Genomic DNA, 72089 nt, shown 5'->3' with positions numbered 1-72089 from the left:
ACTATTCTCTAGGAAGAGAAAGCAGAAAACCTTAAAGAAATAGCTGATTACAAGAAATATGCAAGGTGAGGTTGGAACATCTTGTAGTGCCAGAAATTAAGGAAGTTTTAAAATAAAAACATACAACAAAACAACTCACAATGATGGAGGAATCTTGAAAGGACACAGGGGATAACTGATAGTGCTCTCAATGCCCAAAGTGAAACAATTTGAGTAATGAAATAAATAAGCTAGTATTGTATTATAAGTCAAAGTGTAAAATCATATGTCTACACTAATACAAATTTTCAAAAAAATAAGAAAGAAAAGACAACTCTCTTGTGAAAATTTCAAATAATTCTTGCAGGTTTTCATCCCTGTAGGTCCCACATGTTAAATTATCCTCTTTTGAAAAGGTATGTTAAAATTACTAACATTCCATCCAGGTGCTTTGTTAATAGATTTGAGTCATTTGAGTTTAACATTATAAGCACTATCACAATAATCCTCTCCAAATCCTAATAATTCAAAAGAACCTACAATTTTTCCTATTTCCCATTCTTCATCAACTTCCTTAAAACTTGAAAATTCAGTGCTTGATTTTTTTTTTCTATTAAATAGATAGTTCTTTCTGCTTTTGTTGTTGTTTAACAATTGTATGGCCTCAGTGACTTATTGCAAAATGAAAAGTGAGTTACCAAATAACAATATAAGTAGTTTTAAATATATACCATAAAATAAATGGTACTACTACTGCCATGATAGGGTTCACATTATGCTCAATGTGCTCAAGGGCAAGGCTGTTCATCCTCTATTTCAAGCTTATGCCTTATTTCAATGTCAAACAATGTCATTTCCCAAAAATATAGCCACCGTGGTGGCCTAATGCTTCATTGATTTTGCAGAACACAACACAGGTTATGGCACAACTGATTGTTCCACCAAAAGGCTAGTAGGTACAGTAGCATACACACACCTCCCACCACCCTCTGAGAACAGAAGGCATCCTTTCTAATTGGCTGCTTGTATTCCAAGAACACTTCAATATTTTCACAAATGTTATTTTAGCAAATGTTATTTTCCTGCATGTTTTCTTGAAAAGGACATGTTAATTACATTAAGCCTGGAAAAGATCAAGAGAAGATAAACATGATTGGCTGTCAGATTTAGTCAAATATTATTGTGAATATATACTATTAACTATATATACATTTTAAATATGATTATGGGAGACAATTGAGGAAATAAAAGGTACAAAATGTCAGTCTTCCTAAATTATCCTAGGTTATTTTATTATAAAAATTATTAGAAATATAAATAATATTCCACTAGCAGTAATATAAATACAAATATCCAAGTAAGGACTGCCAGGAGAACAGGTTTAAATTATTACAATACTGGGAAAACAAAATATATTGTCATGCTACCTAGAAGTCTTCTTTTATCATTTTTCCCTTTATTTCTTGATGTTTTCCTTGCAAAATTTTATTATACTCTGATCTTTTCTCATCTGTATCATACTAGGATATTTTACTTTTAAATATTTTTCTTTATAAGTTTACAGTTTTAAATATTAAACTTACAAAACTTGTCTAAGATTTGTTTCCAGATAATTGTGAGTTGAAGTTTTCTTAATAGATATAAATTCCCCTCATTTAAAAATATTCTAGAACTATAATTTTTAAAGTTTTAAAAACAATAAACAAATTATTTTGAAGAATATTCATATCCATATAAAAATAGATTCAATAAATAATGTTAAGATCATTTTTAATATCATTCTGAAAATTTACATTAAGCCTTTACTTCAAAAGACACAAGAACCAGTAGATACATTATTTATTTATTTATTTGTCTAATCTGCTTAGTTAACTATCCAAAATATTCACTACTCTTCTCCCAATAAGTAATATAATTTATCTTCTTTCTCTTAGCTGTGTCATGGTGACAAGTAAATGTAAGCAACTGTCATATTCAGGTTGATTGTGTGCACTGGGAACACATCTGAAAAGGAAGGTCTGCCTAACGGGCATATTTGAGTCTTTATTACTTGCCAGATTTATGGAAATGTTCTATAGTCAATTAAGCTGATGGTGTTTTTTGGTGATTTCCGATTGAACTTATGTTTCAACCATAGAATTAACAGTAAGAGGATTCACTTAGAAGGGTTTTCAAAAGTGAAAATCAATCTTTTCTCTCTCCTTTTTCGGGGCTTCTCCTGAAACCAGGAAGATTTGGTGACAACTAGTTCATTGCCTGTCACTAGGTGTGAATATTTGACAGATTTCTTCAGTAGTCTTATATGCTAGAGCTGCTAGGATAGAAATGAAGTATAAAATTTTAAGACTGCAGTGAAAGAAACTGGTGATTGGCCTTAAAATGGGAAAAGTAGAAATGAGTTCATCGATAAGCATTACTTGCTGCAAATAAAATGACTAGACAAGGAAAAAAATCAGGCATTCAAAATTTCAAATATATTATTATTAAAATCAAAGTATTAAGATTATGAAAATATACTTTTTAAAATATGATGATACAACAAACTCTTATTTTTTTATACCATCCCAATGAAAGACATCATGCACTTTATGCTTCCTGGATTTTACTTCTTTGTCCATAAACTGCTTGCTTAGTGATTCAAATGGATTTTGGACATTGGAAATTTAAGGGTGAAATAACGACTGTCACTCACTAGGTGAAATTCTCATTCGAAGTCTCAGCTTATGTATAAAATTGGAAAACAATATTCACCACATAGTAGTGATGTGTGGATCACATGGAATTTTATGTGAAAATGCTTAAAATATTAAAATTGTGTATGTATGTTGTTAAAAAAAAAAAGGTTATGTGATAGAAATAGTAGTATACACTTCAGTTATAAAATTTAAAAATGTAGTCAACTATAAAATGTCTTACCAGTTATTTTGTGTGAGTACCTGTCCTGGGTTAATTCTACTCCCTTTCCCAAGTCACGTATTGATATCCTATTCCCTATACACGAGAATGGGACCTTATTTGGGAACACATTTGTTCCAGATACATTTAGTTAATGTAAGGTCAAACTGCAATAGGGTGAGCCCTACTCAAATATGACTTATGACCTCATAAAAGAGGGAAATTTGAACACAGATAAAGATAGGAGGTGACCAGCATATAAAGGTGAAGATAAAGATTTGGGTGAAACTTCTACAAGCTAAGGAATGCCAAAGGTTACAAGCAAACCACCGGAATCCCTCAGAGGCAACCAACCTTGCCAACATTTTAATCTTTGACTTATAGCCCCCAGAAGGGTGAGGCAAAACATTTCTGTTATTTATGCCAACCTGTGTTGTGCTACTTTGTTAGGGTAGCCATAGGAAACTAATACGGTGCCTATTACCAATGCATTGTCTTCTGTAGAGCTGGACAAGCCTTACTTGAAATTTCCATACTTTGCTAAAATTTACCTAATCCATCCTTCAACAATTTAAATTACTGCTATACTGTGATTGTTTTCTTAACATTTTTGACTTTATCTTTGTAAATAGTTGGTTTCTATGATATAATCCTCTCTGACCTCTACTACAAATTTATTTTTCTTATAACTTAATTATTAGAACAAAGTTAATCTTTAGTACAATCTTTGCTAACTTATAACTCCTTTCTCAAAATCCTCTCTAATTATATATTCCCTCAGGATGTTTTATTTTCCTAAAAAGCTTCTCTAATTACCACTCCATGTAATCATCATCATTATTTATTCATTCAGCAGTCATTATAATTCTTTTAAAAACAATAATGGGATTACGCTACTCTCCAAATCAAAAAAGTTTCAATAATTTCTTTCACACTTAGACTAAAATTAGGCCTTAAAGTTGTCCTCAAGACCCTGCCTATTCTGATCACTGTAACTCTCTCCAGTTTTCTCTCTTGCATTTTTTTACATCCGTCTAAGGCTCCGACTCACTGTGCTATATTTTAAATGCACAAAGCTCACTTTGCCTCAGTGTGGAGTTGCCAGATTGAGCAAAGAAAAAACAGGATGCCCTGTTACATTTGAATTTCAGAAAAACAATGAAAACTTCTTTAGTCTAATTATGCCCCATGAAATATTTGGGACATTCTTCTCTTAAAACAAATGTTGTTTTTCTGAATTTCAAATATAACTGGGTGTCCTGTATTTGATTTGGCAACTCTAGCATCAGGATTTTCGCATTTGTTTTTTTCAACCATAAGCTGCCTTTCTCAGATCCCCACGTGACTTGCTTTCTTATTTTGCTTAGGTCTCTTCTCAATCATCGTCTTTTCCAAGAGGTGTTGTTTTGATCACCCTGCTTAAAATAGAATTGCAGTGAAACAATAGCCTATCATGCTTTATTTTTTCTTTACAGGACAGATATTTAATATTCATGTGTTCACTTTTTGTGTCATCCCACTATTGAAGCTTTCAAAAGATAAGGATTTTCGTTTGTTTAGTTTTATCACCAGCAGCTATAATCATGGGTGCTCCCCTTCAATATTATATCCTTAGCCCAAACATATATGAACTCTAAAAAACCTTCAGTAAGTTATTTTATAATAAATGCATGAATGATTGTCAGTACTCATTGAATAACAGACATTATGCAGATATAATGCATATGACAAAGAAATAAACATGGGTATGATTTATAGCTCCATACTCTGGTGGGGAAGATACACGTTGGTTCAAGTAATTTCAAAATAAATACATAAAATTATAATTGACATAAATGCTAAATAGAAGACTTATCATGTTTTATAAGAGAAGATAAAACCAGTAATTTCATCTTTTCAGGGTGAGTAAAAAAGTCTTTTCTAATGTAAAAGATTTTGAATTTAGGCCTAGCGTGGTACCTCACGCCTGTGATCCCAGCACTTTGGAAGGCCGAGGCAGGTGGATCATGCGGTCAGGAAATCAAGACCGTCCTGGCTAACACGGTGAAACCCTGTCTCCACTAAAGAATACAAAAAATAAAAATAAAAAATAAAAAATAAATTAGCCGGGCGTGGTGGTGGACGCCTGTAGTCCCAGCTACTTAGCAGGCTGAGGCTGGAGAATGGCATGAACCCAGGAGGTGGAACTTGCAGTGAGCCAAGATTGCACCACTGCACTCCAGCCTGAGTGACAGAGCCAGACGCCGTCTCATAATAATAATAATAATAATAATAAAAGTTTTGAACTTAAATGTGTCTGAGGAATCCACATTAAAAAAGGACGTAATTGTGTTTCAGTATGAGTGAAAACTATAAGCAGTTTTCCATGGTAGAGGACTGAAAAAAGTTCAGAATGGCTGGAATAGGGAAAAATAAAAAGTACAATACAATTAAAAAGTTAACATTAGATGGAGAATTTGTAAACCATGTTATAAAGATTTGTTTTTATCCTAACAGTGATTAAAATTTTTTAATGTATTTGAAGTCCTTGGAGAAGCTTATATAATCAGATTTTAGAGGTGGAGGGAGGGAGAAAGATAACTGGACCTGCAGTGTCAACAGCAGATGGCAGAGTGAATGCAGATGAAAACGTTGAGAAGGATGTTGTAAATGTACCAATGGGAACTGTTAGTTTGAACTAGGTGACAGAGAGAGAAAGAAGTAGGTTAGATTTGATAAATGTAGAGGAAGAAAAGCAGAGAGGACTCAGTGATAAATTAACTATTGTGGGTGAAGGGGGTGGACATGCCATGGTTTATTGCTAGTTCTCTGGCTTGCAATAATGAATTGAATTGGGCCACTTACTAAGAAATCAAACAGGAAATGTAACAGTTAAGGAGAAGAGGAAGGGAAGTGATCAGTTTGGAATTTTTATATGTTAGATTTGAGTTTCCTTGAACATGTGTAAAATTTCAATTAGACTGTTAGATGAATGGGTAGTACTCAGTGGAAAAACAGGAGTTAGGAATAAAAGTAACGACACAGTTGAGTATAGGTGATGATTGCATTTTTGTGAAGAGATACAATGCTTATGGGTAGACTATAGTATAAGAAGAGATCAGATCAGATCAGATCGCTTAACATCCAATCTTGAGTAATTCCAACTAGAAATGGCTTGGTAGGGGAAGATAAATAAGCAAAAACAGAGAAGGAAAAATGACAAAGTAGGCAAGATGACCACTTAAGAGTATCATTGGTATCAAGACAAAAAGTTTTCCAACAAGAAAATATCCTCCACAGGCTGGAAGTTGCTACAGATTAAAATTACACAAGCCAATTAAAATTACTCAAGGTCTACATCTGATCACTGTATGTTAGCTGTGAGTCTCACCCATTGAAATCCCTTGTTTTTGTTGCCATTGCTTTTGGTGTTTTAGACATGAAATCCTTGCCCATACCTATGTCCTGAATGGTATTACCTAGGTTTTCTTCTAGGGTTTTTATGTTATTAGGTCTATATTTAAGTTTCTAATTCATCTTGAATTAATTTTCGTATAAGGAGTAAGGAAAGGATCCAGTTTCAGCTTTCTACTTATGGCTAGTCAATTTTCCCAGCACCATTTATTAAATAGGGAATCCTTTCCCCATTTCTTGTTTTTCTCAGGTTTGTCAAAGATCAGATGGCTGTAGATGTGTGGAAATGGGATGTAATTAAACTAAAGAGCTTCCTCACAGCAAAAGAAACTACCATCAGAGTGAACAGACAACCTACAGAATGGAGAAAATATTTGCAATCTACTCATCTGACAAAGGGCTAATATCCACAACTACAAAAAACTCAAACAAATTTACAAGAAAAAAAATGAACAACCCCATCAAAAAGTGGGCAAAAGATATGAACAGACATTTCTCAAAAGAAGATATTCATACAGCCAACAGACACATGAAAAAATGCTCATCATCACTGGCCATCAGAGAAATGCAAATCAAAACCACAATGAGATACCATCTCACACCAGTTAGAATGGCAATCATTAAAAAGTCAGGAAACAACAGGTGCTGGAGAGGATGTGGAGAAATAGGAACACTTTTACACTGTTGGTGGAACTGTAAACTAGTTCAACCATTCTGGAAAACAGTGTGGCGATTCCTCAAGGATCTAGAACTAGAAATACCATTTGACCCAGCCATCCCATTACTGGGTATATACCCAAAGGACTATAAATCATGCTGCTATAAAGACATATGCACACATATGTTTATTGCGGCACTATTCACAATAGCAAAGACTTGGAATCAACCCAAATGTCCATCAGTGACAGACTGGATTAAGAAAATGTGGCACATATACACCATGGAATACTATGTAGCCATAAAAAGGGATGAGTTTGTGTCCTTTGTATGGGGTGGGAGAAAAGCATGAAACATGAACTCTTAATAGGGACATGGATGCAGCTGGAAACCATCATTCTCAGCAAACTATCGCAAGAACAGAAAACCAAACACCGCTTGTTCTCACTCGTAAGTGGAAATTGAACAATGAGATCACTTGGACTCGGGAAGGGGAACATCACACACCGGGGCCTTTTATGGGGAGGGGGAATGGGGGAGGGATGGCATTGGGAGTTATACCTGATGTAAATGATGAGTTGATGGGTGCTGACGAGTTGATGGGTGCAGCACACCAACATGGCACAAGCATACATATGTAACATACCTGCACATTGTGCACATGTACCCTTGAACTTAAAGTATATTAATAAAAAGAAAAGTCGAAAAAAAAGAAATCCCTTATTTTACAAATTCTTAGAAGTTGTTAAACTCTATGATTAATATATTATTTTATTAGAAAAAATTGCTAATTATTATTTATCTATATCATGAAATTCTTGGGAAAAGCAAGTTCATTTGCATTATCACAGTGAAAATTTGTTTCCTACAGAAAACATTGTATATATTCTATGTGTGTGTGTGTGTATATATATATTTCAAATATAAAAGTATCTATTAAAACAGATATTTTGAGACAGGTGCATTTCTGCATAATTGCATGGTTTACTCATACGTGTACAGTTTCAATTGAACAGAATCTCTTAAGCTTTGAATTCAAAACCAGGCAAGGCAGAAAAGTATGATCAATTTCATTTCATTCATTTCAGAATCTAGAAAGATGAGAGTAAGTGACCTACACAAGGCATCATGGCACACAATATGAGTAACAGCTATGCCCTAGGAATAGAAACAAGACTAAAACAAAAAAGACCTGAAAACTGAAATACAACCTCTGAGAAAATTGAGGTGATCTAATATTCTATCCATCTTACAGAAGGAAAACTTAACCTGAACAACACGACTTACTTTAATGACATTTTCTCAGCTACTAAATACCCACTGTTCTTAAGTTCACATGGAAATTTTTTCCAAAATAGGTCATAAGCTGAGTCCAAAAACAAGCCACAACGTAATATAAGTAATTGGAATAAGACAGACTATAGTAAATAGGAAAGAAAAGTTATCAGAAAAATAAAAAAGAAATGAAGCAAAATAGTTTTAGATAATTCATGGTTAGGAAAAAAGTAAATTAGAAAATACTCTGAGTGAAATAAAAATAAAATTGCAACATATCAAATTTTGTAGTATAGCTAAACCACAACTTAAAATAAAATTATAGCTTTGAATACACATAAGGTGACAAAAGATAGGTTGAAAATATTCTAAACCTTCTAACTCAAGAGCTAGAAAAGTAATGACAAATCAAGCTCCTTACAATTATGAGGTAAAATTCTATGGAGTAGAACAAAAAGATAGGAATGAAAAATATGGGGTGGGAGAAAAGCATGAAACATGAACTCTTAATACAGCATTTACCTCATTTGATTTATGTAGATGCTGGAAAATTGATCTTACAGATTCATATACAGTGAAAAATTTTCACCCATAGCTGCACTCTGGATAACAAGATTCCTAAACCTAAAAGGAACTGAAATCTCCTACTTCAAGTAAGCAAAGGCTACTGACATGTATATGTAACTGGCACCAGACTCTTATACAACATTGAAACATAATTTCACAAATATTTTAATATATAATAACATATGATATTTAATACCATATTAAAATTGTGATGCATGATTTTCATCAAAATGAGGGAAATACTCTGAATCTGAATTTATATGCAGTAATATTCTCAATTCAAGTTTGGCAGTAGGCTAAATATAAAAAAGGCAAGAACTCAAAAGTTGTACGTTGCTTATACCCTTTCTAAAGAAAACAAATCTAAAAGCTTTGAATGAGAGAATATTTTAATACCACATAAAAATATAGTAAAATGGTATCTAATAAGCTGAGAATCTACAAAGTATCATAATAAGAAATAGTAGGCTGTTACACCATAGGAATTCAAAGAAATTAGGGAAAGTATCTTCAAGCAAACCACCTTAATAAACAGTAAGAATCTGGAAAATATTATTGGATGCAAGTTGCCAGTGTACAAACTAAAGAATAATGAGCAATTAAAATCCTTGGAATGAAGTCCCATTTCTAGTAGCATGGTTGTTTATGTATCAACTCTAACCAAAAGTCAAAACATAAAAAATGAGCCTTCAGAAATATAAAAGTTCTTGAAAGAGAATAGAGAAGCAGCAAGTTATAATCTCAGTGAAACAGGAACTCACAGAAACATATTTTTATTTTGACAGTATTTTCTAAGTCTTATAATTTGAACTTTAGTTTTCATGGCTTTGTTGAAAATCGGAGCGTACATAAAGTTCCGTGCTGCTACAAGGTGGGTGACTCTTCCAAATAAAACAGAAACACCAAAAGCAAACACCCTTGGTGTGTGGTGGAAACAGAAATATATTTTTTCTAGCCCTTATACCAAGAAGACTGATGTGAGGCTTACCATGGCAGTGAGCAAAGGTGGAGGATTATAAGTTATAGCACAAAGTTATAGCACAAAGCTCACCTTTGCCTGCATTTACAGATCAAATTTATGTGATCTGTGTTCAAAAATACAAATTTTTGTATTTTTGTATTTTGTGTAGCACAAAGTTATAGCACAAAGGAGATTATAAGTTATAGCACAAAGCTCACCTTTGCCTGCATTTACAGGTCAAATTTATGTGATCTATGTTCAAAAATACAAATTTTTAATTAAATATAAAATACCAGGTAGGTAATGTTCCCCAGTGCCTGGCATAGCATTGGGTCCTCCTCTATATTGGAAATGATCTTAAAATTAGAATCTAAATATAAAGATTTTCCAAAATAATTTCCCAAGAGAGCACATGGCTCATATTTTTAAAAAAGAAAGAAAGCACTACATGCTATCATCCACAGGGTATAGCAACAGACCTGGAATATACATATACTGTGATAATCAGATACAGAAAGAAAATAAAAACTATGCTGACTGTACTTAGACAGACAGATAGACACACACACACACTCACAATACATAAATTTAAAAATATTTTCAGGAAATCATTTAATATATAAACACATAAATTCTAAATGTATAAGAATGTAAGAATCTGGGAAACATTAGTGATAAAGCAGATATACTTTTCAAGGAACAAACTAAAGAAAGATAGCAATTAAAATCCCGACAATGCAAATCCACATTTACAGTTTGAGATATCAACATTCATATCTCAGTTATTAATAGAATAAATGAAAGAAATCAGAAAAATAGAAAAGACCTAAATACCCTTAACAGTCTACCTTAGGTGTTTGTTTATAAAACCTTTAACCAACAAAAGAATACAGAAATAACAGTCATAACAATAGATCGTATACTGTGACAGAAAACAAAAATAGCCCCAATGATACATAATATAATATTGTATCATAACAGTATTAAACATGAAGGAATTATTAGAAATATATCTGCAATTTGCCTATATTTTGAAAATTAAAGAACACACATCTGAATAACCCCAAGGGCAAAGAAGAAAGTGTGTTAAATTAGAAATATTTTGAATTGAACAAAAATGAAAATATACTTGTTATATGCAAACAAACAGTGTTTAGAGAGTGATTTATCACATTAAATACTGATATTAGGCAGGAAGAAATATATTAAACTAATGATTTATGTTGCCACTTTAAGAAATAAGCAACTAAAAAATTGAGGAGCAAAAAAAGCAAATTAAAACAAAGAGGTAGTAAAAACACATGGTCAGTAGTAGGGATAAAATGGTGTGCATATGGGAAAATAATTATGATCTTGAGAACAGAAAGATAATGAAGAAGAGGCGGATTACACCCAAATCTGATCTTCGTAAAGATCAGTGTAGTAGACAGAATCTTAAGATGTCTTCCTTCCTTCAAGTTTCTATTTTGGTTATTCAACCAGGCACTAATCTATATAGTGCTATGAAGGAACTTTGCAGATATAATTAAGGTTAATAATCAGGGAACTATAAAATAAGGAGACTATCCTGAATTATCCAGGTGGTCTCAGTCTAATTCCTGAGCCAATTAAAACAAAACATGAGGCTGAAAGAGTCAGTCAAAGACATGCAGCAACAGGAGAAATCAGGCGAACTCAAACATGTAGCACACCATCGGGGCTCTGAAATAAGGGCCAACATGCAATGATCAGAAAGAGTCATTTAAGGAGCTAATGTCACCTCCCAGTTGAGAGCTAGCCAACAAGGGAATGGAGATCTTAGTCCGAAAACCACAAAGAATTGGATTCTGCCAACAACCTGAACATGCTTGGATGGGGATTTTTCTCAGAGCCTCCTGATAAGAGCTCAGCTGGTTGACAACTTGATTTTAGCCCTGTGAAACCCAGAACAGAGAAAGCAATCCAAGCTAAGCCAATTTAGACTTCTGATCATCAGACCCGTGAGAAAATAAATGTGATGTTTTCAACTGCTCAACTGTGTAATTTTTAAGGCGTCAATAGGAAGCTAATATGATGAACATAATCATTAAACTTCCTGCAGGATGACAAAGAAAGAGAACAGAAAGAAATTTCAAATACGAATTCCAAAAAAAAAAAATGGATATTACAAAAGAGCCCACAGAATTTATTGGAAAATAGGAAATGCCATGAGAAGTTCTTTGCCCATAAATTTAACAACTTCGATGAAATAAATGAGTCCTTTAAAAAACATAAATATCAGGGCCAATGTAAAAGAAATACATAATTTAAGATGTATTATATCTATTAAATAATTATTTTTATAATTAAAAACTTCCAAACTAGGAAAGGAGGAAAATGTCAAATCCCAACAATTTTACTGGTGAATTCTACCCGACATTTAAGAAAGAAGTTGTTCCAAATGTACAGAATTTCTTCCAGAATATAGAAGCGAAGGGAATGCTTTCAAATTCATTTTAAGAGGCTAGCATTATTATGACTCCATAAACAAATTATTATAAAAATTGTAATCTGCATGTTAATATTTCTCAAGAACATAGACATGAAAAATTCAAATTTAGTGCAACAAGATTTAAAAGTAGATCATAGAAAATAAGTTTACCCTGGCAATAAAAACTGCTTCAGTGGCAAGAATTAATTAATAAAACTCACTGTATCTACAAACAAAAAAATAGAAAACCATATGATCACCACAATAGATGCGTAAAATAATTTGATAAAATTCAACATTTATGATAAAAAATCTAAGCAAACTGAAAAGAAAATACAATTTCTTAGGCCTTTTAAGGTAGACTAAAAATGCCTGCAGATAAAAATATACTTAATAAAGAAAGATTTTCTTCTAAGAGCACAAAGAAAGTAAATTTATCATATGTCATTATTGTCCTGAAGATCTTAGCCGGTGAAATTAGTCAAGAAAAAGATAGGAAATGCATAAAATGTGAACATAAATAACTTGTTTATATGCAAAAGTGACATAAAGATTTACAAAGAATTAACCAATCTATTTGTAAATACCTTCTAGATCAAATAAGTTTACCAACATTGCAGAATATGAGGTCAACACACACACATATATACACACACACACACACACACACACATGCTGTATATGTGTGTGTATATATACACATTCTGTATATGTGTATATATATGAAATACATAATACATATATTATAGACATATGTACAATACATTATACACACATATTATATACGTATGTGTATGTATCTATAAAGCTATGCTGTGACATAAAACCAAAAAACCCAAAAGATACATAATGCAATATTAAACATGAACATATAAACATGAAAATATATTTATTACATATACATACTATATATCTGTGTTTGTGTGTGTATATATGTATGTACATATATATGTACATATATATGTATATATGTACATACATATGTGTGTGTGTATATGTGTATATATATACATACATACATATATAGACACACACACAAACACATGCATATATGCATGTATAATGTATTATAGCAATGAGTAATTGAAATTAAAATTTAAAGTACAAATTTTCAAAGGTAACAGAAAGCATGAAAAATGTAGGTATAAAACTAACGCAATATTTTTAGTACCTGTATGTTGAAAACTACAAAACACTGCTGAAACTAATCAAAGAAGACCTAAATAAATGGGTAATTATGTAAATAAAATGGAAAACTGTTTATGTCTCAGAATGCATAGTATTTTAAGATGTCAATTGTAAATAATTGTATTGATTCAATAAATGTATTGATTCAAATTTATAGTTAAAATTCTACTAGAACTTTACTGAAATTAACAAATTGATTCTTAAATTTACGTGGAAATGAAAACAAATAAGAATATCCAAAAGAAGTTTGATAAAGTACAAGATTAGAGGTATCACACTACCTACTTTCAAGATTTTCTGTAAAGTTACAATCATCAAGACAGTGTAAGATTACAGATATATACACAGATGACTAGAACAGAGTAGTGTGTTCAGAAATAGGCTCATTCTTTATGATTTATTCATTTTAAGTACATTTAAATAATAATAGATAACATTTTTAACAATGGTGTTGAAAGTTTTTGACATTGACAAACAGTAAAATAAAGAATCTTGATCCATACCTTGCATCATATGAAAATTACTCACAAAAGAACATGAACTTAAATTTGAATACTAAAATTATAAGCTACTAGAAGAACACAGAAGAAAATATATTTGTGATCTTTAATATGACAAATATTCCTTAGATATGTCACCAGAAACACGTACCATAAAAGCAACAGCCAAGGTAAGAATCTCTGCGCTTGAAATGTACTGTTAAATGATTAGAAAGACCATATAAACTGAGAAATACTGTGCAATCACTTCTCCAGTAAAGGGCTTGTATATATAAAGAACTCCCAAAACTCAATAAAAAACAAACAATTCAATAAAGAAAGGTAATAGAGTTGAACATATGAAAATATCCCCAACATCATTAGTTGTTACGGAAGAAACAACATAATCTGGCAATAAGATATCATTATATACTTAATAAAATGGTTAACATTCAAAACAAACAAGCAAATCATCACCACAACAGTAACAATGAACTAAAAAGACCATATGTTTGCAATTAGGAAAGGCAAATGAAACTCTCATACATTGATTGTGGGAATGCAAAATGGTACAGCTATGTTAGAAAAAAAAGATTTGGCAGTTTCTTACAATGTTAAATATACATTTACTAAAATATCCAGCAGTCTCACTTCTAGGTATCGAACTAAGTGAAATGAAAGCTTATGTTTATGCTAAAACATGTATGTGAATATTTATAGAAGCTTTACTTGTGATTGCCCAAAACTATAAATAATTCAAAATGCCTTTCTCTTGGGTGATGGATAACAAACTGAGGTGCATCCACACAATGGAATTCTGCCTATCAATTTAAAAGTATGACACATTGATAAGTGTTAGATCATATATGGATCCCAAATGAAAATTGCTAAATGAAGGGAGTCTGACTGAAAAGGCAGTGAGCCATGTGAATTCATTTTTTTGACATTCTAGAAAAGGCAAATACATAGGAAGAAAACAGATCGATGGTGATGGGGCTGTGGAGGAGGTAGCTGACTAAAAAGTGGCATGAAGAAATTTTCTCTGGAAGTCTTCCATATTTTGATTGTGATTCTGTTCACTCAATTGTATAGCTTTGTCAACACCCTCAGAAATGTAAACTGAAATGTAATTTATTGTTTGTAAAAAATTGAAAAGAATATAATAGTATTTTTTTCTTGCTGTTATTAACCTTAATGTTAATATGGGACTATAATTGTATATAAAAATATCTTAAATGCTGGATTGTTTGATTTAAACAATATTTGCATTAATTTAAAAATTACAAGAAAACCAATCCTGTAATATACAAAGCAATATTTTTAAAAGATGTTAATTTATATCATTGATTATAGAGATCAAATAAACTTGTTACATTTAAGCATTATTCTTTGCCCTTGGTTTCTATTCTAGTCAAAATACAGTAGATCCTCATGTTTGCAGATTAAGTATTCGAGAATTCACCTGCTTGCTATAATTTGTTACTTCAAAATAAATGCTCATGGGCTTTTGTGATCATTTGCAGGCAGGGTGGTAAAGTATTTGAGTCACATGATGCATACTTTCCCAGCCAAGATAGATTAAGACCACACGCTACCTTTCTGTTGTTTTTTGTTTTGTTTTGTTTTGTTTTGTTTTGTTTTTTTAGCTATTATATTGGGGGAAAAAAAAAGTCTTATTTGAAATCTATTCAGCCTTTTAGGTTTGTGTGTGTGCGTGTGTGTGTGTGTGTGTGTGTTTGTTTGTTTGTTTTGTTTGATTTTGTGAAAAAAAAAGGCCCCCAAACATAGTGCTCGATATGGTTTGGCTGTGTGTCCCCACACAAGTCTCACCTTTAACTGTAATAATCCTCACATATCAAGGGCAGAACCAGGTGGAGGTAATTGAATCATGGGGGTGGTTTTTCCCATGCTCTTCTCATGACAGTGAGTGAGTCTCATGAGATCTGATGCTTTATAAAGGGCTTTCCCCCTTTTTGCTAGGCACTTCTCCTTCCCGCCATCATGTGAAGAAGGACGTGTTTGCTTCTCCTTCCACCACGATTGTAAGTTTCTTTAAGCCTCCCCAGCCATCCAAAACTGTGAGTCAATTATACCTCTTTTCTTTATAAACTACCCAGTCTAATACAGTGCTGAAACACTGCCTAGTGTTCCTAAGCACAAGAAGACTGCAATGTGCTTTAAGGAGAAAATAACATATGCTACAGAAGCTTCCTTTGGATATAAGTTATAGTGCCGTTGGCCATAAGTTTAATGTTAATGAATCAACAATGCCATACATCAAGAAAAAGGTGGAAAAAAATTTGTTGATCTATTTATGAGGCTACTGAAGAAACTGCTAACATAACATCCCTAGTATATGCTGAAGCTATGGAAAAGATGGAAAAGTGACTGCATTTATGAATTAACAAATGGTGCAAATTTTTAAAAAACATACCAGACGGCATTCTTCTGAGGCCGAAAGCCAAATAAATTTATGGTTATGTTACTCAGGAGCAGGAGAATATGAAGTCCTTCTTGGCTAGTGCTGGCTGGTTCACATGTTTCAAAATGTGATATGGCCTTTCTTTTTAGTGTCACTATTACTTATGCTGTATAACACCCTTTAGTACAAAAGCCAACAGAGCCAAACTCAGAATAAATCATGAGTTTGAGTAGATTTTGTAAATTGAGAGTAAACTGAAAAATAATACCTAAATGAGAAAACATTGCATTATGTGCTATAGCCTGAAGGGAAAAACAAGTGCCCTACCTTGATAAATTTATCAACTCTAAATATTTGAATGTGTCAGTTGTCAGGAATACATCATGTTTCTTAATTTTTAAAAATAGACTCAAATATTACTTTAACCAGTGGAGGAACCCATCTCTAAAATTTTTTATCGTACGTCTTAAAATTAAACAACAATAACAACAATAAAACATCTATAGAAAAAGAACTCAGTATACTAACTCTTTATCATTTTATTGTAATCAATACATAATGATACCATAAGTACTTCTAGAGTACTTGATCTATTCATACTTCACGTAATATAAAAGGCAAGGCTAATAACTCCATAGTATTTAAACAGTGCAAATATTCTTATGAAACTATACTTGTACACAATTGTGATTTTAGGTTATTGCGAAGATTGTCAAGCATTTCCTCTTCATTATAATCTTCTCAATAGTCTTTTCTATGTGAAATAAGATAGATCTCAGGTTTTATTAAGTATACTCAAGTTATTTCAAAATAAATGCTCACAAATTTTTGTGATCACTTGAGGACAGGGTGGCAAAATATTTGTGTCACATGATGCACCCATTCCCAGCTGAGATAAAATAAGATCACATTCTACTTTTTTTCACCTCTTACATTGGGAAAAAAAAAAAAAAATGTCCTATTCATAATCTATTCAATGCTGTGCTTTCAGCAACTTTGAGCTTTAAATATATGTAGTAAAACCTAGGAGATATCTTATTTCATTTATGTAACAATAGCATTGTATTGATAGTTGTTAGATAATTATCCATGGACCCCACTGTCTTTTTCTGTTTTTCTGCGTTAGTTGTTTTTACCTCTCTTATGCTTTATTTTATATAATGTTCTAATTTATCCTACATGTACATAGAATTATACATCTAAGAACTTTGATTATAATCCGCATTTAAAAGGGTCATGTAAAGCTTTGAATTAGTAAACTGATTCAACAACGGAAGAGCAGAATATTGGAAAAAACAATGCTTTTATAGCCATTTGATTGAGTATCTACATGTTTCTGTAGGATTTTAAAAATCTATGCTCAGTAGAACTCCATGTTGTAAACCTTTGCATTGGAATTGAGCTGTGAGAGGATATTTACTCTTAAAAATTGGTGCACAATAAGAAAATCAGTATATACACTGATGTATGAAGACTGGGCAAGGATAAAAACAGCATTACAGGAAAAGAGGGAGTAATCATTTGCTTTTTATAAAGGATTAGTTTGGAAACCCCTCATCATTTGTATAATCTTCTTTGTATGCCTAAGTGACATAGAAAATTCCATATAGATTTTTATCTAAGAGAAAAAAAATACAGTAAAAGCTAAGATGTTTTTGAGATTTTTATTTAACGTAATCAATTTGAAATCCCTTCAAAAATTTAAACAAAATGCTGAGTTCTTCACTATAGTGATAGTGTGAGAATTATCTTAGCAAACCATCTTCTTTCCAGGTAATCTGTTAATTTTTCACCCATTAAAAGATAAAAGTTCTGCTGCATTTGTGTGCTGTGTTAGACAATTTGCAAAGTTCAACCTGATTTTTTTTGTGGATTCTTTTATTTTGTATTTGACATCAGTTAATGCTCTAGCTGTTTTTCTAAAGACCTGTCATTAACAAAATAATGAATTTTTGTTATACTTCAAACTACTTAATAATTTCATGCATATCACAAACCTGAAGATTAGTTAAGAATCAATAATGCTTAACTTTTTTCTCAATGCATCTGCATGTAATTGTCATTCTTTCCAAAACATTAACAACCTCAAGCTATTTTATTCATCAACAATTTGTGTCTATAAACTCTGCTTTACTGAAGAAAAATGTTTATTTTATTTCAATTATTTAAACAATACAGATGCACAAGACATGGTCAAAAGGTTGGGCTACAGGGCAATCTCCTGTGCCTCACACTCAGTGGAAGGGGGAGTGACATATTAAGTACACTTCTCAAGTATTTCACCATAAAAAATGATAGGTAAGTGAGGTACTGGATATGTTAATTGGCTTGATTTAATCATGTCACATTGTATACATATATTAAAATACTCCATAAATGTACAGAACTATGATTTGTCAAGAAAAACATAGGCACAAATGCCCTGGATAGAGGTGATCCTTGCAGGTGTCTGTAGATCTATTCTGAGGAGCAACTGTCACCCAGTACTTCCATCTCAGATATTCAGCAGAAATAAACATTTCAAAATTGTATTATATGTTGGGGCTAGTCCTATTAATATTCTAACTGGCTCTCCTCTCATTAGTTTCAGAAGACGGGCAGGGCAGCCTGAAGGTTATTAGGTGCTCATTAAGAAAAAGCTTTAATGTGATAAACCAGGAGCATAAAATAATAGTACTCCGATGTTGTGACACAATATTTAATGATCTTAGTCTACAAGCTGATGTTAAGCAAGAGTTTTTAAATTATCATGCTTCATCAGGGCATCAGAAAGTAATTAAAAGGCTGTTAATGTGCTGCCATTTTTCATTTCTCAATAGATACAGAGAGAAATTAAAAAGCAGAAATAAAATAATTTTTAGTCTTATTTAAGCTTCGACTACATAAATCAAGAACTAAATTTGCAATCCCTAGGCTTTCTCACTAGCAGTTAATATTCTGTTTCTAAAATATCCCACATATCACTGATTTCCTAAAAGTTCAAAATTTATTTGGTCCTGATTTTACTGCAAGACTTGGTTGTAAGAGTGCAGCAAAAGAATCACAATATCAACTAGTATTCTCTTAAATTATCATGTGTAAAACCATAGAAAATAAAACAACATCCTCATCTTTTGCCTTCTACCTTTCAAACTTAAGAAAAAGAAGGTAGCATATAGACCAATATATATCCCAACATGGGCTAAAAGATTCAAGCTTAAAAAGAATGATCCTTTGCAAGGGGTAGGATGAGGGCGAAATATATAAATCACACCATATTTAGAAGACTTCATTGGTTGTTCTCCAGGTAATGATCAGAGTGGACACCCTCATGGGCACCCTCCCTCAACACAGACCAAACCCACCACCTCAGAGTCCATTTATTCTTCAAAAGGATGACAATTAGCACAAAACTGGACCTCTGGTGTCCATTTATTCTGAATGCATATTTAACGTGACTTTATTTCAGTTTCTGGTTTACTATTTGATCCCCAGCTTAGATACAGCTTCTGTTATTTGTATATTTCCTAAATTAACTTTTTGAGATATTTATTATTATTGAGACTATTAGAACATTCTCTATTCAAGGAGCATAACGGAAGACTACAGTTTAAAAATCCCCAGACATTTTGGATGCATACATAATCAGAGAGTAAAGTTTTCACTAGTTGAAGAATTTCTGAAAGAATACAGCTGTAAAATGCAATTACTTACTGTTCTATAAATTAGTGATAAATAATTAAGGATAAAAATAGAATAATAGTCACCAATGATTATCTGTACACGTCACATGTGGCTTCAGCAAATTAACTGATGATTAGATCAACATTTTCTTCCTAAGGTAAAAATAAATTAAGGTGCTTGTAATATATACCCATAGCAGTGTTAAAGACAAATCTTAATTTGATTTATAATTTGCTGAAAGCACCTTCTTTCTATAACTAATCTGATGTCTTCTATCTATGCACTTTGTCTGAAATTCAATATATTTTTTAGCTTCTGGGATCGATAAGCCAAAATTGGATCATCCAGGATGGAAAATCAGCGTTCTATTAACAGACTGTAGAAACATTTCTTACATAAGAACAATTTAGTGAGTTACAAAGATTCTTCACTTTTAATGCATTATATGGTTTACCTTTCAATCACATACATGAGAATTGTTTTGATAAATTTTTAAAAATATTTTCTGAAATTAATCTCATCATGTTATTGCAAAAAAATCAATGGAAGAAACATGACCATGTTTAAATAGTGCAAACTGCTGCTGCTTCATGAAAGTGAATTACAAGTCTTATATTGTTTCTTTAGTAAAGATACTTAATATTAATCACATAAGAGGACGGATGTAAAATGCAAGCCCCTGTTGAAATGCAAAGCATTTAAGTGTTTCATTTCCTGTCTTAGTAGAGCAGTGGATTGAATAGTGCTTTTTCAAAATTCATCTTCACCCAGAACCTCAGAATATGACTGTATTTGGAAATAGGGCCTTTACAGGTGCACTTAAGGTAAGGATTGAGATAAAGTTGTCGTGGTTTAGGGTTGGCCATAAATCTAATGAGTATCCCTTATAAGAGACAGAAGAGTACACAAAGAAACTGTATAGGGAAAGGAAGGCAATGTGAAGACAGAAGTAGAGATTGGGATTATGCTGCCACAAGCAGAGACACACCTGGGACCACCAGAAGACAGAAGAGGCAAGTAGTGATATTGCCCTAGAGTTTTCTGAGGGAGTATGACCCTGCTGACACCTTGAATTCAGACTTCTAGCTTCTAGTCTCTAGTAATGTGAGGGAATAAACTTCTGTTTTTGTTTGTTTGTTTGTTTGGATAGATTCGCTGGAGTGCAGTGGTGCCATCTCAGCTCACTTCAACCTCCACTTTCTGGGTTCAAGCGATTCTTGCCTCAACCTCCTGATTCTCAATCTCCACGCCTAGCTATTTTTTTATTATTATTTTTTATTTTTGGTAGAGACACGGTTTCACCATATTGGCCAGGCTGGACTCAAACTCTTGGCCTCAAGTGATCCTCCCATTTCTGCCTCCCAAATATTTCTGTTGTTTTAAGCCACCAGATTAGTGAAAATTTGTCTGTGGGGTCTGTGAAACTAACACAAGTTGAAATTTACAGTGGGGTCTCCACTCCCTCTAAACTAAGGGTGGTTGTTAGTTTGGAGAAGTTTCAGAAGACCAGTTTTGAAAAAAAAAAAATGTTGATTCTAATATAAAGTCATTAAGATGAGATTAATTTAGACTATAACCAAAAATCTGAGCCGTAAATTATACATTTATAAAGATATAAAAAGTTATATAAATACTATGCAAAATATAAACCGTATGATAAATGCAGACATCCCTTAGCTTATGAGAAATAAGAATAGAGTTTATGAAGACAACAGTGAATTTACTAGATTGTTTCCATAAAGTTAGAGAGTGTCTTGATTAGAAGGAAGCTTTAAGGTTACATAGTTTTTACCTAGTTTTCTATTTCAGTATCTCATCAGATAGTTGAATCTCCTCTTTAAAATTATTTCTAAAGTTCCTTCAGCTTCTTCTTGAAGTTTAGGGGCAGAAAAAAATCATTCCATTTTAAGACAACCTTGTCAGTATCTTCTTCATTATAATAAGCCCAAATCCCTGTTCTGCATAGGAGACCTTCAAATACTTACATCTTATTCAGGCAAAAATGCACACTTCTTCATAAAATTTCTTATATGATATGATTCATTTTCTAGTCTTCTTGTCATCCAAATCAAAATCCTATGGAAACAGTATGACTCATTTATGGATTTCTTAAAATAAGAATATCAAAATTAAAAACTATTCTTCTGGTGATTCTAATCAAGATAATAGAATCATATTGTCTTCACTATGTGTATCTTTATATTAATTCACTTTAGATTGCATTAGCATTGTTGACAGTCAACTTACTCCTTTAGTGCAAAAACCACCATTAGTGTTTATTGCTTTATATTTCTGCTTCTAAGTTATGTTTTCATTAAGTATTATTTTCTGCACTTGAGGACAAAATTTTACATTTTTCTTATTTTTTATCTTGTTAAATTATAAGGGCTCTCTGTCTGTATTCTAACTTTTCAGCTTACCAATTTTGTAATGCAACATGTCTGTTGCTCTCTCTCCCAATTTAATTCATGAAAAGGTAGAAGTGCATCTTTTATTTTAACATATGGTTATATTTATAATGTTATTAACTTTTACTGAAATTTTAATTAAGCTGGAAGCTGAATTAATGTAAATATATTAATGAGGGTGAAAATTCAAACCATCTTTTAGTGCAAAGCAGTCCTGAAAATAAAATGATTGAAAGCTAGTGCTCCTGCACAACCTCCAAATATTACTTTGCCCCCAGAGTCTGGATTTCATCTTTTTGTTTTCCCCTTTTGGCTTATTAGTCCCTAATGCTTAGAAATTTCAAAGTAAATTGCTAAGTTAATAAATGAATTTGACTTATCTTAATGGTTCTCTTCTGATTTTTGTTTTTAGGCCTAATACTTTTTTCCCTTGTGATTATAATTCCATTTATCCTGGAAAGTCAATTCCTCATTCAAATAATTAGCATACAGCATTATTTCTGGATGTACAGAGAGTGGCTCATCCACATAATTTATATGGGACTTTATCAACAATAATTTTGGTCATGTAATATGTAAAAGAAAAATTGAACAGATCGCTGCATATTAATTAAATAATAAAGTTATTAAGTAACCTCTCTCAAAAATGTAAAATTTACCTCTATTGATGAAGATTTACCTAATGATGTTTGCCAAGCTATACAGGATGAAGTATTTCTTAGGAAGACTACCCGGCTGGTCAGAGGATAGACATTTTCTTAAAATATTCGCTATAGAATAATGTCTTATTAGAACTGTAAGGAGGAAAACAGTTATTTTTTGTTGTTGTTTAGGTCTCCAGCTGGTTGAAACCAAGAAGACTCTCCCACAATTATCCACTACATAAGAAATTGATATATAAACTAGATTGCACTATTTATTAAACTTATAAAAAATAAACTGGATTAACAGGTCTTTTCCTTAACATTTTCTCTTCCACTGTCTATTTGTGAGTTTAAATTATAGTCACTGAGATATAAATGAGCCTTAAGTAAGAGTGAGAAGTCAGCTGAATAATTTATATAGCTAGAAAGTATAGTTATAAAATATGAATTATTACTAGTATAAAATTATTTTGGCCTTCTAAATTTGGCAATGGTGATCTAGACAATTTGGGCCAAAATTTCTGATAAGGAATTAGAAAAAATTTCCAACATAATAAGATAATTCTATAATAAAAACATAAAATCAAGAACTTAATAATGGTTTAATAACATGTAAGACACAGGTTGAGATACAAATGAGGAACTGGTACATAGGTTAGGAAAACAAATCAAGAGTGGTCAAAGAGGAACAAGAATTCAGACAAAGGAGAAAGAGATAAGATTAATGGAGGACATTCAATTGGAGTCAGAGAAATAGGACTCAGGCAATAGGACACAAGTCACATTTTAATACCTAATAGGTAAGACAGATTCAGAATTACGAAAATTCTTTAACTATACTTTTTCAACAGTCACTATGAATCTTAAACAGGACAAATAAAGAGACAAACGTACCAGGTATTGTCATAGTAACAACTATTAAAAAAACTGTATGCCTATATCAAAATATCACATGTACCTCATAAATTTACTATTAAATACTCATAATATTTAAAAATAAAACAATTTTTAAAAGGTAAAATCTTGAAATTACATAGTGATTAAGGCAGATGATGTTCAAAGTAGAAACATTCAATAGATAACTGACTCCTAAGAGAGAAAATGAAAGTAATAAGAAAATGGAATGGAATTTTCAATAATAGAAATAAACAGAAATTGTAAAGATATCAATACAATAATAAGGAAATATTATGCAAAACTCTATGTCAGTCAATTCAACAACATAGATAAAATTGTCAGACCCTGTAAAACACAAATATTACCAAAAATATTACAAAAATAAAATAAAAATTTGATTAGTTTTATCTGTATTGAAAAAAATTATAAAAATTTAAAATCTTTCCACAAACACAACACCAGCCTCATACAAATCCACTGATTTATTCTGTTATATTTATGGAAAAAAATAACACTAACTCTCCACAGAATTGCTCAGGAAATACAGAAGGTGGGGCCATTCTCAACTCATTTTATGAGGACAGTAAGTCCCTAATACCAATATCAGTGTCTTTTTTCCCCTCCCACCTTCAAGGACTATCTTATAAAAAAAAGTAAATCTATCAGTCAATATCCCTCATAAACATTGATGTCCAAAAGTATTAATAGCAATAGGATAGTCGTTAGATCCCATCAATTATAAAGTGAATGATGTGTTATAAGATAAGGAGTTTATCTATGGAATGCAGTTTTCTTTTTATTTAAAATCGATCAATTAATCAATGTTAATTTACCATACTAATAGGAAAAGGAGAAATATCAAGTGATAATTTCAGGAGATTCATTTTGAAACTTTTACACCTATTTATGATAAATTAAACGGAAACTTTCAGCAAATTGCAATAAGAAGGGAACTTTCTCAACTGATAAAGACACCTATAAAAATAACTAAAGATAACATCATGCTCCCATCACACTCCCAATATTTGGCCCAAGACAGGAATGGGTATTTTCACTGCTTCTGTATTGCATTATAATAGAGGTCTTACCCGTTTCAAAAAATTAAAAATACCTAAATAAATGAAATATACCAATTTGAAAAAAAAGTTAAAGCTATTATTATTTGAGCCCTTCTGATTCTGTTCATAGACAATTATAAGGAATCTACAAAAAAAGCTATTTGAAATAAGTATTTAGCAGGTTGTAAAACACACAGTCAGTTGCATTTCAAAGTTGTTAAAATACACTTGGAAATAAAAATGATTCAATTTACAATGGCATGAAAATATGTAAAATATTCACAGATTTAACAACATCTGTGCCAGATCTCTACACTGAAAACATCAGAGCGTCATAGAAAGAAGGGTGAACACCTTAATATTTGCCTAGATATATCATGTTCATGCACTGAAAGGACTTAATTTTATAAGTTATTGATTTTCCTTGAATTAATTGGCAAATTTAGCCAAGTATCACTCAAATTTCCATCAGGTTGTCTGCAGAGTTCAATAAGCTCATTCTAAAATGTATACTGGAATGCACATTATCAAAATAATCAAAACAATAATTAAAAAGTTATAGGATTTACACTACCCAATTTTAAGACTTACAATAAAACAAATTAACACAGTGTGATACCAGGGCATGTGTGTGTGTTTTTAAAGATGCCAGAAAGTTCAATGAGAAATGATAACCTTTTCAACAAATTTTCTGAAACATATAGACACTTATATGGGATAAAAATGGCATCTCTCCCCATTAATTGCTCCAGAAACGTGGAGGCTTACTCAATTAAGAAAGGTGAGTCCTGCTTCTTAATGCCCAAAGGCAAAACACAAGCTCCCACGTACCTGCTGATATCAACTCTAATACTATCCCTACTGACTGTTATCCTGAGTCTCCTGTTGGTCTTGTAGTAATGTTTTACAGTCTTAAAAGATGAGGAAACAAGTCTTATTCACAGTGTAACACTCATCTGTGGTAGTTAAAAATCCCCATGGTCTTAGGCTTTATTAAATATTTTTAACTACAGGTATTAATGAAGCATTCTACCTAGACCAGGGTACTACTTTGAGAGAAATTTTCCCAAATTTCTCAGTCTTATTCAAGGACAGGTATACTCTGTGTTTACAGTTCCAAATTATTACTTGCATTACAATAATATCCTCTGACATTTTCCCCCGGAACATTACTACATATGTAAACTAATGAACCTGTGGATCTTGGTGTAGGAAACATCTCAACAAATTAGAAGTTCTAATAGTCCGGGACCCCAAAAATTGAGAGGCTGGAGTCAGATTATCCATGTTTTCTGGAAAATTTCATGTAAAATTATTAATTTTCGTTGACCAGGTCCAACTAATAATAAGCATTTATTGATTTCTTACTATATGCCAGACCTGTTTCAAGCCTGCTTTATAGATTATCTTCTTTAATTTTTAAAGAAACTCCATGCCATGGTTCTTATTATTTCATTTTACCAAATCACATGAAAGTTTAAATAATTTGCCCAAGATCACACAGCACATATTCAACAATACACTAAATTTATCTTCTACCAAGAAGAAGGGAATCAATCCATCCTTAAACACAAATAGAAATTTTTACAATTTTCTTCTCAAGAGAGTGTTTACTTGCTATAGATTATTCAATTTCCCTTGTGTCCATACCCTTTTAACCGCTTTTTTAAGCTTCCCCTTTTAAGAAACAGAAAATATCTCCATCAGCCTTAAGTCCATTTATCTTTGTGACATGCTTTGGCTAATATGACATTAGCAGATGTGATGCAAGCAGAGATTTGACAACGTAGCTGTACTCTTTGATATGCTCTCTTGCACTCCTGTCACTGCCGTGAAAAGGATGTGTTCACACTGGCCAGGTGGTTTCAGAAGAGGATGAAACCCAAATAGAGCCAAGATACCCTATGAAGTTTTCCTGGTCAAACCCAACCTACAGCAGAGCCCCAAACCTTGCCTGAGTGAGCCCAGCAGAAAACAGCCTGGCCTAGAGAAGTCACTCCAGCCCATCCAACTAACCACAGATCCATGAGCTATCATACCTGATGCTTTTTTTCAGTTTACTCAGTCACATGGCAAAAAGTAACTGAAAAACTTGATTTGTGTGTAAATCATAAGGGCCATTTCATATATTTAAAAAATAAGTTCGTATTCCTGAGTTTACCTATATTCTGATAATAAACTTAGCAACTTTCAATTGGTATTTATTTTCATTAAGATGCTATCTAATGTAGACATATAATTTACATAAAAAAGTAAGAATAATAAATATTTTGTACTCTTTTTATATGTGTCAAGGAGTTCACATGTGTTTTCTATCATCAACCTCTCACAATGCTCACAACTAGGTTTTAAAGTTTAAGGTAAGCTCTATCATCCTCAATTTACAAAAGCAAGAAAATTCAGGTGTTGAAGGATTGAGTTTCTTGCATACAGTAAATAACCAGTAAGTAATGAAGTTAAGATTTAAAACTAGGACAGTTAGACTCAACAATTACTTTGCTGTACAGAAAGGTGAGATTTTTATTCACAGGGTGTGGATTTGGAATTCTAGTTCATGGACTCAAATAACTGAAAAACATATTTTATCCCAGAGAGCTTCATTTTCACTGTCTGTAACATGGACATTATCACAGGCACCTGACGAGTTAGAGTGAGTATTTTCCATTTCTTGAGCTGGCTTTGAAAATTTGCTTTACAAATAGCATCCTTGTGTTTGCCCAGCACATCCTCTCCAGGGAGGCAGTATGTCATGATGTCCTGATTAGGAGTATGATATATAACTTTCAGTTGGATTTCAAGCTTTGTAAAGAGGGAGAAAGATGTTTATCATCACCCTCACCTGGAATTCCTATCTCTGACACATCATCAGATAATTTGTCCTGGAAAATCACGTACACTTGATCCCTTAGACTGGGGATATTTATACTGAGATCACAGATCACAGATAGGGCTCCCAACCCCCCTCTTCTATCCCCATTTTGCAACTGCCCTGCATCACTATCATTTTATGCACCAAAATCTCCTCTCTCTCTCTTTTTTGTGTGTGTTTTGTTATTGCTGTTGTTTGGTGTCTGTGTGTGTGTGTGTGTGTGTGTGTGTGTGTGTGTGTGTGTGTGTGTGTGTGTGTGTTTAAAAAAACCAAGCCCTGGGCCGGGCACGGTGGCTCATGCCTGTAGTCCCAGCACCTTGGGAGGCCGAGATGGGCGGATCACGAGGTCAGGAGATCGAGACCATCCTGGCTAACACGGTGAAACCCCGTCTGTACTAAAAAAAATACAAAAAAACTAGCCGGGCGAGGTGGCGGGCGCCTGTAGTCCCAGCTACTCCGGAGGCTGAGGCAGCAGAATGGCATGAACCCGGGAGGCGGAGCTTGCAGTAAGCTGAGATCCGGCCACTGCACTCCAGCCTGGGCGAGGAGCGAGACTCCGTCTCAAAAAAAAACAAAACAAAACACACCAAGCCTTGCTTGAGGGCCAGGAGACTGAGAGTCAAGGGCTTAGGAGAATTTCTATGTCTTCATAAAGAAAAAGGAAGACGATAACAACAACAAACACATACATACACACACAGACACACACAGACACACACACACACACAAACCTCTAATGGCACTCCTGCTACTTTCCTCTGAGAACTGATCTTTTAGTGAAAGTTTACCATTAAGTAGGGGAGACAAGAGGTGCTGAAAAGGGAAATCTATGTGGAAAGAACTAGGAGAGCTTAGAAAGAGATAAAGAAATAATGATGAGGAAGTAGCAATGGCAAGGCCATGAGGAAATAAGATGTGGAGGAAAATGGTGTGATGGAAGGAAACTGCTAGAGTGTGTACTGTGGGTGGAGGTGACAGGACAGGGAGGTGGTTATGCCATCATTTATTTCTCAAAAGCAGAAAGCCGTCCTAATGACTATTAAAAAAAAAATTATATTTTCCTATTTAGATGGTTAACATGCACATTCTTATTTTCTACATGTCTCTCAGACATGTGTTAGCTACTTTAATTTAGCTGATGTTTATTTCTAAGTCATTCTTTCTTTTCTAGAGAATAACCAAAAGTAAAATCAGTTTCTTGTTGATTGTGGAGAGTGTTGTCTCAGAAGTAGAGCCTCAGTCTCCAGATATCTGCTTAGATCCTACCTCCTCACACAGTCCTACTTTGTGCTACTTTATTTTCTTTTAGATACTTAATGATGTCTGAACTTTATGTATTTATTGACAATTTTCTTCATTAGGATACTGTATAAGTTCTTTGAGACCAAGAGCTTTGCTAAGGTTAATGCTGTTCTGATTCAGAGAAGACATTCAGTAACTATTGACAAATCAACTGACTTACAAGACACCATGAGGAGTAACTACTTACACAAAGACACACGTTTTTCTTCTCTCTGTTCTCTTCCTAGTCCAATTTATCCATGTATAATTGAGAAAAAAACACAAGGTGCAATTGGGTGGAAATCTTATTTTCCCTTTGGAGTTTGAGGAAACATTTTGTTCAGGATATGTGGGAGAGGTATCAGTAAAACTAATTTTGACAGAGATGTAAACAGTATTTTGTGTAATTATTAGATTGCACTGAGACACACAAGATCACTGTGTATCCTTTACCAAAGTGAGGCTCTTCAATCATTGCAATAATGGAAATTGCTTGAAAATTGACAGAACAATCCCTATGTGGATCTCAGAACACATCCAATAGAGAATCAAACAATAAAAAAGTATTATCCAAGTTTCTTGGACTGTGTCTCTTCTCCCTGACATCTCATCAATACCAAAGTTAATGTTGCTTTAGATAATAATATCAGTTCCTTTTTACTTATTTGTATTTTTATGTTGGCTTGAATAGCCTGAGGTTGAAACCGTGTATTATAATAAACACTCCAGATTTCAGCTGCCTTTCTGACTAAAGGCCCATGACACTTCTCCATAATCAGCTTAATTGGTAGCAATTCTTTGAACAAAAGGAGCAATATTGGTTAATTAAAAAATAGAAATATATTAATGGATTGGTGTCGTTAAATGTTCACTTTTATCTAACAAAACAAATTATTTTGTTAAAACTCAGGCCATTATTGCAACATCCATGAAACCAAACAGAACACAGAACGTTAGAAATCTAGGTTAAGAAAGAGGAACAAAAAAAATAAAATAATTTTGATAAAGTGCTCGTTGAGTTCAATTTGCTCTGAAATTGTATTTAACATATCTCTTGCACCAACAGGAAGGGCACATGATGTCAAAGTCTATGTTCTGACTAGTAACTCACACCTATTTTGTGAATTAGAATATATAAACATAATATTATGGATTATAAAGTTAGCAACCTAATATTATTAATTGTATAAAGTCTTTACTTAAAAGGTGTTCACATAACAGTCACTATTGTATGATAAATTCTGTGTTCTCAGAATATCTAGCTATTTACCAAGCCCATTTTGTCTTTGTCATGGAGAGTTGGACTTCATTTTCCAGCCTCCTTTGTGGTTAGTTGTGGCCAAATGACTGAATCCTCCCCAATGGGAAGTGAGCAGAAGTAATGTGTACTAAAACTAGTTATGCTCTTCCTACCTCTGACTCACTAATAACCATTTAAATGTAAAAACATATGTTAAAGATAAAAGATAAGGGCTGTTCTCGAAACACATTGGATGTGTTCTGAGATCCACATAAAGATTGGTCTTGGTGGCTGATACCTGTAATCCCAACACTTTTGGAGTCTGAGGTGGGATGTTTGCTTGAGCCCAGGAGTTCAAGGTTACGGTAAGCTATGATTGTGCCACAGCACTCCAGCCTAGGTGACAGAGCAAGACCCTACCTCTAACAATAACAATAACAAAAAGATAAAAGCCCCACAGATGAAAAACCCAATGTCTCTGAATTGTTACATTGCCTGACAACTAGAAATGCCTATACTTTTACTTTAGGTAAGTCAGAATTGGACTTCTATTGTCCTGAGTCATTATATGATATATATTTTATTTTCCATGAATGTTAAGTTTAACATTATTTGATAATTAGATTAAACTATATGTGATACTATTTCTATAATAATTTATTAGACAAATATGAAAAAGAAGATGGCTAAATAAACTGAATGAATGGAAATAAATTTGTTTAAATTGCTGATTTTAATAATTGACAGGAATATTCATTCACTTTCCACATGTAAGAGCTGCAAATCACATTGATTTCTATCTTCACAATATCACCATTGTGATAGAGAGAAAGTAAGGGAAGTACCTGGGAAGTCATAGATAAACATATCAAAATAACTACCATTATATGAAAGGCCATTATATAAAGGACTCCATTTAAAGTATTTCAGGACTGTTAACTTTGCATATGTTATGCACATATGCAATTCTTATTCTGTAAGTGAAAACAAAGATTATAGTAAATATCCTTTCTTGCTTATGCAACTCTTATTCTGTAAGTGAAAACAAAGATTATAGTAAATGTCCTTTACTGCTTCCTAAAGAAAGATATAAAAAATAAGAGTTGTGGCTCAGAGAAGAGAGCTGTGTAACATAGAACATAGTGTATAAGCTTTACATTTCCTCCAAAGACTACTAGTAAGATTCTATTTCAAAACCTTAGACAAGTCTCCATGCAATGACTCATCAAAGGGGGCAAAGATTGGTGAAAATTGGGATGATAATTTAAAAAATAAAAACAGAGTCTTACTGAGAAAGAGAAAAGATCATCTTATAGTAAGAATTCTTTAAAAGCATTTCAGTTGGTATATATTTTGCATGTTACTATTTATATCTCGCTCTGTTGCTCAGGCTGGAGTGCAACGGCATGAACACGGCTCACTGCAGACTTGACTTCATGAGCTCAAGATTCTCCCACCTCAGTCTCCTCAGTAGATGGAACCACAGGTGTGTGCTGCCACTGTTGGCTAATTTTTAAACTATTTTGTAAAGAAGGGGTCTTGCCATATTTCCCAGGCTGGTCTCGAAACCCTGGGCTAAAGCTGTCCTCCTGCCTTGATCTCCCAAAGTGCTAGGATTACATGTGTGAGCCTCTGCACATAGCAGAAATATCATTCTGGCTAGACTAATCCATTGACTGTATAATTGACTCACTGAATGTATTTAGTAAATGCTTATGGATGTAAATGTATATATTATTTTATAATTCTAACAGATATGCAAGAAGAAAAATATTTGATATATAGCAACTAGAACCTACATAAGTTATGAATTCTAGTATTTGGCATTCAATTTAGGCAAAATTAATAAATGTTATATATTTTTAAAGAGAAAAGCATATTGATTTAAAAACTGATAAAATCTCACAGGAAAACAAATCCATAAACCTTTGAATTGCCAGAAAAAGACAAAGAAAAGATAAAACCTGTAATCCTATATTCTACAATAATTTCTATAAACATTTGGTGAAATTCATAAGAATATAATCATCATTATACTATTTTCCTCTATGTATCAACTTCACTTATAAAATAATTTTCTATTGATATGCAAATATAAGTTTTTTATTTTGGTAAAATTGCCCAGTATTACATCCTCAGGACTTTTCCTCTTTAGTTTGTTTGATTCTGTACTTCAGAGGTCAACACACTAAGGTCCATGGGCCAACCCCAGCCTCTGCCTATTTTGGAAATAGTTTTATTGGAACAAAGTCAATGTTACTCATTTATATATTGTCTGTGGTTGCTTTCTTGCTGCAAGGAGAAAACTCCAGTAGTTGTGACCAATGCATATTTTTGCAATAGAACTAAAATTATTTGCTATTTAGCCCTTAACAGAAAAATATTTCTTACCACTCAAGAGGTAAATAATGGACAGGAGACAGGACTAACATGCAGCTCCCACTTGGATGGACAGAACAGTATGTGGAGACTCACATCATGAGCTTTTGCTCCAAGAACCACCACAGGAACATACCAAGAATACCAAAATAATTCACAGACTCTTCAAAAGAAATGGCTTGCTACTGCAAACTCTTGTTTGTGAGACAGTTGAAAAACTGAGTTCCCAAAGTGCGAGAGGGGGAAAAGTCTGCCTCTGAACACATATCCCTACTGGGGAACCTGAAAATTCAGATCATAGCAGAGGAATTTAATCTTACCTAGAGCTGAAATGGATTTAGGGAGCCAAGCAAAATATAAAATTAGAAGAAGCAGCGAGAAGAGCCCTGTAGGCACTCCCAGTACCCAGCTTGAACCAAGGGAAACCATCTCTGAGTTTATCTCAAAGGGGTCCTAGGGGAAGTACCCAGCAGAACTGCAGAGAAGACATAGGGTAAAGGAAGCTTCTAGCTGAACTTGTAATATTTTGATTGAGCATGAATTTTCCTGAGCAGAATCCAGGGGGATGAATGGCAAGTGCAGATACGAGCACAGAAGCTGCAGTCAGGAGTGAGGTCTGAGCGCCTGCTTGCTTTCTCAGTGGAGAGGCTTGTAGCCTGGAGCAAGATCTCAGCCTTTTGTGCAGGCTGCCTGGATATAAACTCAAGGTAGTTGGCAGAATACAGCAGGAGTGAGACTGGATTGTTGGCTGCGTGGGAGCTGGGTGAGGTTTGTCACTGCTTGCTTTCTCCCACTTCCATGGTGACCTGTATGACACATCAGAGGCAGCCATAATCCCCCTTGGAACATAACCCCATTGACCTGAGGACCAAACCCATCCTCCACAGTGGGCACAGCAAGCCCTGCCTAAGGAGTGTCTGAGCTCAGACCTGCCTAACCCTGCCCCGACCTGATGGTTTTTCTTTACCGGCCCTGGTAGCCCTAGACAAAAGACATAAACTCTTGAGAGCTCTATGGCCATTCCTTTCACCTGAGAAACCTGAATACTTATCCCAGGTAACATAAGGCAAGCTTACATCCATCTTCTACTATTGCAGCTGGTGATCTCTTGAAAGTACCACCTCTGGACTGGAGGCCAACCAACTCAAGCCATTACAGAAACTCATAACAAAACAAACCATATCCAAAGAATGAGAAAACAACAGCTAATTCCACTGCCTGCAACATCTTGACTAGCCAGAGGTCCTGAGTCTGTCTGTGTGACAATTTCACTGCTAGCGTAAGAAGCATTCAAGAAAACCATTACACTCAACAAAACTACTACAATCAAGGACTCTAACAAAGTCCACTTAACTCCCCGGATATCTCCACTGGAGCAGGTACTGGTATCCACATCTGGGAGACTTGAAGACAGATCACATAACAGGACTAGTTGCAGACATTCCCCAGCAACAGCCCAGAGCCTGGTAGCCATGCTGGGTGGTAAGACCCAGAAGGGTAATAACAATCACTGTAGTCTAGCTTTCAGGAATCCCCATCCATAGGGGAAGAAGAAGAGAACCACATCAAGGGATCACTCCATGGGACAAAATAACAGCAGCTCTTGAGTTCCAGATATTTCCACTGAAACAGTCCACCCAATTAAGAAGAAACCAGATGAATAATTCTGGTTGTATGCCAAAAGAAGGTTCTATAAAACCACCAAAAGATCACACTAGCTCTCCAGCAATGGATCCAAACCAGGAAGAAATCTCTGAATTTCCAAATGAAGAGTTCAGAGGGTTAATTATTAAGCTACTCAAGATGATACCAGAGAAAGGTAAAAATGAACTTAAGGAAATTAAAAAGGAAAAACAATACAGGATATGGATACAAAAGTCTCCATAGAAATAATTATCATAAAGAAAAGACAATCACAACTTCTGGAAATGAAAGACATACTTAAAGAAATAAAAAATACACTGTAATGTTTCAACAATAGACTCGAAACAAGTAGAAGAGAAAACATAAGAGCTAGAAACAGGCTTTCTAATTAACCCAATCTGACAAATACAAAGAAAACAAAGAATAAAAAGAAATGAACAAAACCACCAAGAAATTTGGGATTATGTAAAATGAACAAATATAAGAATAATTGGTGTTCCTAGAAAAAAGAGAAATCTGAAAGTTTGGAAAATGTATTTGAGGAAATAATCAAGGAAATTGTCTCTGGATTGCTAGAGATCTAACATCCAAATAAAACAAGCTCAAAGAATACCTGGGAAATTAATTACAAAAAAAAAAAACAAAATCACCTAGGTACATAGTCATCAGTTTATCTAAAGTCAAGACAAAGAAAATAATCTTAAGAGCTGGGAGGTGAAAGCATCAGGTAACTTATAAAGAAAAACCTATAAGATTAATAGCAGATTTTTCAGCTGACACCTTATAAGCCAGAAGGAATTGCAGTTCTATATTTAGCCTCCTTAAACAAATTATCAGCCAATAATTTTGTATCCAGCAATGCTAAGCTTCATAAATGAAGGATAGATGAAATCTTTTTCAGACAAACAAATGTTGAATTTGCCACTACCAAGTCAGCACCATAAGAACTACTAAAAGGAATTCTAAATCTTGAAACAAAACTTGGAATACACCAAAATAGAACCTTTTTAAACCATAAGTCTCATAGGGCCTATAAAACTATAACACAATTAAGAAAACAAAAACAAAAACAAATAAACAAACAAAAAAACCCCAAAATATTCAGGCAACAGCTAACATGATGAATGGAATAGTATCTGACATCTTAATACTAGCATTGAATGTAAATGGCGTAAATGCTCCACTTAAAAAATACAGAATAGCAGAATGGATAAAAATCTACCAACCAAATATTTGTTGTCTTCAAGAGACTCACCTAACACATAAGGACTCATATAAACGTAATGTAAAGGGATAGAAAAATATTTTCTATGCAAATTGAAAAAAGTAAGCAAAAGTAACTATTCTTATATGAGACAAAACAGACTTTAAAGAAACAACAGTTAGAAGAGACAAAGAGAGACATTATATAATGATAACAAGATTTTCCCAAAAGGAAAATATCACAATCCTAAATATATATGCACCTAACACTGGGGATCCCAAATTTCTAAACAATTGCTACTGGACCTGAGAAATGAGATAGAAGTCAACACAGTAATAGAGGGGGACTTCAGTACTCCACTGACAGCACTACACAGGTCATCAAGACAGAAAGTCAACAAAGAAACAATAGATCTACACAGCCAGATACGATGGCTCACTCCTGTAATCCCAGCACTTTGGGAGGCTGAGGCAGATGGATCATGAAGTCAGGAGATCGAGACCATCCTGGCTAACATGGTGAAACCCTGTCTCTACTAAAAATACAAAAACAAAATTAGCTGGGCATGGTGGTGGGCACCTGTAGTCCCAGCTACTCAGGAGGTTGAGGCAGGAGAATGGTGTGAACTTGGGAGACAGAGCTTGTAGTGAGCCAAGATTGCACCACTGCACTCCAGACTGGGCAACAGAGTGAGACTCCATCTCAAAAAAAAAAAAAAAAAAAAAAAAAAAAGAAGCAATGGATCTACACTATACACTGGAACCAATGGCCTTAACAGACATTTACAGAACATTCTACCCCCAAACTGCGGAATATACATTGTTTTTATCAGCACTTGGAACATTCTCCAAGATAGACCATATGATAGACTACAAAAGAAGTCTCAATACATTTTAAAACACTGAAATTATACCAAGTACTCTCTCAGACCACAGTGGAATAAAATTAGCAATTAACTCCAAAAGGAACCCACAAAATTATACAATTACATGGAAATTAAGTAATCTGCTCCTGATTGATCTTTGGGTCAACAATGAAGTAAAGATGGAAATTTAAACATTATTTGAACTAAAAGATAATAGTGACACAACCTAAAAAAACCTCTTGGATACAGCAAAAGCAGTGCTAAGAGGAAAGTTCATAGCATTAAATGTCTACATCAAAAAATCTGAAAGCAAACAAATAGAAAATCTAAGCTCAAACCTCAAGGAAACAGAGAAGCAAGAGGAAACCAAACAGATACCCAGCAGAAGAAAATTAACATACCTCAGAGCAGAATTAATGAAATTGAAACAAAAAAATATAAAAGGTAAGTGGTGCCAAAAGCTGGTTCTTTGAAGAGATAAACAAAATAGATAGACAAATAGCGAGATTAACCGAGTAAAGAAGAGAGAAGATCCAAATAAAATCAATTAAAAACAAAATGGAAGTTATTATCATCAATACCACATAAATACAAAGGATAATTTAAGGCTATTATAAGCACCTTATTTATACAAACTAGAAAACCTAGAAGAGATGGATAAATTCCTGATACTATACAACCCTCCAAGATTAAATCAGAAGAAATAAAAACTCTGAACAGACCAATAACAAGATTAAAACAGTAAAAAAGAAAAAAAAAAAAAAAAAAAAAGAAAAGAAAAAAAAATGTCAACAACAAAGTCCAGGACCAAAGGGATTCATAGCTGAATTATATCAGACATCCAAAGATGAACTGGTACCAATGCTACTGAAACTCTTCCAAAAGATAGAGTAAGGGGGAATCTCTCATAAATCATTCTATGAATCCAGTATCACCCTAATACAAAAACCAGGAAAGGACATTAAAAAAAGAAAACTACAAACTAATTCTCTGTTCATCTGTTCTACTGATGAACAGAGAAGCAAGAATCCTCAACAAAAAAAATAGATAAGTAAATTCAGCAGCATACCAAAATGATTATCCACCATGATCAAGTGGGTTTCATAACAGGGATGCAGGGATTATTTAACATATGCAAGTCAATACATGTGATACACCACATGAACACAATTAATAACAAAAATTATGTTCATCTCAATAGTGTACAAAAAGCATCTGACAAAATCCAGCATCCCTTTATGATTAAAACTCTTAGCAAAATCGGCATACAAGGGACATATTTTAAGGCAATAAAAGTCATCTATGACAAACCCACACTCATTATATTAAATGGAGAAAAGTTGATAGCACTCCCCCCAAGAACTGAAACAAGCCAAAGATGCCCACTTTCATTACTTCTATTCAACACAGTACTGGAAGTATTAGCTAGAGCAATCAGACAAGAGAAGGAAAAAACAGCATCTAAATCAGTAAAGGGAAATTCAAACTGTTGCTGTTTGCCAATCATATGATGGTATACCTAGAAAACCCTAAAGACTCATCTGAAAAGCTTCTAGATCTGTTAAATGAATTTGGTAAAGTATCAGAATACAAAATCACTGTACATAAATCAGTAGCAATGTCATATAGCAACAGTGACAAAGCTGAGAATCAAATCAATAACTCAACTACTTTTACAATAGCTGCAAGAAAAATAAAATACTTAGGAATATATATACTTAACCAAAGAGGTGAAAGATCTCTATAAGGAAAACTACAAAACACTGCTGAAATAAATCATTAATGACACAAACAAATGGAAACAGCTCATGCTCATGGATGACTAGAATCAGCATTGTGAAAATTACCCCACTGCCAAAAGGAATCTACAAATTTAACGGAATCCCCATCAAAATACCATCATCATTCTTCATAGAACTAGAAAATGTAATCCTAAAATACATACAGAACCAAAAAAGAGTCTGCATAGTCAAACAAAGACTAAGAAAAAAGAACAAATCTGGAGGCATCGCATCATCTAACTTCAAACTATATTACAAGGCTATAGTTACCAAAACATCATGGTACTGATATAAAAACAGGCACATAGACAAATGGAATACAATAGAAAACCTAGAAACAAATCCAGATAATTAAAGCCAACTGATCTTTGACAAAGCAAAGCAAACAAAAACATAGAGTAGGGAAAGAACAACAAATAGTGCTGGGATAATTGACAAGCCACATTGAGAAGAATGAAACTGGATCCCCTCTCTCATCTCATACAAAAATCAACTCAAGATGGATCAAAGACTTAAAGACCGGAAGCCATAAAAACTTTAGAAGATAACATTAGAAAAAACTGTTCTAGACATTGGCTTAGGCAAAGAGTTTATGACCAAGAACCCAAAAGCAAATGTAACAAACACAAAGAAAAATAGATGGGATTTAATTAAACTGAAAAGCTTTTGCACAGCAAAAGAAATAATCAGCAGAGTAAACAGGCAACCCACAGAGTGGGAAAATATATCTTCACAAACTATGCTTCTTACAAATGGCTAATATTTAGAATCTACAAGGAAATCAAACAAATCAGCAGGAAAAAAAATAATCCCTTCAAAAAGTGAGCTAAGGACACGAATAGACAATTCTCAAAAGAAGATACACAAATGGCCAACAAACACGTGAAAAAAAATGCTCAACATCCATAGTGATCAAGGAAATGGAAATCAAAACCACAATGCAATACCACCTTACTCCTGCAAAAATGGCCATAGTTTAAAAAAAAAAAAAAAAATTGAAATACTACTCAGTCAAAAAACAGAATGAAATAATGGCATTCGCAGCACCCTGGATGGAGTTGGAGACCATTATTCTAAGTGAAGTAATTCAAGAATAGAAAACCAAACATAATATGTTCTCAGTTATAAGTGGGAGCTAATCTATGAGGATGCAAAGGCCTAAAAATAATAGAATAAACTCTGGGGACTTGAAGGAAAGGGTGGGAAGGGGGTGAGAGATAAAAGACTACACATTGGGTACAGTGTACACTGCTCAGGTGATGGGTGCATCAAAATCTCATAAATCACCACTAAAGAACTTAGGTATGAAACCAAACACCACCTGTTTTTCCAAAGCTATTGAAATAATAACAATAAAAAAATTTTAGGAATTTAAAAAAATGAAAATATTGCTTACCTTGCCTAAAAAGACCTAAAAATTACACTATCATTTTTATCTTTCTAATTCTTTTTAAACATATTTCATAAAAGTAAAATGCATAGCAGAAATGGAAATATATCCATAGTGAAGTAAAATACATAGTATAACTATAAAGATACTTTTAAAATAAATCCTTTTTTAAAAACCTTTACTTGACAACTAGATCAAAAATATATATTACATTCAGAAACCCATTTGTTATTCAATAAATGTCTGGTACATTTTTCTGTAATAAGACTGATCCGAGTTGCAACATAGTAATCCATAATACGGTCATTTCATGGTTTATTTAATTATCTGTTAGTGATCTCTCTTTCTTTCTTTCTTTCTTTCTTTCTTTCTTTCTTTCTTTCTTTCTTTCTTTCTTTCTTTCTTTCTTTCTTTCTTTCTTTCTTTCTTTTCTTTCTTTCTTTCTTTCTTTTTCTTTTCTCTTTCTTTTCTTTCTTTTTCTTTCTTTTCTTCTTTCTTTCTTTTCTTCTTCCTTTCTTTTCCTTTTTTATTTTCTTTCTTCAGTTCTTTTTGTTCTTTCTTTTCTTTCTTATTTTCTAAGTTGCAACTAATGGTGCAATAAATATGTAACAGTTTGGTTCACATTAGAGGAGGGTTTTTGTGGGAGGGTAATTATTAAGGACTGGAACTACAGATAGAGTAGATATCCATCATTACATTTAACTACTCAATATGTCTATCCTAAACCTGTGTTTGGAAATCCTCCACCTCTTAAGATAGATCCTACCTTCCATTAAACAATCTGTAAAGTTTAGATAGAAGCTTTTTCTGCCATTCCTGAATGTGGGGCTTGGGAAATCAAGTGGTTGCTTAGACTTTGAATTAAACAAGGAAGAAGACAATGAAGAGAAAGAAAGAGAAAGAGGAAGAGGAGGAAGAAGAAAGGGAGAAGAAACAGGAGGAGAAAATGAAGAAAAAATGAAAAGAAGTAAGTGAAAACAGAGGAGGAGGAGAAAGAGAAGGAAAAAAGGTAAAAACAAAATACCTCCGCATATACAGAAAAGAGGAACCACGTAGTACATTTTATGATAGAAGAAGGAGGGCAACTGAGGCAAACACATACAAATTCCCTAGTCCTATTTGTGGAAGTGCACAGACTTGGCATTGATGGTTTTGTTGGAGCAAGGCCCACTGTTACTCTCTTATGGTAGCAGCCAGTGAGAACTTCAAATAGTTGTGAGGGAAAATGTGAACATTTTTTTCCTGCTTGTTTGGCCTCCAAGACTGGTTTTCAGAAGCTGGCTGGGATTCCCAGAGGCACTTAGTATATTTTTACTGAATTGTACTATGAAGATATGGTTTTTGTTTCTTGAAATTAGGAACTATGGATCATAGAGATATTTTACCAGAAATGATTGTAGGCAACTGACTCTCAGGGTAATGGGTAGAATTTTGGATTGCTTCTCTGTCCTGAAAAGACTAATAGCAGTGAGTACAATTAAGGGCCTATAGCTCATGACATGCAGTGTCCACATAATTAAACAATTGCCTGGATCCATTGTGATAACTGTAGGAGTCATTAAAGCCAAGTGTTTTCACACTATCAGCAAAGTGCTTGAGTTTTGCAGAACTGGTGTGCCTTCCCTTTTCTTCCAACTACAACATACCCAATTCCAAAGATAAGTTTAACTGCAAAGAACAGAGTCTATATAATAATTTGTGATCCTCTGTTAGCATTTCTGTGAAAAAAATCCTATATTATACTATTTACTTACATTTGCTTCTTGAGATTGTGGGGCTAGTTTGGGTGTGTGTGGCTGAACATATTTTGCCAGTAGCTAGACTTATGGATTATCTCTATTCCTTTTGGGTATAAGTCATTTTCTATCTCACTTTTCCTGTCTCCCTAATGCAAACATACCTATTCTAAGTTCTCAACTGAAAGCAAACATCTCTGCTGATCAGATTTTCTCATAAGCCAGACAGAAAATAACAAATTTGCCAGTTTTGTTCTTATTGGCAGAATCCCAAATATTTGTCCCGATAGTGACCCTGGAAGTCTTCCATATTCCACGAACATTTGTAGCAAACCTAGTTTATCTTAACCAAGGACTATGACTTCATTATCAAATACAATTAAATCTGTCTTTAATCTTTCTGTGATTTCTAGACATGTGTATGATATTTCAAAATTGTTAGTTAACACAACTGCTCTCTGAGAGTTGGAGCAGAACAGCAACACAAGGCCATGGGCAGCATCTGTATCTTGATCCAGTGAAGCTGGATTATGAGCTGTTTGGACAAAGCAATGTAGTTTTTTTTTTTTTTTCCTGTCTTGTAATATTTGCAGATACAGACCTCAGCTACTTTTGTTTCTTACAGATATATATTTTTGTCATTGTTATTTCCAGAGAAAATATTATTTTCATATGAATAATTTAGCATCATTTTTATGATGTACATTCTATACTTACAATCATGAAAGTGCTTATTTGACCTCCATGTGGTAGAATTAATACACTCTGTATGTTTTCAACTGTCCTGCTTCAATTTTAATTTCATCAACAAGTACTGAATCTTTAGTGAACACTTGTTTTAAATTATAATTTAAAAATTTATATTGTAATACATATAGAAATACGTATGTATACATATTGATATAATACATTACATACATATACATAATACATATACAATTATAATTATAACCAATCAACACAGTAAAACTTCAATTCACTCTAACTTTTGGCTTAACTGGCTATGTAAAATGTCAAAATGTAGTTTACCACAATGTATTCTAAACTAGACAAATTTATATATGGAGCATCCAGAAAAACATAAAATATATCAATAAAACATTAGAGGACCAAGATATTTAATCAGAGGCAATGAGGAATGATATTTCATTGAGGCACTGGTATTATTGCTTCTGGGCAAATAGGCTAGGTAACATGATGTATATACCTTCTGTAAAATAAAATTACACTTACATAACTTGCCAGACTTCTTGAGGAAAAAATACTGAATATAAGTTTTTTGTCTTTTGAAAGTTTAGTTTTAAGTCAATCTTTTTCTTCTCTTTATAGTTTAACAAAACTTAAAATAATTGTACCTATAATTGAATCAGCTTAGAAATACAAGAACACCATCATTTAATTTTCCATGCAGTATAATCTTTGTTATGAAGATTATCTTGCAAATTTCTGTTATTAAATAATGTTAAATTATAGCATGTATGCTCTAGATAAGAAAATAAGCTATGTTCTATGCTTAACTAAAATAATACTCCCCATAATAAATTTATTTCATCTATTTTTGAATAATGCATTCACATAATAACATATACTTCTAAAGAACAATTCTGATATAAATATGTATTTACCACTCTTCAAGTTTGAAATACAGAGTGTTAAATACTTTTAGAAGTTCTACTTTTTCTGTCTAATGTGTCAGCATTTTCACTCCACCTACAATATATTTGTTCAATTTGTATCGAAGTATTTTTTCTCATCCTTTTATCTCCAATTGTTAAAAATATTACTGCATACTATATAAGCAAGGTAGCAAATATTATGTATCTAAAATCTAATTTTGTTGAAATAAAAAATTCAAGATAAGCATGTACCATACTAAACTGTAAAAAGTATGGCTTCTCTAACAGTAAATATTTTTAAATGTGCATCCATATTTTTTTTAACTAATGTTAGAGGGATCATTGGTTTCTGACTGTCCCTTTTCAAGAAGACCTATCCCAAGGAAACTCCATGTTAAATATTTTTTCTCTGGTACATTTTTTAAAATTCTTTCTTCATTTTCTTACAGAGAAAAATGGAGAGACTTCCAGCTGTGACCAAAATATCCTAATGAACTTACTCTCCCACCTAAAAACAAAAAATATCTATAAATGCCAAATCTGGTTAAAAACACACACAAAAACTAACAGAAATATCTGATGTCACTGAAGGGCAACTAAAACAGGCAGGACTTGAGGGGCTACTATATATGAGAAACTAAGATACTATAGCCTTCCGTTCACCATGAACTTTTCAAAGAGGATATTTACTAACTCTTTGAATAGAGTCCAAACAGAAATCACATTTACATTGGCTGAAGTGGCAGAATTTATATCTTAGGAATGCCAAGCAGTTAGAACTTGAGGATCAGAATCCCAGGAAAGAGGGAAGCTCAGTGACTGGCTTCATATTCTGTGAAGAATTTTCCCTTGAGGCTGTAAATTTCTTTTTTTTTTTTTTTTTTTTTTTTTTTGAGACGGAGTCTCACTCTGTCACCCAGGCTGGAGTGCAGTGGCCGGATCTCAGCTCACTGCAAGCTCCGCCTCCGGGGTTTACCCAATATGCTCCTGCCTCAGCCTCCCGAGTAGCTGGGACTGACTACAGGCGCCCAACACCACGCCCGGCTAGTTTTTTTCGTATTTTTAGTAGAGACGGTGTTTCACCGTGTTAGCCTGATCTGGTGATCCGCCCGCCTTGGCCTCCCAAAGTGCTGGATTACAGGTGTGAGCCACCGCTCTCAGCGAGGCTGTAAATTTCTCCAAGTTTTAATGAAAAATACCTGGTATCCAAACAAAATTTTGAAACTGTAAAAATTAGAACAAAAATAGCAGAATAAAACAAACAACAGGGAGCGATTTACAGTCAATTCAGATCTTGGAGTCATCAGGATTGGACTATGAAATAACTGGTATTTATGTGTTTAAATATATGTAGAATTCCTAAGAAACTGGAATAAATCCAAAGGAATTAAATAAAAATTTTAGAGTTAAAACTCTTCAGCTATAACAAAAAATTTAACATATAAGTTTAATAAAATATTAGGTATAGTAGAACAGAGAAGAATGAACTAGGAGTGATAAAAATATTCATGTTGAAACACAAAGAAAAAATCATGGGGAATATAGAAAAGATGGAGATAAATGGGACACAGTAAAAAGTTCTAACATGCATGTAATTGCTGTACAAAATGTATAACACAAAGGGAATGAGAAATAAGAACTATTTGAAAAAAATAATTCCTAAGAATTTCCCTAAACTGATGAACGCCATCAAAAGACATAATTAAGAATTTCTATAAGAATTTCCACAAATTTCAATGAGAATACATAAAAAGGCAGCCTGACCTAAGTATATCACAAGTAAACTGCTGAAAATGATGAGACAGAATAAATATTTTAAAAACAACCTGAAAAAGACAGAATAATATTATCAATGAAGAAAAGAGGTAATAATTATGGACTTCTGACCAATATCCAAAATAAATATTGTCAAATAAAAATTCCACTGTATCTTACTTAATGGTATTGGAGTGTCTCTGAAGCGTTTCAGTTACATTACATGGGTCAATATGACAGAAAAGGGGTGAGTTTAGAGAGAAAAAGTCAGACAGGAATTCAAAGTGGCAGCATAATTGACATTTTACTCTGAGTGGAATAGGTATACATTACAGGATTTTTTGCAGAGTAAGTAGTTCTGAATTAAACAGCATTATTCTGACTTTTGTGAGTTTCCTAACACAAAAAGATATAAAGACAGAAAAAAGAATGACATGTTGGGTAACCTTTGTTATACTCTAGGCTAGAAATGACGGCAAATAGGTTCAAGTTTTAACAGTAGAGTGGAAGAGAAGCAGTTTGTTTCTGGCTATAATTTGACAGCAGAGCTCTCAGTACTTGCTGAAGCAGCAGATACAGAGAGTGAGAAAAATAGAGGACTCAAATAAGATTTTAGATGACAGGCTGGTAAAGGGAAAGCATCATAAAATAAAATTGAAATTGAAATTTGGCATGGATGTATAGGTCTTTTCTCATAGTTGTGAAAAAATATGAAATGTGCATATTCCAATTTTTAGAACATTTTACACTTGTTTTAGCTAAATTTAACTCAAAATATCTCTAAGTTAAAGAGTATCAGTTAAGCTCGGTTATTGTTAACTCCTCATAAAGCCTTTTTTGTTTACTTCATGATAAGTTAGAATGTGAATTTCTCTAAGAGTGTGATTTTTTAAACTGTGCAAGTTAGATCATTTTATGTTTCATGGTTTCAACAAAACTAAAGGGAAATCGACTCAAGCTGTCAGCACATAGCACATTTGATGATCAATAATTATGTGAACTTTGGCATATAAATTAGAAAGACTGCAAATAATTCATATTTCTATAACAAAACTCATTTTATTTCTATTTATTTATATAAAATATTTCACAGCAATCAAATTAATAAAAGGAATAGAATTGATAATAATTTCTGATTTTACCAACTGATAGTCATCCACAGATATATAAAATAATTCAGAATAGTAAATCTCACACATTTCACTGATGTCTTTTTAATAGAATATTATGTTCATCTTTAATAGCTAATCAAAATTATTAGATACATATTTTTGAGAATTGTATATTGTTACAACTAATAAGAATATTTGTCAATTGTTTATAAACAGTCTATAAATAGTTTAATTCTCAGAACCTACTTATTTAAAGAAATTAAAATTATTATGTGATAGTTTATACCACATAGCAAAAATGTGTTGTAAGGATCAAAAGTTAATGTTAAATATGTACTGCTTTATGTTTTACATATCTATTCTTCTGCATAAAATTCTTTGCAAGAAGTGGAATGGAAATTTGAGCTTCTTCATCATATAATTTTTTTTTTTTTTTTTTTGAGACGGTGTTCTGTCGCCCAGGCTGGAGTGCAGTGGCCGGATCTCAGCTCACTGCAAGCTCCGCCTCCGGAGTTTAGGCCATTCTCCTGCCTCAGCCTCCCGAGTAGCTGGGACTACAGGCGCCCGCCACCTCGCCCGGCTAGTTTTCTGTATTTTTTAGTAGAGACGGGGTTTCACCGTGTTAGTCAGGATGGTCTCCATCTCCTGACCTCGTGATCCGCCCGTCTCGGCCTCCCAAAGTGCTGAGATTACAGGCTTGAGCCACCGTGCCCAGCAATCATCATATAAATTTTTAAACATTAACAAACGTTTAACATGTGTCTTTTAAATATTATCAGATTTAAAATCCATATGAAAATTACATTCCATTGGATTAATTTTAACAGTTGATAATTCCAGATTCAATTTAAAATATCATCATATAAAATGTATGTAAAGTTCCATAGTTTGTATCATTTAAACTTACTATAAAATACGGTATTTGTCACTTAAAGTTTTTACCCCAAAATTTTATTGTATAATGAATGAGGGTAATATTTTTTTCTACCTCACGTAGTATAAGGCATTTTATGATTTCAGAAATTAAATAAAGGAAAGGATGATCATTATATGTTAGAAACTGTTTAAACAGAGAAAAGGGAAATGTGCTTTAGAGGTTTTGTCTTAGCTAGGACCAGAGCATACATTTTATCTACTGAGGAATAATGTCAGATAACTAGACTTAGGTAGCTCAGACGGCATTGAAAAATTAGAAATACACATTTTTGAGTTATTTGTTTTTGTTTTGTGTGTTTCTGAAGTGGAAAATAATGATTTGCTCTTTTTAAAACTTGATTGAAATGGTGATTGATTTTTTTTTCAGAATATGAATCTCAGATAAAAATTTGATACAGTAGTCGGGCCTCTCTAAACAACAAGCATCTCTTCAGAGCAGAGATAAATGCGGTGGACTCTGATGTGATCTGTGATGGGCCAATTTGGACTGAACAGCTTACTCGAGGAGATACAGGCGAACTGCTGGGTTTATATTTCCAAATGCTACTAAGTAATCAAGGAAATGATCTGCAAAATGTTTTATGTACTATTTTCTGTACTGGCTGAAAACAATGCTATAAATAATACTTTAACGGTGTATATAAAATCATGAATATTAAATGATGTTCCAAATCTATGAATCTCACATTGGATAGTAGCATGATTGTAAGAAAGTTTTTCTTTAGAAAACACGACTTTAACTTCTTTTGTTTATATTGGTTCAGACTATTATTTTAGAATTTCTGCTCACTATACATGACCCTTCTTGATGTATAGTTATTTGTAATATAGTTGTTGTTTTTTAATGCTGTCTTGGCCTAGTTTTGAGGCTCTGGGTAGAGACTGGTCTATTTCCATTTTTGAGGAGTTGATTAAATCTACATTCCAACCCCTTCCCTCATTGGGCTTTCTCAGTTTTTGTCACCGTACACTCACCCTCATAGCCCTAAAGTCAAGTACTAGACAACTAGAGACAGCTCCTATGTCCCTGGTGCCTATGAAATTATTCAAATGAGCTAGTGCACAGGGAGCCCAAGAAACTTCCTAACTCCATCCTGCAAGTGTTGTACATAAGCTGCCCTCTGCAGCTTCAGCTTGCTGTCACCCTTTCCACAGAGTTCAACATCTTATGTGATCCTGCCTGATGGACTTCTCTCCTCTGGAGGTATAAGTAACAAATAATTTTGCCTTTAATCCACCCAAATCTCAACCTGTGTCCACTATTCAGATAATTGTAAAAATCCTATACAATATTATTTAACAAACATTTATAGGTATATACTAGTGACAAAAGAGCAAAGACCACTGACTTGTTGAGGCATACATTTTATCTATCTTCCTATTTCTATCTATATTGCACATAATTTACATATTTGTAAAATTATAGCATTTCCTTTCTTATGTGTTTCTTTCTGCTATATAGTTTTCTTGTGAAAAATGTCTTTAATCAAGAGTGAAACTTTATTGACAATATGACTGGTCAAACTGGCTTAAAAAAATAAAAACTAGAATCATATATATATATAGAGAGAGAGAGACAGAGTCTCGCTCTGTCAACCAGGCTGGAGTGCAGTGGCATGATCTCCACTCACTGCAACCTCTGCCTCCCAGGTTTAAGTGATTCTGGTGCCTGTCTCAGCCTCCCAAGTAGCTGGAACTATAGGCATGCACAATCGTGCCTGGCTGATTTTTGTATTTTTAGTACAGATGGGGTTTCACCATGTCAGTCAGGCTGGTCTTGAACTCACAACCTCAAGTGATCTGCCTGCCTCAGCTTCCCAAAGTGCTGGGATTACAGGCATGAGCCACTGTGTTTCTTGCTTTTGATCTTAGTAGGGAAGCATTTAAATCTTTCTTCTTTTACCATTGTGTGTGATGTTAGCACTGGTTTTTTTTGTTGTTGTTGTTTGTTTGTTTTTTGGTATCCTTTATCAGGTTCAGAAAGTTTCCTTTCATTACTAGATTACTGTTTGTTTTTCTAGTGATCAAGTACTGAATTTTTTTTCTAAATCTATTGAGATTATGTGTTTTATTTTCCTTTATTCTATTACAGTGGTATATTTCATTAATGGATTTTCAGGTGTTAAATTGATTTTGCATTCCTCTGATAAATTTCCACTAATCATAGTTATATATTTCTCTAATTTGCTAATATTTTGTTAAAGTGCTCTAAATGTGGGTTTTTTTTTTTTTTTTTTTTTTTTACTTTTTATGCTATATTTTTACTGTAACATTTTTGCTTAGTTATGTTTAAATATGCAAAATCTTATCATTGTGTTACAATTACCTACAGTATTCAGGTCAGTCACATGCTATATGGTTTGTAGCTTAGGAGAAACAGGCTATACCATATAGCCTAGGTGTGTATAAGCTATACCATCTAGATTTGTGTAGGTATACTCTGTGATTGATGTTTGCACAAGATAAAATCACCAGAGAACAAATTTCTCAAAACATATCCCTGCCATTAAGTGATACATGACTGTAAATTAATATTCATTATATCTTCTTCATGTATTGACCCTTCTTTCGTAGGAAATTGCCGCCTTTCACTGTAATATCACCGTGAATTGAACTGTATTTTATTTGATATTGCTATGGCCACAGCCAGTTTCTTATGGGTTTGTTTGCATGATATATTGTTTTCCCTTCTTTTTTCAATCTGAACGTTTTTGTATTTTAAGAACATCTCTCTGCATGTCTTTGTATTTTAATTTACATATACTAATTGTTGCATTTGAATCAATTCTAACAATTCTTTTAAAAATTGGAGTATTTTGTTATTCACATATAATACTGGAACATAATTATTCATGTGTTGGATTAAGGTCTGCATTTTGCTATTTGTTTTTAATTAAATTACTTTAGGTAAAAAGGATGAAACTTACCACAATATATTTTAATCTTTCCCCACACTGTCCTTATTACTATTGTTATCAATATGCATTGCATATCTATCAACTTTTCTTAAGCCCATTGGTACAGTGTTATATATTGTTATAGTCTTTAAAGAAGGTGAGAAAATAGTATCTATTTATAAATAATATTTTATATTTTATATTCTTTATACCTTTTGTAGACATGAGCTGCCATCTGGTATCATTTACCTTCAGCTTGAAATTTCTTTACTATTTTTTTTTCTAGTGCATATCTGCTCTTCTCAAGGACTTGGTTTTACATATCTGAAAATATCCTTGTCATCTCTACATTTTTGGAGGATTGTATTGCTTGATGCAAAATTCTTGACTGATTTTTTTTCTTCAGCACTTTAAATATCTTCTTATACTCTTTTCTAGCTTCCATAATTTTAAATATGAAGTTCAACATTGATCTCATCAATCAAATTAGCACTCTTTGCCTGAGATTCTCCTAGAGAGGATTAGTCATTTTCTAGGTGTGGGCAACACTTTAGTTCTTACTCTCATTTTGCAGTATGAGATCGGAATACTCTAAATAAGTGGATTATTTTCCAATACTCCAAAGATCCTTTCAAATTTTGTATTACCTCAATAGGGAGTGGAGACGTAGAAGGGGATAGGTTCACATGCTTAGGCTACTATTATTTAGAAATATTGATATCTGTTTTTTACTACACCTTTTGACTCATAATTTAGGCTCTTATGAATTCTTGCTTCAATTGTTCAATGTTCTGTTAACTAATTCCCTGCCTTTAATTTCACGACCTATAATTTCCTATCTAACCTTCTAGCAATGAGATCTTCCTGAATTGCAAATCTGCAGTGCTATAGCTCTACTTAATTTTTCACTGACTGCCATTTGTTAAGATCGCATTATGTAAAGCCTAAACTGCAATGACTAGAATTAAGTTCTACCCATGCTCACATCCTGCATGCCCCACTACTGACATACCAGCCCTTCTCCCACCTCTTATCAGCCATTCTGAAATGTGGAAGGCTTTCTCAGGATAACTACACAGGTTTCCCTCTTGTCCCATTGAATAAAGTGTTATACTCCACTCAGTTCTACTCATTCATTTATTCATTCACATTTTAACATCTACTCCTAGAGTTTCTATTCAACAAGAATCCTTAGAGGGACTGGAAATAAGGAGCTGAATGAGTAAAAGAATGGGTCCTTATGAGGACTAGTGGTTCAGAAGCCTTATTTCTGCTGGTAGACACTCAAAAGAATGCATGTATGTATATGTAAGTATATATGTGTTTCATTTTTGTTGTTATTAAAGAATATCTGAGGCTGAGTAATTAATAAAGAAAAAGGTTTATTTGACTCATGATTCTGACGGCTAAAACTCCAAGATTGGACATCTGCATCTGGTAAGGGCCTCAGGGTGATTCTACTCATGGAGGAAAGTAAAAGGGAGCCACTTTGTGAAGAGATTATACGCAGGAGAGGAAGCAAAAAAGAGAGAGGGGAGGTTGCAGGCTCTCTTTAACAACCAGCTCTGCAGAAAATTAGTAGAGTGAGACCTCACTAACCCTCAAGAAAGGTCATTACTCTATTCATGAGAGATTTACCTTCATGAACCAAACAGTTCCTATTAGAGCTAACCTCCAACATTGGGTATCAAACGTCAACTAGTATAGCAAGGAGATTTTGCATAAAAGTGAAAATAGGATTATCATATTATCCCGCAATCCCACTGCAGGTATTTATCCAAAGGAAAGTCAATCAGTGTATCAAAGGGATACCTGCACTCTCATGCAGCACTATTCACAATAGCATAATGTGGAATCAACCTAAGTGTCCATCGATAGATAAATAGATTAGAAAAAGCGCGTGTTCTCTCTCTCTTTCTCTCTCCACACACACAAGCACATACACACAGATACACACACCATGGAATGCTAAGGAGCCTTAAAAATGAAATATGTCATTTGGAGCAACATGAGTGGGATTGGAAGTCATTATGTTAAGTGAAATAAGCCAGGAATAGAAAGACAAATATCATACGTTCTCATTCATATATGGGAGGTAAAAGTTGATCTCGTGGAGATAGAAGGTAGAATGATAGATACTGGTGACTGGGAAGTATGTGTGGTTTGGGGAAGGGATAAAGACAGGTTGATAAATGATACAAATATACAGTTATGTAGACATAACTTGATACAGTTATGTAGAAATTATCATGACTTGATAATTTCTTAGTCTATGTAGGTAGCAAATTATTACTTGTACCCCAAAAACATGCACAGATAATTGTATCACTAAAAAATTTTAAGATGAAGTTTGAAAGTGACAAACATCTAAACCATAACAACATGTGTGTACTTATGTCTATATGTATGTGTGTACTGTATATACATACACATATAACATGTCAGGTAGTGAGAAGAAATGTGAATTATATAAAGTACAAGATATAGAGACTTAAGGAAAAGTTTATTTTAAATTTGTGAAATAAGTTATGAAAAGGTGCAGGGGGAAAATACTCTAGGTCATGAAAAAAATAATAAAAATTAGGGAAAATTTCCTGACACAGCAATAAGCATTGAGAATCAAAGGAATGGAAGATAATCTATCTCTCACCTTGGGGAATGTATTCTGCACTCTCACTATTCACTTTGTGACAGTATCCCACAATATAGCAGCCTTTTATGGTTAATAAGTCTGCTGCACCAACAATAATAAAATATCTGTATCCTCTATTTTGTTTATCAACATTCAAAGTGACTTACATGAAGTCTGCCTACATGAGGGATTGACTGGAGATTGGAGGCTATCTATACACAATACTAATCCTATTTTCGTGTTAACTATTATTATATGAATTCAAATATACAGCAGAGAGAATCTTTACCAGTATGTGGCAGATCTAAGGTGAAGTTTCTGGACATAATATGATTTTCTTGTAATAACCTTGCTCATATGTTTTGCAGTAAACCCTGCTATTATTTGAACCTGATTTGAGGACCTAGAAATTTAAAATATATTTTTTTCTCTAAACTAAATCCTTTGGTGTATAGTAAAATCATTTCTATTGCTTAGCTATACAACCAGCAAATAACAATTACAACCTAACTTCCTATTTTCAATAAAATCTTTGTTACATTTCAGGAAATATGAGCAGTGACATAGAGTTCAGGGGAATAATTATGATTACCATCTCTTGGCAAATACTATACCATACTTATCCTTACAGGCTGATTTATACTGTTTTGTTAAGCAACACTATATAGAGTTATTATATTACTTTTACTTATCTGATAGTATCTATGCATGGTTTTATAAAATATCTGAAATAATGCCAAAGAGCAAACTATTTCTCAAAGTAATCTATAAGTATAAAATAAATAGTAAACAATGCCTTAGTATTTCATACATGGTTTTATGTATATATTTTTGTTTGCATTGTTATTTTGCAGAGTGCTTCCAGAAGCTTTGAAGTCTGGTTATTATTGGTATACCATTTGGCTTTGATAAAAATAATTCTAGAAAGCAAAATATTTTGTTATCATATATCATTTTAGTCTAAAAGAAATGTTCTGTCTTTTAAGAGAAAAATAATTAAAATGAAAATCTCTAATTACCCAGAGAAAACTGTTAGGTTATTACACTTTTTCTTCAATCTGTTTAAGTTTTCTGGGCACATTGCATTTAGGAGAAAATAATTTTCCCCTAAATTATTTTGTTTTATTTCTCATTTGTTTGATCCTAGCAGAATACTTATACATATATTTCATATTGCTTGTCTAAAGATCTCATATGCATGTAAGATTAAGTTAGGGCCTAGAATACAGGCTGGGCTAATTTTTGTTGCAATGAAACACATATTTTCTAAAATTCATGTTTCTATTAATTAGAATATCACATATATACAGCATATGACTGTTTACCAAGCATTTTTAAAAACTGTGACTCAATTATCTTCAGAACAACTCAAGAAAATAAGCTTAGAGTAATAAAAATAAAACCTAGATCTTTTGTTTCCAGTTCTTTTGTTCTGTACTCATGGACTCTATAAAGAAAATTAAAACTCATTTGCATATTGTTAATGATTGAAGCTGGTATGGGTATTACAAATGCATTAATATGTAGATATAAATGCATTAATATGTAGATATATATGTATATATGTATTTCTCAGTCACTGTATACAGATATATATTATGTGTATGTGTAGATATACTTCTCAATTATAAAAAAGTATAACATCATGTTTTCTTTAAGTGTACTACCCTTCTTACCGTGAATTGGAATGACTGAATGTGTGTATGAAATGAGCCCATTACTTGATTAAAAATATTAAACTTAATAGAAAATAGAATTTCATATATTATCATTGAAAGCCCTTTCAATAATAAAAGTAGATTTTATATTCAGATAAAATAAAATAATTAAGCCTGCAGACGCCAGCTTAAAATAGGATTTAAATAGTCTCTATTTCAACTAAAGAATTGTTGAAAGCCAGCAAAACTGCTGAAGATATGTAGCAATTGTAGATATGGAAGATAGGATTAGGGAGATTTAAATAGTAAAACTGATGATGACATTAAGGGTAATGTTGAACTTATTTTAAAACTCTCCAAATAGTGGCATTAGTTATATAATCATAAAGTAATTCCATAAAAAAACATGAAGCTAAGCCTCTGAAATTCTACGTGACATGTCCTTATAGCAAAACAAAACAAAACAATTTTAAAAATTAAAACTTCAGGTAACAAAGAGTTTGCAAATGTAATTTTGACCAGTTTAAAAATAATCACATCCAGAGGGAAAAGGTACCGTGTAATAGAAGATTGTTTAGAGAGCCATATCCCAGAAGGACTAAGGGGGAAAATAAAATAAATGGAAAAGGAAGCAATCAAGTCTTTAATAGCTGGTAAAACTATTAAACCAGGATGCCCTTGTGACTCATTAGAGTAAACACGAGGAAATGAAAACATGTATATAGATAGTCCAGTCAACAGTTTTAATCCATGGAAATTAAAGCTACAGAGAATATTGTAAAATAAATTTACAGAAATCCCTGACAAAACATTTTGGATTACAGTGTCTTCAATTTTCTTAGACCTTATTTGCCATGTTATCTGTCTTCTACCATCTAACACTAATATGTTAAAAAAGTAAGAAATAAAAAGACATGAAACCAACATTTATAGGCCAAATAATCTCCAAATATACATTATACTGGGAGCCTCCTATTTTTACCATTACTTTTGGACATTTTATGTATTCCTTCAATAACTACTATCCCTAAAGTCATACTCATTATTCCATGTCACTATGTATCACTGTATCTTTTCTGGTTGTGCTAAAGACAAATAATATTCAGTGAAATAGACTTAATTTTAAATAAGTGGTTGGTATTTCATTTTTTTGTCATTCTGACACTCTATATTTATACATTCTTTTGATTTTTTCTTCAGAATATAGAATTTAGCTATCATGTCTTCTACTTTTTTTCTTCTACCTGAACTCAAAACACTATATATTTAAGTTTTATTTTGTACAAGCTACAATTACAATATTTTAAAGGTACATTAAAGGTGCTTAAATTATGTTTGAGTCCTTAATGATATGCCAACTGAATTAGGAAATACTAATAATGTATTTTATATGATTTAAAATATTATTATAGCTCTAAAATTCTTAGCATTGTTTATGCTCCATAAACAATTAAAACTGAAGAAATCAATATGAAAATAGCAATTGTGCTGACTATATAAATTCCCTGGCATAACTCCAGTGTTAGAGTTTGTGTGTTTAAGGATGTATGCCTTTATGGGATGCATACATTTAGAAAAATGTAAAAAATATGAACCACCAGGGATGCCAGTGCACTGTAGAACCTTTAAAATTAGCCTCAAGCCTGAACAAGTTCACTTCATGAAAATTAATTAGACTAGGCCAACATTTTCTCATCAGCCATGCCCAATGCCCTCTCCTGTTGCTTCTTGTGCCTGTGTTTTTGATCCTTCATCTTACTTATTTCTTGGTGATTTTATTTGGATTCCTTATAACTGCCCTTGGCATCTTTCCTCTATTCTACTCCTTGTTACTATTCTTAATGTATCACACTTCTGCCTCTAATTCTATTAACTGATCTCATTTGGAAGTTTTTCATTTGATTATTTTACTACACTCTGCATCACCGTGTGAAAAAAACAATATCTGAAACAAATGAAATGAGGAGTAGCTTTGAGGTGTGTAAATGAACTTTCTTCCACTGAAATAAGTTATATAATTGTGAATATATTTTCTCACACCTCAATAGATGGAGCAAGGTTACAAGTGTTTATATCAGGAACACAGCCAGCTCTCTGCAGCAACAGCAGAAGCTTCCTCTCTGACTTCATTACTGGAGTACATGAACTTTAGACGATTGAAAATGGTAGCACAGACGGGTTTTTTTCCCTCATAGGTTAGAAGTAATTTTAATGAGGCCTAAAATTTGTCACTTTCATAGATGAATGTATTTAACATTTTTCTTATTGATTCACTTATAGCTATCTCTAAATCAGACAGTTCCTCTTGTCCTCCTGGTAGTTTTCTTGATAATGCTTTATACTTACACAATTCTCTATAGTTTGGAAAAAAAAAATCCTTATTCTGCATTCCTGTTTATTTTCTTAACACCTGAAATAAATAATAAATATTTTATACAAAATTAAATCATCTGATACTAGGGCAACTTTCTGGAAATTTTATTTCTAGTAAATCAGGAAAAAAACTCAAATGTCCCCATTTTTGGTTTGGTGAACTCTAGTGTATATATATTATATTTATATTTATATATTATATGTGTATATATAAGATATTTATATTTATATGTTGTATGTATATATGTATTATATGTGTGTGTGTGTATATATATACACACACATATATATATATATATATTTTTTCAGATGGAGTTTTGCTCTTGTTGCCCAAGCTGGAGTGTAGTGGCACGATCTTGGCTCACTGCAACCTTCGCCTCCCGGGTTCAAGTGATTCTCCTGCTTCAGCCTCCTGTGTAGCTGGGAATAGAGGCGGTGTCACCATGCCCAGCTAATTTTTTGTATTTTTAGTAGAAATGGGGTCTCACCATGTTAGCCAGGCTGGTCTCAAACTCCTGACCTCAGGTGATCCTCCCACCTCGGCTTCTCAAAGTGCTGGGATTACAGATGTGAGCCACCTTGCCCGACCGCTTTAAAATATTGTACTTCGTTTCTCATTAAAATGTTTCAGTTTGCTCTTCTATTGATTATTTTAACCTAAGTTTGAAGACTTGCTTGTTCCTTATTCTACTTCCTGGATTGAATTCTAGTTGGATTCTTATAAAGCATTTTACCCAACATTGACTTGATCAAAAGAGAAAAAAAAATTAATATATTAGAGGTATAAATGTTTCCCCAATGCCAGAGTGTGATAATACAGAATGTAACCTTTTAAATTACAGCATGGTACTGGTACAAAATAGGCACATAGACCAATGGAACAAAATAGACAGCCCAGAGATAAGGATACACATCTATGACCATCTGATCCTTGACAAAGCTGATAGAAACAAGCAATGGGGAAAGACTCCCTATACAAAAAATGGTGCTGGGATTGGCTGGCTAGCCATGTTCAGAGGATTGAAGCTGGTCCCCTTCCTTACACCATAGACAAAAATCAACTCAAGATAAATTAAAGGTAAAACCAAAAACCATAAAAATATGGAAGACAACCTAGGCAATGCCATCCTGGACATAGTAATGGGCAAAAATGTCATGACAATGATAGCAAAAGCAATCACAACAAAAGCAAAAATTGACAAGTTGGATCTAATTAAACTTAGGAGCTTCTACACAGAAAAAGACATTACCAACAGAATAAATAGATAACCTACAGAATGGGAGAAAATATTTGCAAACTATGCATCTGACAAAGTTCCAATATCCAGCATCTATAGAGAACTTAAACTAATTTACACGAGATAAAACAACCCTAGTAGAAAGTGTTCAAAAGATATAAACAGACACTTGTCAAAAGAAGACATACATGCGGCCAAAAATCATATGAAAAAAAGCACAATATCACTGATCATTAGAGAAATGCAAATCAAAACCACAATGCAATACCATCTCATATCAGTCAGAATGGCTATTATTAAAAAGTGAAAAAAATAACAGATGCTGATGAGGTTACAGAGAAAAGGAAATTCTTACACATTTTTGGTGGAAGTGTTAGTTTAATCATTGTGGAAAGCAGCATGGTGATCCCTCAAAGAATTTAAAAAGCAGAACTACTATCCAACCCAGAAATCCCATTACTGGGTATCTACCCAAAGGATTGTAAGTCATTCTGCCATAAAGACACATGCACGTCAATGTTCATTGCAGCACTATTCATAATAACATAGACATGGAATCAATCTAAATGTCCATCAATGACAGATTGGGTAAAGAAATTGTGGTACATTTATAATGTGGAATACTATGCAGGCATAAAAACAAATGAGATAGTGTCTTTTGTGGAAACATGGATGGAGCTGGAAGCTATTTTCCTTAGCAAAATAACACAGGAACATAAAATCAAATATTGCCTGTTGTCATTGATACATGGGAGTTAAATGATAAGAACTTATTAATACAAATAAGGAAACAACAGACACTGAGGTCTATGAGAGGGGTGGAGGGTGGGAGCAGGAATAGGAGCAGGAAAACTATTGAGTAATGGGCTTAATACCTGGGTGATGAAATAACACGTACAACAAACCCCTGTGACACATGTTTACCTATGTAACAAACCTTCACATGTGCCCACAAATCTCAAATAAAAGTTAAAAAGGGATTAAGTCACATAATACTTTTGTGACTTCTAGATTGAGATCTGAACTAATATTCATGTATATTTTCTTCTTTTCTGTTTTCTTTATTTCTAAAAGAGTTCTTGGCACATACTAGGCATTCAATACATACATATTTAAAAACAAGTGAATAAAATGTAAATAAATGTGCTTCCATTTCTCTTGCAATGGAACTAAAATTAAATTAGTATGTCAGAGTAACAAAATTGGCAAATTAGGCACAATAAAGAGAATATAAGGAGTACTTACAGTAGAGAAGGTGTAGATTTAAAGATTAATATTATTAGACAAACTTGGTGAAGATTAAACTGGTAGAAAAATATCCATCTGCCATCAGCAAGCTTTTATTCAAATGTTATTTTCTCTTACAGTTTCAAGTAGTTGTATGTGCCATTTCTAGACACAGACAGAGAGAGGACCCCTGGATGTCTTGTGTTTCTTTCTTGGGGATAAGCAATCCCTCTTTAGATGTCCTCAGGAGATCTCTTTCAAGTTTCTCTGGGCATGATTAGGCCACATGTTCACGCAGCCGGAAGGATCTCAAAGTACAGCCCTATACTCAGGGTCTCCTGAAAAACTCACTCCTCCCAGTAGCGAAATATGTGTCGAACTCCATGGTGCCACATTTATTCAGAGTGAGTTAATAATACATGATGAGAATGAGATTGACTGTACATTTTAACCTCAAAAACATACTATGTCAAGTGGAAATATCTTGAGGTTTCAGCAGTGCAAACATCTTCTATAACTTTTGAAAACAATAGAATCCTTCCATTATTCTAGGGCATATTTCACCAGAAATATTGGAAAAAAAAATAATTTTAAAATGAGCACACAAGCCATCTGACTTAGAAATCCTTAGATTTTTTTAATGCTATGACTTTTGTTGTTAATCAAATATAAGCAATCTGATGTTTTTAATAATGTATTGTGAATTCAGCTAGAAATCAAGCTGGTATTCTTCTTACGTCCACTCTTAAAGAGAACAGTGGAAGATTATCAGTAATTTGTTAAACTGCTGTTCAAACAAATATTTTTAATGGATATATAAAAAAAAATTTGTATTTCAAAATCATAATATTATGGCAACTTGATCAAGATTTTATTCTCTGTGTTGGAGTGCAATGAGAACTCAAACTTTCTAAATATTATTTTAAAGAATATTTATTAAATGTGCCCCATTATGAAATGTGTTCCATATAAAACTAAGAGAAACTGTTCATTCTTACAGATCCTCATTTCCTTGCGAGGATAAAAAAAGAAGGTGGAAATGATATTAAGTAATTTGAAATATATCTTATCAGAAAGTTTATTTCCTAGTGTCCTTCATGCTGTCCTAATTTACATAATATTCAGAAACTGTTTGTAACTATTACACCAAAACTGTAACATATAGAAAAGATAATTTTGCTATATACATGTTTTTGATTACAGACAAAATAAACATTTCATGAGAAAAATAGATATGAGATCATTCCAATCTTTTTGTACTGGAGAAAATTTCTTCAAAACACCAGATATGAGATTGAAAATGAACACATAAACAATAGTAACATTTATTTGGCTTACATAATGTTGAATCTGGGTAAATAATAATGAATTGGTCAAGAAGATTCATCTTATTTTATCAGTATAATTTTAATAAAGTTACATTAGCAATGGACTACATGAAAAAAGAATACATCATCAAACTATATACATTTTAAGCACTAAAATATGCAAAAAGTATATTTATGAAATCTCTGAAGACAAAGACTCTCACTTAACCTTTGAATCTTGATTACATACAACAGTACTTGACAGTCATACTAAATCCCCCAAAATATTTGTTCTATAAATAGGTATTGAACAAGTTATCTATCACAGGGCAACACTGCTCAGCAAATAATTACTTGGAGAGTAAATTAATTAAATAAGTTGAATAATATAATTAATGCAGATAACTTTTAAAATACATATGAAAGTTTTACCCTAACTATAAGTCACATACAGAAAGAGTATAAAAATTAAAGGTAATTATATACCTTTAATTTTTGTAATGTGAATACTTATAAAAACTTCTCCCTGCTAATGGTATAAATTATTATCAACAATCAAGAATTCTCCATTTACTTTGCCCCCACCTCCAATTCTCTCCTTACTAAACTTGATCAATATTGTAATTTATGTTGACTGTGTTTTTGCATATTTTAGGGTTACCTTCTTAAATATGTATCCCTAAAGAGTGGATTCAGTTTTGCCTGTGTTTGAGCTTAGTATAAATGGTATTACGCAATATACGTCATTTTGTATTGTGTGTCTTTCAATGTGTGTTATGTTTGTAAAATTCATCCAGGTTGTATTTATCTATATAGCTCATCTATTTTCAAGCGTATATTTTATGTCACTGTATAAGTTAATATAACACAATTCATGTATTTTCCTGTTGTTGCTATTGTTTTATTTTCCTGTTTGCACTTCTTTTTAAGAATGCAGTTATGCATATTCTTATACATGTCTTCTGATATATATGTGCATAGATTTCAGTTAGATGTATGCTTAAGAATGAAATTGCTGGACGATAGATCATGTGTAGTTTAGCATTAGTAATATTAACTAAATAGTTCTACAATGATTGTATCAATATTTATTCTCACTAGTGACTTACAAAAGTTCAATTGAATGTGATATTGTCAATCTTAAAGTTTTAGTCACTCCTGTAAGGGCATGCTTCTGTTTCACCTTTTTTAAGTTTATCTGATTACTAATAAAGTCAAACACCTTTTCCCTTGCTTACTTGCCACCTAAATTTCCATTTTAGTAAATTAACTAACTGTTCGAGTTTCTTGGTCATTCTCTACTCATGTTTTTAGCTTATCAACACGTGATAGTTTGTTTTATATTCTTAGGTATATGTTTTAGGTATATATTTTTTAGGTATATGTTTTGCTAATATATTCTTCCCATTTTTTTTTTTTTTTTGGCTGTCCTATTTATTTTGCTTAAAATTATTTACTGGTCAACACTAAGTTCTTCATTGTAATATGGTCGTATTTATCTGTTGTTTATTCATGAATATTGATTTTTTTCCTATATAAGAAACAATCAGAAATCAGGATGATATTATGTTCTAAAATAGTCTAAATATTTGTATTTGTTTTTATACTATTTCTTCCCCATTTAGAAAGTGGCATTGTCAACTTGGTGCATGTCATGTGAGTGTAATAGAATAGTATATAACACAAAGAAGATATAGAACAAATATTTACAGAATGGTATTCATTTATATCTATCTGTCATCTATCTACCTATCTACCTACCTATCTATCTATCTAATCATTCTATCTATCTATCTATCTATCTATCTATCTATCTATCTACCTACCTATCATCCACCAAAGAACCATTGAATTTATTTTAAAATATAATTTGGTAATACAAAGTAGTGAAATTATTGTCATGATTTTAGAGAATATATATTTTTTGAAAGATTATACTTAGGTCTCTGTGCTGCCTACCTCTGAGCCAATCATTCTAATCTGAGTTTAAAGTAATCCAATAGACCAAGTCTTGATTAAATGTTCTTCTTGGTGACAGGGTTTTAACTCTAATGCAGCCAGCCATATGCCTGTTTTAGAGGAGTCCTTTGTCATAATTTGATGAAAAATAATATATTATTAATTCATTCAACCAAAATTTATTGTGCCAGGTTCTATTTAAGTTCATTTTAGGCTGTCTAGAGGAACTTGTACAAAATTATAATTGAATAACTTGCTTTAATACAAGGCAACGATTTTCTTAATAATTATAAATGTAAGTGGCCTAACTTTGTTGCAGTGGAGGCAACGATTTTCTTAATAATTATAAATGTAAGTGGCTTAACTTTGTTGTAGTAGATAGGCAGATATGAGCAGGGCAGGAAAAGCTCCCCACCCCAACTAACAACCAGGAATTTCAGGCGATGATCGGGTGATGGTCTGGAAGTTGTTAACTGTTTCTCTAAAATAATAATAGGTTGCAGCCAACTCTGTAGAAAGGCAGTCTCCTTCTACATAGAAAAAAAAATCTGAAACCGATGATCATCGGCTTCCTGATAAGATACAAGGAGTTGGGCGAGTGGGCTCACACATGTCCACTAAGAGGCAAAATGGTGGAGTTTAACCGATGTATGACCGTACAGTGATATTCCACCTGCAAAGGGAAGGATGCCTCAGGTGAGCATGCGTACAACTCCAGTAAACACACTGCGCATGCTCCCCTCCAAAGCGCTCACAGGCCATTGCGCATATGGACAAACCACTCCCAAGGGAACAATCAAGGAAGAAGGGATGCAAGACCCCAGAAGTATATCAACGTATAAAACCCCAACTCAAAAAGGTCAAACCCCAACTCGCGCTTCAAGTCGCTGCTTGAGCCTCTTCCAAGTGGACTTTCCTTCCTTTTATTCCTGCTCTAAAGCTTTTCAACACATTTTCACTTCTGTTCTAAAACTTGCCTCAGTTTTTTCTTCTGCTTTATGCCTTTCAGTCAAATATTTCTTCTGAGGAGGATATAATTGAGGTTGCTGCAGACATGTACAGATTTACTGCCAATAACTCGGATACCTGCCACTGATAGCAACTTGACTAATTTTAACCCCAGAGAAATTACCGTACTAACAATGCCCAAATTTTCCAATTTACTGCATACTATTTTGGCTCTGGGCTTCATATTGTGCTATAGGTAATATGTTGCACAAAAAAGCATTACACAGAGTAGTTAAGCATTGACTGTTCTGTTTGGAAAGAACATGTAAAGGGAGGACTAGAATCTAAATGATTCTACACTTATTAAAAAACAAAGCAAAATACAGGGACTCCTAAAATGTAAAACGAGGCTGGTCTTTAAATCTGAGTATCTGAATAGGCATGCCAAACTTTTCATATCATTAGTTAGTATTTATGCATACATGTGCATATATATATACATATATTGATATTAAAATGAGACACTTAAGTATTTTTTTGAGTACTACCAAATGATGCATTTATTTTATTTTATTTATTTATTTTTTATTATTATTATACTTTAAGTTCTAGGGTACATGTGCATAACATGCAGGTTTGTTACATATGTATACTTGTGCCATGTTGGTGTGCTGCACCCATCAACTCGTCAGCACCCATCAACTCGTGGGATTGCACTGGGAGTGATACCTGAAGTATTTTTATAATTATCAAATTGCTTTATTTCAGTGAAGCCTAAGAACAAATTTTGTTATGTCCTCAGGAAAAATAAAAGATAACAAAATTACCCTTCATGGGTACCTGAAATTATGGCCTTACTAAAATTATGTCTGTACATGCAAAACAACATATTCATGAGCGGTTGATTAAAACCTGAAATTATGGAGATGGCTGGATTGACACATATAGCATTATTGGCAAAAGCCTTCACACACTCTGGGCCCTCTAAAATGAGGCTTTATATTCTGTTTGAAACGTTGACAAGGGATATTCAATATGGGATATGCCAATGCATATTCATTTATCTGTCATGCATTTTTCTTATGCTAATTTCTCCACAGGGCTTAGCAGTCATGACTTTTGTGATTATTATTGCACTGTTCCCTCCATTTATATAAAATTATAATTTCTCTTTATTAAAGCAGGCAATCTGGCTAATTCATATTTAATGCTTATATACCAATAGTATAATATTTAGCAGATTGATATAACACCATAATTCATGATACAGTATTCCATATATAATACTCATAATCAGAAGAGAGGACTTTCAATTTTTACTTCTCTTGATAGCACCTCAGTTACATACTAGGAAATTGAGGATAAGAGTTTATTGAGATTCAAATATCTGTGATATGTAATTTAAAAAATTATTTCAAGTATACTAATATAGAAATTAAACTATGAGTGTTTCATGTGAACATGTTACCTTAAAAAATATTAAATATTCACATCATCATTTGTTTTTTATGTAATATTTTTATACCTAATAGATATTAGAAAATGAACTGTCAGAAAAAAATTCATATGAACTAAAACTTTTAAAATGCCAATATTAAATGGTGAAGTAAATATTAAGGTAAAATGCAATGTAAAAAAAATCAACATTTATAAATATGGAAATCAACAATGGATAAGACACCCCAGGAAAAATTAATAGAAAAAGTGCTAAAATAAAACTTTAAAAAGGATAATATTTGGATGGGTATCAGTAAGGAATAGTCTTAAGACATTAAAAAACAAATCAGGTGAAAGAATGAGTGACAAATTAGTATTTTTTAAATATTTATTGAGACAATTACTAGAAAATCTTACAAAAATTACTAGAACATACTTGAGTTATAAGAAATGACTTTGGATTAATCTACAATTATTTTTAAACGTGTCTTCAAATACACAAATTTGGATTTAATGCAATTGCCAAGATAAAAGACAATAAAGTAAAAATATAAAATTTTTCATGCAAGTATGAAATTATTTTTAAAACTCAGACTACTGTGTAGCAATAGAGACACATAAAAAATACATGAAGATCATGGAATTAAACTGAGTTCAGGTTCAGTTAGATCCAGGAATCAAATGCCATCAAAAGCATACTAACCAGATGTCATAAAAAGAATGATAAATATTACATCAAATAACAGTTTAGTTCATATCCCTCTGAATAGGGTACATTATGTAATTACTAGCTCTGTGAACTTGGGCAAATTATCTTACTTCTGTGATTTGCAGAAGACCTGGTAAACAGTTCAATAAACATTATTTTTCATTATCTTCCACTTTCTTGATGGTAATGTTAAAGTGTAGAACAAAAATAAAATTATAAGTCACCGACCAGTTGAATGGATCCCCCGCTCTCAGCCAAAGGCATTCAAGTAAACCTGAAAAACTACCTGAGGTCATGATGGGAAAGGAGTGTGGACATGCCTCGTTAAATGCTTTTTTTTTTTTTTTTTTTTTTCCTTCAATACGGGCACAACTGACCAACATTAACATTAAAATAAAGATCTATGACTGACCAAGCCCACTCTTCGTGCAGTAAGATACATCACGTGACAGGCAGTAGGTCCTGAAAGAAATCAAAGTATTTTACACCAAAATACATTTCCTTGAGATATTTTTAAATGTCACTGCAAAGTTGTCTACATTCACTGAAAATTCTACTTCCCTTTTCAGGCCTTTCTCCTGAGCTAGGAGAGAATAATTAAGAGTAATAATTAAGAATAATTAAGAGTCTGGCACCTTTTTACATCTAACAAACATTTACAATCTATTCTCTTTGAAGCCTGCTACTTGAAGTCTTTGTGTAATAAGAACCTTGATATCCATAACCTCTTACCTTAACCCAGACATCCCTTTATACTGATTCCAAGCCTTGATATAATAATTTAACTCTTTCAACCATTTGCCAAACAGAAAATATTTGAATCTACCTATGACCTAGAAGCTCCTGCTTCAAGTTATTTCACGTTTCTGGACCAAACCAATGTATACCTTACATATATCAATTGATGTCTGCATGCAGCATCTGTTCCAATAAATGTACAAGATCATGCTGTAACCCACCCACTTTAGCACATATTCTCAGGCCCTCCTGAGGCTGTGCCACAGGCATGTCCTTAACCTTGGTAATATAAACTTCTAAATTGATTGAAACTTGTCTCAGATACTTTTTGGTTTACAAAAGTTAAAAAGAAGACATAACAGAAGCTGTACATGCATAAATTAGGAGATACAATATTATTTTTAATTACGAAGAAGATTTGCATATGTCAATTGCATCTATATTTTGAGCTTTTTCCCATAAGTCAAGAGCAACAATTAATCATATTTCTAAAAACATTTGTACAAAATCACTAGATGAATTCTAATTGATAATAATATACTATCTAAAAATGTTGTTTACAATGTCTTTATATTTGTTGCATCTTTTATTTACATAAGTAGAAATGTTTACATTACAAAACAAATGTTTAATGAAACTGCATGATAGGCACTTTATGCAAAATGTTAGGTAATGTTTATTTCCACTTACCCAATGTCACAAACATATTATGATCCAACAATGCAATTAAATATATTGAAACAACAGAAGCATGTCAAAAATTAATTAAATTATGTGAGTTTGAAACTCATATGACTACAAATATTTCATAAATTTTAAGTCGAATGATAAAAGCAAATTTCATCTCAGTCATTAGAGAAAAAGATATATATTTTGTGCAAAATTAAAATATTGTTTAACCAAATCAATTGAGAGTATTATTACTATAAAATAAATTAACAAACAACATTAATTTACATCTCAATGGTATGAGATTTGAAAAAAGTGCATAGAGTCATTTTGCTAGCAAAGCAAAGAAACAACATTAAGATAAACACTGAAAAGTATTAGAGTCATCAACAACCATGTTAGAAAAATGTGTTGATAACCTTGTGCATCTACTAATGGGCAAAATAACCATCTAGCATTATAATGACAGGATCGAATTCATACATAACAATATTAACCTTAAATGTAAATGGGCTAAATGACTGAATTAAAAAACGCAGACTGGCAAATTGGATAAAGAGTCAAGACCCATCATTGTGCTGTATTCAGGAGACCTATCTCACGTGCAGGGACACACATAGGCTCAAAATAAAGGGATGGAGGAATATTTACCAAGCAAATGAAAGGTAAAAAAAAAGTAGGGGTTGCAAACCTAGTCTCTGATAAAACAGACTTTAAACCAACAAAGATCAAAACAGACAAAGAAAGTCATTATATAATGGTAAAAGAATCAATTAAATAAGAAGAGCTAACTATCCTAAATATACATGCACCCAGTACAGGAGCACCAGATTCATGAAGCAAGTACTTAGAGAGCTACAAAGAGAATTAGACTCCCACACAATAATAGTGGGAGACATTAACGATTCACTGTCCGTATTAGATCAACAAGATAGAAAATTAACAAGGATATTCAGGACTTGAACTCAGCTCTGGACCTTGCAGACCTCATAGACACCTTCAGAACTCTCCATTCCAAATCAACAGAATATACATTCTTAACAACACCACATAGCACTTATTCTAAATTGATCATATAATTGGAAGTAAAACACTCCTCAGCAAATCCAAAAAAATGGAAATCATAGCAAACACTTTATCAGAGCGCAGTGCAATCAAATTAGAACTCAGGATTAAGAAACTCACTCAAAAGTGCACAACTACATGGAAACTGAACAACCTGCTCTTGAATGACTACTCTGTAAATAACAAAATTAAGGCAGAAATAAAGAAGTTATTTGAAACCAATAAGAACAAAGACACAACGTACTGGAATCTCTGGGACATACCTAAAGCAGTGTTTGGAGGGAAATTTATAGCACTAAATGCACACATCAGAAACTAGAAAGATCTCAAATCAACACCCTAACATCACAATTAAAAGAACTAGAGAAGCAAGTGCAAACAAATTCAAAAGTTAGTAGAAGGCAAGAAATAACTAAGATCACAGTAGAACTGAAGCAGATAGAGACACGAAAAACCCTTCAAAAAATCAAAGAAACCAGGAGCTGGTTTTTGAAGAGATTAACAAAATAGATAGACAGCTACCCAGACGGATGAAGAAGAAAAGAGAAAAGAATCAAATAGGCACAATAAAAAATGATAAAGGGGATATCACCACTGATCCCACAGAAATACATACTACCATCAGAGAATACTGTAACACCTCTATACAAACAAACTAGAAAATCTAGAAGAAATGGATAAATTCCTGGACACATACACCCTCCCAAGACTAAACCAGGAAGAAGTTGAATCCCTGAACAGACCAATAACAAGTTCAGAAATTGAGGCAATAATTAATAGCCTGCCAACCAAAAAAGCCCAGGACCAGATGGATTCACAGCTGAATTCTACCAGAGGTAAAAAGAGGAGCTAGTACCATTACTCCTAAAACTATTCCAAATAATAGAAAAAGAGGGACTCCTCCCTAACTCATTTTATGAGGCCAGTATCATCCTGATAACAAAACCTGGCAGAACACACACACACACAAAGAAAATTTCAGGCCAATGTCCCTGATGAACATTGATGTGAAAATCCTCAATAAACTACTGGCAAATTGAATCCAGCAACACATTAAAAAGCTTATCCATCATAATGAAGTTGGCTTCATTCTTGGCATGCAAGGCTGGTTCAACATGACACAAATCAGTAAATGTAATCCATCACATAAACAGAACCATTGACAAAAACCACATGATTATCCCAATAGATGCAGAAAAGGCCTTTGATGAAATTCAACACCCCTTCACGCTAAAAACACTCAATAAAGTAGATATCAATGGGCCATATCTCAAAATAATAAGAGCTATTTTTGACAAACCCACAGCCAATATCATACTGAATAAGCAAAAGCTGGAAGCATTCCCTTTGAAATCTGGCACAAGACAAGGATGTCCTCTCTCACCACACCTATTCAACATAGTATTGGAAGTTCCACCCAGGGCAATCATGGAAGAGAAAGAAATAAAGTGTATTCAAATAGGAAGAGAGGAAGTCAAATTATCTCTGTTTGCAGATGACATGATTGTATATTTAGAAAACCCCATGGTCTCAGCCCAAAAATTCCTTAACCTGATAAGCAACTTCAGCAAAGTCTCAGGATACAAAATCAGTGTGCAAAAATCACAAGATTCCTATTCACCAATAATGGAAAAACTGAGAGCCAAATCATGAGCAAATTCCCATTCACAATTGCTGTGAAGAGAATAAAGCACCTAGGAATACAACTTAAAAGAGATGTGAAGGACCTCTTCAAAGATATCTACAAACCATTGCTCAAGAAAATGAGAGAGGACACAAAAAAATGGAAAAAATATTTCTTGCTTATGGATAGGAAGAATCAATACTATGAAAATGGACATACTGCCTAAAGTAATTTATAGATTCAATGCTATTCCCATCAAGCTACCATTGAGTTTCTTCATAGAATTAGAAAAAAAGACTTTAAATTTCATATGGAACCAAAAAGAGCCCTTATAGCCAAGACAATCTTAAGCAAAGAGAACAAAGTTGGAGGCATCATGCTACTTGACTTCAAACTATATTACAAGGTTACAGTAAGCAAAACAGCATAGTACTGGTACCAAAATAAATATATAGACCAATGGAACAGAACAGAGACCTCAGAAATAACACCACACATCTACAACAATTTGATCTTTGACAAACCTGGCAAAAACAAGCAATGGTGAAAGAATTCTCTATTTAATAAATGATGTTGGGAAAACTGGCTAGTCATATCAAGAAAACGGACACTGGATCCCTCCCTTACACCTTATACAAAAATTAACTCCAGATGAATTAAAGGTTTAAATGTGAGACCTAAAACTATAAAAACCCTAGAAGAAAACCATAGGCATGGGCAAAGACTTCATGACTAAAACACCAAAAGCAACTGCAACAAAAGCCAAAATTAACAAACGGGATCTAATTAAACTAAAGAGCTTCTATACAGCAAAATAAACTATCATCAGAGTGAACAGGCAACCTTCAGAATGGGAGAAAATGTTTGCAATCTATCCATCTGACAAAGGGCTAATATCCAGAATCTACAAAGAACTTATACAAATTTACAAGAAAAGAAACAACCCCATTAAAAGTGGGCAAAGAATATGAACAGACACTTCTCAAAAGAAGACATTTATGTGGCCAACAAACTTATGGAAAAAAAAACTCATCATCACAGGTCATTAGAGAAATTCTAATCAAAACCACAATAAGATACCATCACACGTCAGTTAGAATGGTGATCAATAAAAAGTCAGGAGAAACAGATGCTGGTAAGAATGAGGAGAAATAGGAACAGTTTAACACTGTTGGTGGGAGTGTAAATTAGTTCAACCATTGTGGAAGACAGTATGGCGATTCCTCAAGGATCTAGAACCAGAAATATCATCTGACCCAGAAATCCCATTACTGGGTACATACCCAAAGGATTATAAATCATTCTACTATAAAGACACATGCACATGCATGTTTATTATTCACAACAGCAAATACTTGGAACCAACTCAAATGTCCATCAATGTTAGACTGGATAAAGCAAATGTGGCATATATGCACCATGAAATAAGATGCAGCCATAAAAAAAGTGAGTTCATGTCTTTTGCAGGGTCATGGATGTAGCTGGAAACCATCATTCCCAGCAAACTAACACAGGGACAGGAAATCAAACACTGCATGTTTTCACTCATAAGTGGGAGTTGAACAATGAGAACATATGGGCACAGTGAGGGAACATCACACACAGGGGCTTGTCGGAGGGTGGGGGCAAGGTGAGGGCTAGCATTAGGAAAAATACCTAATGTAGATGATGGGTTGATGGATGCAGCAAACCACCAAGGCACATGTATATCTATGTAACAAACCTGCATGTTATGCACGTGTATCTCAGAAATTAAAGTATTAAAAAAAAGAAAAACAAAAGAAATAAATAAAGGATATTTTTTTACAAAGTGAATATCACCAGGAACCACCTTCATAGTTTGACATTTGACATTTGACACTACCCCTACACAAGGCAGGATTTAAACATCCCTGCCATCTATACTCTACCCACCAGTAGCACTGCTATGTCTACAGCAATCAGAAATGTCCTCAACAATTTCCAAATATCATTAAGTAGCAGTGTTAGCTATACTTGAAATATAGAAGTATTAGCTATACTTGAAAATCATTGAGACAGAAGATGATAGTTTCCCATGAAGCATGAGCTACTCATTATCAATTTGCTGTTGTCAAAATGAAATTTCTTTGTATCTCATTTTCGTCTTTACACTCACACCTTAGTTTGAATTGCCAATGAGAATGAAATATTTGACCTAAAAGAGAAAAATAAAATACTGCTAGTGCAAAGAGAGAGAGTAAACCAAATGTGACTTTTTGGTGCAATTTAAAATAGATATTCTTTCTGGACGTTTTACATGTGATTAGTGTTATGTCACTAAAAATTCCTGTAATCATTATTTAAAAATCCTTCCTAGCTAATCTTCTAGACAATGATTAAACTAAAAATAGAAAATTTATAATTCACTTGAATAACTTTTATTTGTTAACTAATAAATCTAGGAGGGAAAACTATATGTAGCAAATTTACGAGATATTGAAATTGTTTTACCTACAGTGTGTCATACCCCTGAACTTCATCTACCTTACTTTAATGATTCTGTACTCCTTGGAAATGTATTGATGAAATGGGAGAAAAATTATTCAAAATAAAGGGCCAAAAGAATAAATTAAATTTATTATCAGAGGAAATAGAAAATGTCTGTAAATTACAGCATCTATAGACAGCTATGTTTGCAACATCCCTTTAACCACGCTATGATATTTGCTAACCATGCTTGTGCTATTTGTTCTTATTATAGACCCAGATGGCCCAGGTTGATCTTTAATTTGTTAGGCTCAAAATAAAATATTGTCCTCTCCAGAGTTTAACAAAGGTTGTCCAACTTTAGAGTTTAAGACATTCCAAATAAATCTGTTTCACGCTGCAATTTAACCAAAGGCT

This window comes from Macaca thibetana, chromosome 1 (assembly GCF_024542745.1).
Source record: "Macaca thibetana thibetana isolate TM-01 chromosome 1, ASM2454274v1, whole genome shotgun sequence".
Classification (NCBI taxonomy): Eukaryota; Metazoa; Chordata; class Mammalia; order Primates; family Cercopithecidae; genus Macaca; species Macaca thibetana.
The sequence above is the reverse complement of the archived record's forward strand: the minus strand, read 5'-3'. Positions refer to the sequence as shown.